Below are 71,899 nucleotides of genomic sequence, written 5' to 3'. Positions count from 1 at the left end.
CATTTCTCGCTAAACAAGAAATAAGTAAGTAGCTGCGGAAAAAAACAAGAATTTTTTTTTAAAAAAAATGCATTTTGTATGCATACCTGGTCACAGAAAGTCAGGTTATTGGAGTGAGCCACCATTAAGCGGCAACCTTCGACCTTGGCACACTCTTTCTCAAAGATATCAACCACGACACTCTCGTTCTTGAACGATCTTGGCCCCGTCCTCATTAACAAAGTCATTCCAATCTCCTTCTGACGGTCTTCCTCTTCTGAGCTCACATTACAGTAAGCCCTGGCCTTGCACCTCATTTGATCATAGACCTCCATTCTCTGTTCCCTAGACATCCCACCATCATTGTGCCTCATCACCACCGCCTCCTCAAAACAAACCGCCGTCCCTTCCTCAACCCCATCAAACATTTCCACTAAAGGAAGCTTTCCGAAAGTAGCCTCCATCAGAGTACTCAGCCACACTGCCATAGAGGATCTCATCTCCCCCCAGTGGTACAAAATCCACCGCTCAGGTTTGGGGCAGGAGTTTTTCTTGTGCCATGCCACGAAGGGCATGAGGGCGGTAATGCCATGCCATATGTTGTGGTAGTCATACTGGTTGTAGGAAATGAAGGACAGGCCGGTCATTAGGGTTGCGTTGTGGGGAAGCGCTTCAGGCCACGCGAGAGCGTAAGAGTTCCAGGAGCCGTCGTGGTTGTCGTGGCCTTTGAGGCAGAGGAGTCTGTTGCTTGAGGAATGTGAAGGGAAGTGCTGGTACTGGACCTCGCCTTCTTGGTCACGCGAGTCGTTCATGGAGCTCATGAACCACGTGTGTCCAACGATGGCCGCGTTGGCGTAACGTAAGTCCTTGAGCGGGAGAAACGTGACTGACTTCCGGAGTTTGTTGATGAGCTCGTCGGTGTAGTTGTTGGTCGGAGGCACTGAGGTAATATCCTCTTCCACCATGGTAGTTGTGGTGTTGGTGACTCTCTGCCACTGACGCTTGAGATTGAAAGACCATGAAGGCAACGACGATGAGGAGTCAGGTAAAGTTTGCAGGGACTGGATATGGAAGATGACGAAGAGGGTGACGCAGACAGGGAGGATTAAGATGAAGATGAAGAGATTTGTGGAGAACTCGTGCTGGTGATGATGTTTGAGATTGTGCTGAAGAGCTACTTTGCTGCTGCATTTGTTTTCTACTAATTCTGGATGTGATTTTGCCATGGTCACGTACTTAATTACGTACGCTTGATGAATTGAAAGTTAGTTGGCTCGTCTTTTATGCTTTTCAGATGAAAATACACATAAAAACTGACCCAAAGAGATGATGGGATCGGATGTATACGTACAATACAGAGAACGATGTATAGAGAACGATGTTTAGCTTGGAAGACGATTGTGACGATTTCAAGTATGGAGTAAACAAATATAATGCAACCCGATGGTTATAGGGATGGTTGTATTAATCACCTTTCAAAATCACGCAGAAGTCTTGAAAGTAGCACTTGCATGCGTAAAACTGAAGTAACTACTGGCTTACTTGTGATTTTTTGTTCATAGTCTATAATCAAGCATCGATGTTCCAAAATCACACTTCGATGTCCTTCTATGAACGTAGCTTGGGGATCACAGAAATAGAAACTCACATCCCCATGTCATATATCCATTTTAAAGATGTGCACGAATCTGGAAGCAAAAGATTCGAACGCAAGTAGCAAGTAAACTTGAATTTTTTTTTGACGGTGAAGCTCTCTTATTAATAGATGACTAGTCTTCCGGCATCCGCGAGTAGAAATGTGGGCATATCTAGAGCATATTATATATGTGCTAGATCAACCTAATTAGGGTTTAGGTCCCTGGGTTATTGATCTTACAACAAATGCCTTCTGCAACACTTCCTGCCCTCACATGCGTGCATGCCCATATAATTTGGCGACGTTTGCCAATGATCGCGAGATTCTAATTAGATTACCATATATAGCTTAAGTTGGTGTTGTAGACCAATTCAGTTATAGGTTTGATCGCAATAGAAGGAAAGATAAAGAAACCTTAATTTCATGTTCTTTTCACTAAAGCCTGTATATATCTACAACTTTTACCATTTCTGTGCTCAAGAATATCTGGGATGGTTATGGCTGCAAGCCCGCAACGATAGAAAGTTCTGTGTAACTCCTTAGCTTTTTGCATAGAAACATAAACAGTTAAAACAAAGCCTAATTTCCATGCATCTTCGAAACAACAGATGAACTGCAATTTACACAATAGATGGAAAAAAAAACACAGGTGCACCAGAAACACAACTAAAAGAAGACAAAGGCTAACACATATGAATATCAGCAGAACTCTATTAAAAAAAAAAAAACAGGAACTACCCTTAAAAAATATTTATTACATCCCATCTAGGCCAAACAACTGTACAGTCATCTTTAACAAATGAAGTAAACGTTAGTTCTTCAGTGTATTGCAGAACAAGATATTTGTCACAATTTACCAAACAACTAAACCTCTTCTACTTTGTTCCCATTCCAAAAATCTCTCCGTCTAAGGGTTGTTTGGGCCTAAAATAATACTCCTGTATTATCTACTCTTTAGGCTCGTGGACCGGTTATTTGGGGAAAATCTATCATAGAGCAAAATTACCTGCCATATTGGAATAGATTTAGGGGACTAATGCTGTATAGAATCTGAGTTGAATAACGAATGTGAATCCAATCAACTAGGAGGTTCTCAAGACTTGATCCGCAAGAAAGAACAATCTGTGTTCTCTATATGTAATAACCCTATTTTTCAAAACAATATTTGGTTTGATTTGAATTCTATAAAGTTGTGAAATTCAATTAAACGAATTTGATTTCTTGCGAATTTACAAAACGGAAACGAATTTGCGAATTTGATTTCTATAACGTTGTGAGCGCCACGCGCGGCCTGCCGGAGGTGGCGCGTGTACCCCACGCGACGCCACGTGCGGCGGCGCGTGAACAGTATTTCCGAAGGGTAATTTTGTAATTTAATTTTTACGTACGGTAAATGTAAAAAGGTGATTTACGTACGCTAAATGTAAATTTTATTTACGTACGGTAAATGTAAATGTAAATTACTTTCAGTAAATGTAAAAAGTAATTTTGGAAGGGTAATTCGGTAATTCTTATTTACTGAGACAGTACGTACATTTAAATAGTATTTATACGTACAGAAATACGTAAACAGAATGTACTCGTACATAAATACGTATTGTATGTGTATTTTTACAGTAATACATGAATAGTATATACATGAATAGTCACACAGTGAATAGTACTCAGCGAACAGTAAATTCGTAAAACCGAAAATTGCTGAACAGTAACCGATTATTACTGTTTCGGCATTTAAAGGTTTACGAAACGTTTCTAAATTCTTTTCTTTTCTTTTCTTTTCAAAGGTGATCGATAAATCAAGGAAAAGAATTATCTTCGGAAATTGCGGAATTACGCTCGAGTTGATAAGCTGAGTAAAATCTCACTTATTTACGAATCTACCCTCGCGGAGATTTAACATTTTGCAAAATATTAAAGAATGAAATATGACATGTATATAATAAAGTGGATTATATATATATTGTATAAATGGTAAATAGGTGCATATATATAGTTTGCTATATTATATACTGTTAGGATTTCGTTTGTGAATATGATCACAGTGGTGATGAGAATTATCGATTGAGCATGTGAGGCGTTTTGTACAAATAATGAGTAGATTATTGTGCGTGGTTTTAACGTTGAGAATTGTTAAATCGTTTTGTCTTTGGACGTGTTTAAGAAATATGACATGTATATAATAAAGTGGATTATATATATATATATATTGTATAAATGGTAAATAGGTACATATATATATATATAGTTTGCTATATTATATACTGTTAGGATTTCGTTTATGAATTATGATCACAGTGGTGATGAGAATTATATATTGAGCATGTGATGCAAATTTGTACAATAATGAGTAGATTATTGTACGTGTTTATGTCTTCGGAAGAGTGTGGCATGTCGGAACCTAGCCTTTGGCCGGGCGAAAGTTACGATACAGTTAGAGCTCTAGTTTGTCTGTCGGAGTACTGCATGAGAGGTAACAGGTGGGTTATTGACTCATGAGTACTCATATTTTTGACATCGGGTAGCGAGGAGGTTGCTCTATGTCGGACGTTGGGCAGCAAGGAGGTTGCCCAATGTTGGGCGTTGGGTAGCGAGGAGGTTGCCCAACGTCGGCGGTGTACTACTTGAGGGGTAACAGAGGTGTACCAGCGCTCATTAGTACCTGTATTATAAATGCATTTGGGTAAACAGAGGGGTTGCCCAATTTCTCATGAGCACTATCATTTTCATATTTTTGGGACAACCAGATGGGCCGTCCATTGACTCATGAGTGCATTGATATTTTTTGATCTGTGGATTGTCGTATATATTGTCATGCGATTTATATTTGTTTTATTTTACTCATATGAGCTGTAAAGCTTACCGGGTTTGTGTTTACAATCCCGGTGCACCAATTCGATGGTGTAGGGGATACTACTGCAGGTGTCGATTAGTGGGAATCGAAGGACGACTCCGGAGACTCGAAGTTGTTCATTATCTTGAGTGTGGTGAGGTTACTGTTGAGGATTTATTTGTGAGTTGTGAGAGATTGTGAGAATTATTACATTTTCATTTTATGTAATGTTGATTTACAATCTGGTTTGTAATAATTGGTTGTCTGAGTTGTATTGTGAACTCAGTAATGATCCGCTGTGCATTTAAAATAATTTCGATTCGTTGAGATTGTTTTGGTGTTTTTCGACTTTGAAATTTTGAGTTTTTAAGCTCGAAATTTTAGGGTCGTTACAGTTGGTATCAGAGCCTACGTGCGTATTTGGCGATTATCAATATCATCCGGGAGCGATGATCCGATTGCAGGCGGGCACCCATCACATGCTCCTCAGTATTGATATGTCGTCGGGTACGCGAGAGTGTTTTAGGAGCTATACCTTATGGTTTGGTCCTCTATGGAGTATCGTGATGATACTTCGATGATTCATCTTATTCTGGAATTTCATGTTGATATCTATTGAATCTGTGTTTGGTTTGAATTCGAGATTTCACAAGTATTGACTAAGTGTTCATTGTTTGAAGGTGATGAACTCAGATAAGGGCCGAGGACGGGCGAGAGGCCGAGGTCGAGGTAGGGCCGCAGGCCGAGTCCGCAACGTGGAGAACCTTTATGAGGAGGCTGCTCCACAGGAAGAACAGGTTGAGCCTGCTACTCCGGTTAGTGATGATGGTCGAGTGTTGAAGCTGATCAAGGATATCAGTGCACTGTCAGCGCCGACCTTTCATGGAGGACTAGATCATATGGTAGCTGACCATTGGATCGAGGGTATGGAGACTTATTTTGAGATGATAGAGTGCACAGAGATTGAGAAGAGAAAGATAGCTACATTCTTTCTAAAAGGTGATGCTCTAGACTGGTGGAAGAGCATGAGACATACAGTGGATGTGTCTACATTCACATGGGGAGGTTTCACTACCATTTTCCGAGAGAAGTATTTTCCAGCCTCAGTACAGGAGAACTTAGAGCTGGAGTTTCTGGCATTGGTATAGGGAGACATGACCGTTAGAGAGTACGATGCTCATTTTTTGCAGTTGTACCGGTACGTCAGGCCTATGGGTACAACCTCTTTAGCTCAGAAGTATCTACGAGGGCTAAAACAGAAGTACAAGACCATGATATCAGTTCTTTGCCTGACTACTAAGGAGTTGATATTTGAGAGTGTCATGAGCTTGGAGCAAGCATATAAGACTCAAGCAGGAGATGTGGGAAGTAGAGATGCAAAGGGAAAAAGCAAGGCAATCTGTATAGGTAGCGAGCACTCAGGGCCACCGGGTAGGTCATGGAAGAGGCCAAGACCCCACTACCAGTTTCCAGCAAAAGCAACACCTCTATCTATTAGGGCAGCACCAGTTAGGGATTGTACCCGACCTCTTCAGGGTAGACAGGAACGGCCGCAGAGACTGCTACCAGCGGGCCAAGCTAGAGTGTTCGCAGTGGGTCAGCGAGACGCAGGGGTGGAATGTACATTATCACTTTTTGACTACCTTGCTAGAGTACTGTTTGATACGGGAGCATCGCATTCATTTATTCCTAGTTCGGTAGTAGAGATGCTAGGATTGATTCCTACACCTCTTGGGGACGCCTTATGTTTCAGATAATGCCATGAGATCAGGAGTTTTGGCACATGTGGAGTCGGTGGATCAGAAAATAACTATCGCAGACATTGTGGTAGTATCTGAGTTTGGTGAAGTGTTCCAAGACATACCGGGGCTACCTCCTCAAAGAGTGGTAGATTTCTGAATTGATGTAGTACCTGGTACATCATCTGTGTCAAAGACACCCTATAGAATGGGGCAGAATGAGCTTAAGGAGTTGAAGGTGCAAATCGATGAGCTATTGGACCAAGGGTTCATTAGACCTAGTGTTTCACCTTGGGGAGCACCGGTGTTGTTCGTGAAGAAGAAAGATGGGTCTCTGCGGTTATGTGTGGATTACAGAGAACTGAACAAGGTGACCATCAAGAATAGGTACCACTTACCTAGGATTGATGACTTGTTCGATCAACTTAAAGGTTATACGGTGTTCTCTAAGATTGATTTGAGATCCGGTTATCATCAACTCAGAGTGAAGGAAGAAGATATATCGAAGACAGCCTTCAGGACCCGGTATGGACATTATGAATTTGTTGTCATGCCATTTAGACTAACGAATGCACCAGCTGTCTTTATGAGTTTGATGAACCAAGTATTTAGCCCGTACTTAGATGAGTTTGTTGTGGTGTTTGTGGATGACATTCTTATAAACTCCAAGACACAAGAAGAACATGTGGTGCACCTAAGAACAGTGTTGCAGACCTTGAAGGAGGCGAGATTGTATGCCAAGCTAGAGAAGCGTGAGTTCTGGAAAGAAGAGGTCAAATTCCTTGGTCATGTTGTCTCAAAAGATGGAGTACTAGTGGACCCGTCAAAGGTAGAGGCAGTAAAGAATTGGAGTCGTCCAAAGAACCCTACAGAGATTCGTAGTTTCCTCGGTTTGGCAGGTTACTACAGGAGGTTTATCGAGGGATTTTCTAGTATTGCATCTTCATTGACCAAGTTGACCAAGAAAGATACTCCGTTCGTGTGGACGGATGCATGTGAGGAAGCATTCAAAAAACTAAAGACCAGTCTAACCACAGCTCAAGTGTTGATGATTCCATCAAGTGGTGGTGGTTATGTCATTTACAGTGATGTTTCGCTCCAAGGTTTGGGTTGTGTGTTGATGCAGCATGGAGGAGTTGTTGCTTATGGCTCTAGACAGTTGAAGATTCATGAGAAGAACTACCCCACACACGACCTAGAGCTTGCGGCAGTAGTGTTTGCCCTGAAGATTTGGAGACATTACTTGTATGGTGAGAAGTTTCAACTCTTTTCAGATCATAAGAGTTTAAAGTATTTGTTCTCACAGAAAGAGCTGAATATGAGGCAGAGGAGATGGATGAAACTCCTCAAGGATTATGACTTCACATTGGAGTACCACCCGGGGAAAGCAAATGTGGTGGCCGATGCTTTGAGCAGGAAACCAAGAGGTGTGGTGGCTTCACTTATAGTCCAGGAATGGTTCATGCTCGAAACTGCATCAGAGTTTGACTTGGTACTATCGGGAGGAGAACCAAGGGTCTTTCTGGGTAGCATCACGGTGCAACCTACATTGATCACGAGGATCATACAGGGTCAGGCACGAGATAGATTCACACAAGTTAAGTTGGCAGATCTTGTAGTGGATACGCTTGATGAGTGCCCATCCGAGTGGAGAGTTGGACCCGATGGAGGGTTGCGGTTTGGGGCAAGATTGTGTGTCCCAGATTGTGATGATCTCAAGGAGGAGGTCTTTCGTACGGCACATCGATCACGTTATACCGTTCATCCAGGGAACACCAAGATGTACAAAGGATCTATGCAGGCAATTCTGGTGGAACGGTATGAAGAAAGATGTAGCGGAGTTTGTATCGAAGTGCCTTACTTGTCAGCAAGTGAAAGCATAACATCAATGACCAGCTGGCATGATGAAACCACTGACTATTCCTCTTTGGAAGTGGGAGCAGATATCTATGGATTTTGTGACTGGATTGCCTAGATCGAAGAAGGGCCACGATGCCATATGGGTGATTGTCGATCGGTTGATGAAGTCGGCTCATTTTCTTCCAGTGTCGATGAAGTACTCAGTGGACGTGCTTGGGAAACTATATGTGGATGAGGTGGTGAGACTTCATGGTGCTCCAGTTTCTATTGTTTCTGATCGAGATGCACGTTTCACTTCGAAGTTCTGGGGTGGTTTGCAGAAGGCGATGGGCACTACCTTGGATAAGAGTACAGCTTTTCACCCTCAGATGGATGGACAGACGGAAAGGGTGAATCAGGTGATGGAAGACATGTTGAGAGCATGTGTGCTGGATTTCAAGGGTAGCTGGGAAGATCATTTGAGATTGATTGAGTTTGCCTACAACAACAACTACCATTCTAGTATTGGCATGGCACCTTATGAGGCTCTTTATGGTAGACCATGTCGATCACCGATCTGTTGGGCCGAAGGTTGGTGATGAGGCACTGATGGGTCCAGAGGTGGTTCAGGAAACCACGGAGAAGATCTCGATCATTAGAGATAGAATCCGGACAGCTCAGAGTAGACAGAAGAGCTATGCGGACTTAAAGAGGAGACATGTGGAATTTGAGACCGGCAATCATGTGTTCTTGAAAGTTTCACCCATGAGGGGTGTGGTGAGATTTGGCAAGAAGGGAAAGTTGGCTCCGAGGTACGTTGGGCCCTTTGAGATACTTGAGAAGGTGGGGGAACTATCATATCGACTAGCCTTGCCTACTAGCATGTCGGGCGTTCACAAAGTCTTCCACATTTCCATGTTGAGGAAGTATATACCAGATGAGTCGCATGTGATCGATCATAGCACCATTGAAGTGAAGGAAAATGCCACATTTATTGTTGAGCCGGTTTGTATTTTGGATAGATCCACAAAGAAGCTTCAGAGGAAAGAGGTTAAGCTAGTCAAGGTATTCTGGATAGTCAAGTTTAATTTGAAAAATATAACGTTACCGCAACGTATATATCGACTTTTATTCCGTCGCTCGGTTGCGACAACTTCCTTCACGAAAGTTGTAGAGCTCATCGATACGAGTTCGTGGATGCGTCACGCGTTCGAATCGGACGTCGTACGTAAAAGTTATTAATGACGGAAGTTAGTTTCCGATTTTAGATGAGGGTATAAAAGGAAACTTTGTGAAATAGGGTTTCCATTTTCAGAAACCCACTTCCTTCATTCGTCCCGCGCCTCCCTCCTTCTCTCTCACCCTCCCCGAGTCTCCCTTTCCCCTGAAAAACCCTCACCTGCGATCTTGCCGCCCAGCCCTCTGTGGCAGGCCGCCACATCCTCGACCCTCGCAAACCTCACCGCGAGCGACCCTCATGCACGACGCTCCTCACCTCGCCGCCATAAGCTCCCACGCGACATCCCGACGCCTCGCGATTTCTCCCATCGTCCAAGCACTTCGCCGGTGAGACCAGGGCATAGGGACTGCACCACCACCACCTCTCCTCGCCCCTAGTGCCTCCGGTGACAAGATTGGCGATCGAAAATCGCGATAGGCACCGCCGTCATCTCGAGCTCTCCGACGACAATCTGACGGTCCAAGGGTCCGATTGAGGTGAGGGTTAGTATAGATTGATTGTTGTGAATGGATTGTATGATGTTTTTGGATGAATTGGGAGGTTTTTGGAGGAGCTTCGGAGGTGTAGGTGAGGGTTGAGCACCGCTGCCTTAGGCGGCGCGTGTGAGTGCGTGAGGTGGCCAGGAGGTAGCCTTGGGCCGTGCAGGGGTGGAGAAGAAGGAGAGGGGAAGAAATGGAGCGGCGGTGGCGTGCTACGCGCCGGCCCTAGACTCGGCGTGTGTGCCCCACGCGCTGCCACAGTGAGTGGCGCGTGTACCCCACGCGCCGCCACGTGCGGCGGCGCGTGAACAGTATTTCCGAAGGGTAATTTTGTAATTTAATTTTTACGTACGGTAAATGTAAAAATGTGATTTACGTACGGTAAATGTAAATTTTATTTACGTACGGTAAATGTAAATATAAATTACTTTCAGTAAATGTAAAAAGTAATTTTGGAAGGATAATTCGGTAAACAATATTTACTCGTACAGAAATATGGACAGTACGTACATTTAAATAGTATTTATACGTACAGAAATACGTAAACAATATGTACTCGTACAGAAATATGTATTGTATGTGTATTTGTACAGTAATACATGAATAGTAAATACGTGAATAGTCACACACTGAATAGTACTCAGTGAACAGTAAATTCGTAAAACCGAAAATTGCTGAACAGTAACCGATTATTACTGTTTCGGCATTTAAAGGTTTACGAAACGTTTCTAAATTCTTTTCTTTTCTTTTCAAAGGTGATCGATAAATTAAGGAAAAGAATTATCTTCGGAAATTGCGGAATTACGCTCGAGTTGATAAGCTGAGTAAAATCTCACTTATTTACGAATCTACCCTTGCGAAGATTCAACATTTTGCAAAATATTAAAGAATGAAATATGACATGTATAAAATAAAGTGGATTATATATATATTGTATAAATGGTAAATAGGTGCATATATATATAGTTTGCTATATTATATACTGTTAGGATTTCATTTGTGAATATGATCACAATGGTGATGAGAATTATCTATTGAGCATGTGAGGCGTTTTGTACAAATAATGAGTAGATTATTGTGCGTGGTTTTAACGTTGAGAATTGTTAAATCGTTTTGTCTTCGGACGTGTTTAAGAAATATGACATGTATATAATAAAGTGGATTATATATATATATTGTATAAATGGTAAATAGGTACATATATATATATATAGTTTGCTATATTATGTACTGTTAGGATTTCGTTTATGAATTATGATCACAGTGGTGATGAGAATTATATATTGAGCATGTGATGCAAATTTGTACAATAATGAGTAGATTATTGTACGTATTTATGTCTTCGGAAGAGTGTGGCATGTCGGAACCTAGCCTTTGGCCGGGCGAAAGTTACGATACAGTTAGAGCTCTAGTTTGTCTGCCGGAGTACTGCATGAGAGGTAACAGGTGGGTTATTGACTCATGAGTACTCATATTTTTGACATCGGGTAGCGAGGAGGTTGCTCTATGTCGGACGTTGGGCAGCGAGGAGGTTGCCCAATGTTGGACGTTGGGTAGCGAGGAGGTTGCCAAACGTCGGCGGTGTACTACTTGAGGGGTAACAGAGGTGTACCAGCGCTCATTAGTACCTGTTTTATAAATGCATTTGGGTAAACAGAGGGGTTGCCAAATTTCTCATGAGCACTATCATTTTCATATTTTTGGGACAACCAGATGGGCCGTCCATTGACTCATGAGTGCATTTATATTTGTTGATCTGTGGATTGTCGTATATATTGTCATGCGATTTATATTTGTTTTATTTTACTCATACGAGCTGTAAAGCTTACCGGGTTTGTGTTTACAATCCCGGTGCACCAATTCGATGGTGTAGGGGATACTACTGCAGGTGTCGATTAGTGGGAATCGAAGGACGACTCCGGAGACTCGAAGTTGTTGATTATCTTGAGTGTGGTGAGGTTACTGTTGAGGATTTATTTGTGAGTTGTGAGAGATTGTGGGGATTAATACATTTTCATTTTATGTAATGTTGATTTACAATCTGGTTTGTAATAATTGGTTGTCTGAGTTGTATTGTGAACTCAGTAATGATCCGCTGTGCATTTAAAATAATTTCGATTCGTTGAGATTGTTTTGGTGTTTTTCGACTTTGAAATTTTGAGTTTTTAAGCTCGAAATTTTAGGGTCGTTACAGTTGGTATCAGGATACTACTGCAGGTGTCGATTAGTGGGAATTGAAGAACGACTCCGGAGACTCAAAGTTGTTCATTATCTTGAGTGTGGTGAGCTTACTGTGGAGGATTTATTTGTGAGTTGTGAGAGATTGTTAGGATTATTACATTTTCATTTTATGTAATGTTGATTTACAATCTGGTTTGTAATAATTGGTTGTCTGAGTTGTATTGTGAACTCAGTAATGATTCGCTGTGCATTTAAAATAATTTCGATTCGTTGAGATTGTTTTGGTGTTTTTTGACTTTGAAATTTTGAGTTTTTAAGCTCGAAATTTTAGGTTCGTTACGCTATATAAAGGGGTCGAATGTGCAGAATAACACACGCAACGTCAAACAAACTATCGCGCAACCGCATAGTCAAATCTCCCCACGGAGTAAAAGTCCGATTAGCTTCGGCAACCAAGTCTCCCATCGGAGCGGAGCTACCCAGATGTACGCCTCGCGCTGCATGTAGCAAACAAGTCCCATTAACCTCGGCAGCTAGAGTCAAGTCCATCGAGTCGCTAGCCTAGCTTCTAGCAAACACAAAAATCTGCACTAGTCAGCAAATCCCTACAGCGAGAGAGTCCTCCTTTCAACGACACATTATAAGCTCTGCTTTTCCCCAAGCGGTCTAAAGTAAGATCGGCCATCTATTTGAGGTGGAGTGAAAGGTACCTAGCAACCGGTTGTGTATAGGTCATTCGAACTTCAGCGGTTTATCAGCAACTGTGGAGCAATCGCTGGAGAAGAAGACAGTCTGTGAGCGCGATCACTGTCAAACAAAGCAAGAGTTGTACCTAACTCAAAGGTACTGGCATGCCAGCAACAACAGAGAACGAAGGTTAGAACCATCTAGGGTTCGACACCGGGGCTTGTTGATTGTTCTCTGAGGAAGATCTTTTTCCCAGCTCGAACAAGGGTGTTGCAAAAGGCTTGGTTCTGTATGAGCTATCTAGCCTACCTTAATATGAAGAACCTCCGGGTTTACATTTTTTTTAAATACAACCATAAAAACACATAGTATACAACCAAGCCAAATTCACACATGAACAACTGAATCAAATAAGCTACAGTCAACTAAAGAGAAATACAGCAACGATTTTCATGAGAAGCAACTCTAAGTTTTCCGTTGCTTTTGGCTCCTTGGTGGAATGGTAAATTCCGTGGTGCCTAAACAAGTTCAGTAACTCATGCATCATTCTCTGGATCCGATTTGGCTCCAGATACCATAGCGACAGTATGCATACAAAATCTATAAGGTTAATTTTGGGTTGGTGGAAAATAGTTCTCATGGTTGCCTTGACATGCTGCTTGAGTTCACTATGCTAATGGTGGTTAATTGGTAAATTAGATACGAGGTCATCACATGAAAGGAAAAAAAACTATAACTATAAAGTTCTCAAGGGATATGGCAGGTTTCCAAATTTCAATAGAAAAAGTATTCAACATTTGGAATAATCGATGGATTCCCGCTCCATCCATTACCAAAATCACAGTTACTTCTCCTCTTCTGGAGGTGTCCAATGACTCCAATCTCATATGATCGATTGGGAATTTGGGATATCAATCATATCATACTTGTGCCATGGCATTTTGAAGTTAAACTGTTCTGATGCTGTAATAACCCAATTTTTCAAAACGATATTTGATTTGAAGTAAATTCTATAAAGTTTTGAAATTCATTTAAATTGAATTTCATTGTTTGCAAGTGTTACGAAAACGGAAACGGAAACGTTCCGAGAACGTTTAATAAGAAAACGTTACGCTTCCGAACGAATTTATCGACTTTTATTCCGTCGCTCGGTTGCGAACACTTTCTTCACGAAAGTTGTAGAGCTCGTCGATACGAGTTCGTGGATATGTGACACGTTCGAAACGGACATCGTACGTAAAAGTTATTAACGTCGGAAGTTAGTTTCCGATTTGAAAACTAGTATAAATAGAACATTTATGAGATTAGGGTTTCCATAATTGGAAACCCTCTCTCTCCCATTCAGCCCGCCTCCCTCTCTCTCTCTCTCTCTCTCTCTCTCTCCCTCTCTCCCTCACGACACTCTCTCCCGAAACCATCGATCTCCCTCCCCGATCTCCACCACCGCGCGTCCGTGAGCCACACCGCCGGTACTACGAGCGTCGCACGGCCTCCAGCAGTCGACCCCGAGGTCGACGCACTGTCTCTCGCCGTCGTGGAGACGCGTTGCACGTCACCGAGCCAAGACCGACTGGTTCGAGCTCGTCGGCGATCCTCCGGTGCTTCCACGGCGTGATAGAGGTAAGGGTTGTGAAATTGAATGGGTTGTGATGTTGTTGTGTTGATTTTGGAGGATTTTGTGGAGAATCGGAGGTGGATGGAGGAGAGGGATACCGCCGCCTAGAGGCGGCGCGTGTGGGAGTATGGGGCAAGCCATGGGTGGTCGGAGACCGTAGGAAGGTGGAGGGAAGGAAGAGGGTGGTTTTGGACGCGGCGGTGGCGTGATACGCGCCGTGGTTAGCCTCGGCGCGTGGGCCCCACGCGCGGCCCGCCGGAGGTGGCGCGTGTGCCACACGCGCCGCCACGTGCGGCGGTGGGAACAGTTTTGACAGAAGGGTATTTTGGTAATTTACTGTGCACGGTAAAATGTAAATGTAATTTTTATTTACTACGGTAAATGTAATTAAATTTTACCTTCGGTAAATGTAAATATATATTACTTTCAGTAAATGTAAAAAGTAATTTTGTAAAAGGGTAATTTAGTAAATTTTATTTACTGAATTTGTATTTACATTTAAATCGTACGTATACGTACAGAAATACGTATTAATATTTATACGTACAGAAATACGTATTAATATTTATACGTACAGAAATACGTATTAATATTTATACGTACATAAATACGTATATAATATTTATACGTACAGAAATACGTATTAATATTTATACGTACAGAAATACGTATTAATATTTATACGTACAGAAATACGTAGTAATATTTATACGTACAGAAATATGTATATAGTATTTATACATACAGAAATACATATATAATATTTATACGTACAGAAATACGTATTAATTGCATATTTGTACAGTATCCGGGAATAGTAACAGTGAATAGTACCACTGAACAGTAACTTCGTAAAACCGAAAAATTGCTGAACAGTAACCGATTATTACTGTTTCGGCATTTAAAGGTTACGAAACGATTCTAAATTCTTCTCTTATCTTTTCAAGGTGATCGTTAAACCGAGGAAAGGAATTATCATCGGGAATTGTGGAATTACGCTCGAGTCGTTAAGGTGAGTAAAATCTCACTGAATTACGAATCTACCCTCGTGGTGATTCAACATTTTTGCAAGTGTGTTTATCGAATGAATTACAACATGTATATAATTTAGTGGACTACATATATACAGTATAATGGTAATAAGTACATATATATATATATATATAGTTCATTAAATTACGTACTGTTATTAATTCATTAAAAATAGTCATTTCGATGACGGAAGTTTGTGAATTGAGCATGTGTGGTGAAATATGACATGTATAAGATATAGTGGACTATATATATATTGTATAAATGGTAAATAAGTACGAATATATATAGTTTGCTATATAATATACTGTTATGATTTTATTGTGATTCTATTGAGCATGTGATTTGAATTGTACAATATGATGTGAGATTATTGTACGTGATTTTTAACATTGAGATTGTTAAAATATGAATTGTCTTCGGACCTGATTTTTGGTACAATATGATGTAAGATTATTGTACGTGTTTGGCAAGTCGAAACCTAGCCTTTGGCCGGGCGAAAGTTACGATACAGTTAGAGCTCTAGTCTGTCTGCCTTAGTACTGCATGTGAGGTAACGGGTGGTTATCTGCTCATGGGTACTCAGTTTATTTTGGATGTTGGGTAGCGGGTGGCTATCCAATATCAGCGGTGTATTACGAGAGGGGTAACAGATGTGTACCAGCGTTCTTGGTACCCGTATTATAAATGCATTGGGTAACCAGAAGGGTTACTTAATTTTCTCATGAGCGTTTCATTTCATATTCTTTTTGGGACAACCAGATGGGCTGTCCATTGACTCATGAGGGCATTTATATTTGTTGATTTGTGATTTTTCGTATATTTTGATATGCGAATTATATTTGATTTTACTCATACGAGCTATAAGCTTACCGGGTTTGTGTTTACAATCCCGGTGCACCAATTCGATGGTGTATGGGATAATTCCGCAGGTGCTGATTAGTGGAGTTTGAGTGACGACTGCAGAGGCTCGAAGTCGTTCGTATCCTATTGTGGTGAGGTTTTAGCGTGGATTTGTGTGCGAGAATTTGTGTACCTTTATTTGTGAGATTTGTGAGTGATTTGTGAGGATTATTTCATTTCCATTTTATGTATGGATTATAAATTTGGGTTGTAATAATTGGTTGTCTGAGTTGTATTGAGAACTCAGAATTGATCCGCTGTTACACTTTAATGATTTCGATTTATTTGAGATTATTTTGTGTTTAACGACTTTAGAATTTTGAGTTTTTAAGCTCGAAATTTTGGGGTCGTTACATATGCTGTGTTCTAACCAAGGTTCAAAATATCGGTATCGGGGAATATATCATTTTTTTAAAGAGAGATATTGGATATATCGGAAATATATCGGGGATATTGGGAAAAAATATCGTTCTTCTTCTGAAATTATTTATTTATTTATTATTGAATTACATACAAACAAATACAATTATTAATTTTATCTAGTACCAGAAAGAGGCTCTAGGTGCTTGAAAAGATGCACGTTAGTCAACAAAATTATAATACTTTGCCCAAGACATACGAGCCATATAGTACGAATTGTAATGGTTAACATGATAGACATATATCTCTTTTGAGCTACTAATAGTTTCTCTGAGAAAGAGATAGTAAGGATGAACCCAACTCAATAATTGATCATAAACGTCTCCAAACTGACCATAATTGTAAATAAGATTACCAGATTGATAGTTGACTTCATGTGATTCGTTTGACATCCCACTGTGCTATGTGCCTAAACTGATAGAATCAAAACTTAAGGCAACTGAACTAACATCAGATGAAATATTTTGATCATCAATGGCTCCTCTTATCCTCCTCCTGCACCTATTTTGTTGTTGCGCACAATGACCGCCTGCTCTAGATCCATGATTCTCATCTTGGGTAGCATGATCAAAATTACTTTCACAAGTAAACTGCTCAAATTCTCCACCTACATAAAATTGTCCATATTTAAACCTTGTATCTCCACCACCTTGTCGACTTCCACCACTACCAGCACCATTACCACCCCCACCACCACCATCATCATCATCACTATCTGAACTATCTGGAGTTGCTACACCGCCCCACACACTAGTATTATCAGAGTCATCTCCCGGGTCTCCAACTTCATCAGATAATACCTTGTTTACATCAATTCCAAAATCAGTTGCCTTTTTTACGACATGTGGAGGAGGGTTGCCATTTTCATCATCGATGTGTGCATGCATAATCCAATCATGAAGATGACCAATGTCATTCTGAAGTGGTTCACTAGCAACATGAAGTAGATCGATATAGTTGTTTTCATTGATCACATTATCCTTTGTTTGTTTATCATGTAGTCGTAACTTCATGTTATAGTAGTAGTATACGAGTTTTTCCAACTTCTGATATGCAAGACGGTTCCTTTGCTTTGTATGAATAAGAGCAAAAGTACTCCACTTCTTTCACAAGCAGAAGAGGAAGCCGTTTGTGCTAAAATACGCATGTCAAATTTTAGTATTATCATCTTTCCATGATATGTTCACAGGTTGCTAGCAATCTATGAAGGTATACAGGAAATTCTAGGAAACAAAGACTACAATGTAACTCATGTTTTCTTACTTTCCCCAATAGTGCTCAAGGAGAACACTCCTCATCTCGATATCTTTTACGAAAAATTAAAAATTAGCCGATTGAATGACTACTCTTCTAGTGTTATTTTTTATATCCCTCGAGGCTCGAGGTGATTAATTAATCAAAAAATCCAGGTCAAGAAGAGTCCGAGACATCCTCAAATTGAGTTAATTTTTTTGAAGTGAAAATTTTCAAATATTTCTCTAAAATATCGAAGATATATCGGATATATCGTAAATATCGGAGAAATATCTGATATATTTTATGTTATCGGAGAAATATCATAGATACGAGAAAAAATAAGATATTTACCCCTAAGATATATCATTTTTGTTTAAAAATTGAGATATCAGAGGATATATCGGAAATATCGGGGAGATTTTATTCCTTGGTCCTAACAATGCCAGCCGCCCAGCCCTGTTAATCATGGTTTTTTTCAAACAAAAAATAAATAACAATCCCATATGTCCCATCAGTTTGGTTTGGCGAGCCAATTGAACTAGAAATTAACAATGATTTCTATCAAATGGATATTGGATTATGCCAACAACATTCCCAAAACGACAAAATGGAGTTACAAAGAGCTCTAACGTACCTTAATCGAGTGATGGGTCCTTCAAGATGGGTCGACAGACCACCATCACCACTCGCATCCCCCGAATTGATGGTCTTCGTTGCTCCCATTAGCCGGAATTTTGAGCTGCATCGATCCGATGCAGGAGCTCATTTTATTTTTAAGGGCAACTCCAACAAAAGTCTTATTTTGGGGTGCTTGTTTCATTTTAAAACTCCCTTATTGCACTATTTATGAGTATTATAAATTTCATCTCTAACAATAGAGTCTTATAATGGATGTTACATTCAATATAATAGATTGTATATATATTATTGTTCGAGTGTTATGTTCAATTTAAGTAGTACGGATTGGACATAATATGATACGCGGACACGGCAAATTAATTTTTATTTACACGGACACGTTAAATTAAATATTAATTTTAATATATATTATATATATACTTATCTAATATTTTTTGGCCAATTTTGAGGAAGAATAAGTAAAACCATTAGATCTCCTTTTAATTATCTTGTACGTTTGAGATTAAAACAAGGTACTAATAAACACCGTTAATAACATATATCTTAACGCACATGATTCTTTTTAACCATATTTATCTCCTTGTAAGAGGGTGTTTTGTACATAGGCTTTTAGAATTGCTTGATTGCCTCTTGTACCCCCTTCTGAGTTCGAGAACTGGGCCAAAGCTTCAGAAGAGCTTTGTAGTGTTTCCCCAAATTTTCTCACTGTGATGTTGGCTTGGTACTGTGACGATATGTATTGGCATGATGTTTTGATGATGAACGTAATTTGTAAAAGGCTTGCAAGGAGGCATGTGGCAAGGGAGTTAGAAGCACATGAGTTGCAAAGATGAGATGCTTGCAAGGAGAGGTTTGGCATGGTTTAATCTAGTGCAGGGAGGATAAACAAAAGAAACTAAGGTGCAGGGTTGAGCTTAATTAAGGTTGTCTAGAGCTTGAAGAAGATTTTGATGGAAGACTATGGATGCTTGGCTTATTGCTTGAGGCTTGCTTGAAAGATGCATGTTCATAGGCTATGTTGCTGGGAGGTTGTATTCTATTGCTGCCTGAAAGTTGTGTTTGCTACTGGGAAGAAGCCTCAATTTATAGGCTAGAAGAGGTGAGGCTAAGACACAGGTTAATGGTATAAAGTTACTGTATATTAGAGAAAACCATAATGTTAAGACTAAATATCCAAAACAAGGCAATAAGCATATGGCTTAGAGCTGTTTTATTGTATTGTTATGGTGAAGTATGAGAATGGAGAAACAAATATCCTACACAATGGCTACTGTGTGGCCTCAATCTTGATGTTGGTACATTTGGAAAGGCTTGTAACACGGTAGTACTGATAATAGATAAAAAATGAAATCAAATGTGTGGCTTTTTGTATCTAATGCATGAGAAGGTGAGTTACTGCAGGGTAATTGTGAGCATAATAAATGGTGTTGTTGGAAAAATTAATTGTTTTATGGTAGCAAGAGTAAATGTGTTTAAGCATGTGAGCTTGAATTTCTCATTTTTGCATGCCCATGTAAAGATTAACATTATTGAACTCGATTTCGGTCCTAAGTCCAAAATCGGCGATAATCAATATATAAAACAGGCTTCATGTTCTCCTATTACCTTCCATACCACAGCCAAACTTGTAAGCTCCAAAAGCGTGATTGTGGCTTGGGTCCACGTGCATGGCATGCCGATAATATTTTTTGGCTTCCCGGATGTAGTTATGGATGTGTACGTTCTTGTTGTGCCTAAAGTATGTGTACGGTGTATTTGTGCTTTTTTGGGTATGAACACTCCCACAATCCCACTAGTCTCAACTGCTTGTCTGGGATAGAAACGTTGATATCATCACTCCGGCCGATCGGAAAGCTTCCATCCCTATCACCACCATACCGAACCAAGCCTGACGCTGCAAATCTTCAGCATCTGTAGATTGTCTAACTACTTTCCCGTTGTCGCCGCCATAGAAGGTCGAGGCTGAGGTCAATCGTGATTTTAATCTCCTTGTTCGATCGGATGCCGCCTTTAGAAGCTTGGTGTACGGCTTTAGTCCAGCATTCGATCTGTTCTCCATGTTGGCTCGTTTTGATGGGAAATGTACCTTCATTTTGATAAGAATTGTAGAAGTGATTTGAATTTGATGCATGTTTTTTGTTAATTAAAGCTTATGATTGATTTGTTGCTTCATTTTGATCGGATCCAACTTCGTTTTGCTTCGATCTCCGGTAGGTAGATGTCGAAGTAGCTAAATCGTGTGTTCCTTTAAGAACATAATCGTGTCCAAATACCAATTCACGTGTATGAACTGTGTCCGGATATCAGTTCGCGTGTCCATGTCCATGTCAGACACGCAATACGTGACTCTGGTGCCGTGTCAATGCTACTTAGTGTTCAATATTATTGTTGTACGACATAGATCACTATTTGAGTCTTGGTCTTGGAAAATGTTTAGATACATGACTTGAAATAGAACCAAGTCTTATAATTATAAAACTAGCTCCCCCTGTATTGAGTTGTTGGAGATGAATAAATTGAATTTGAGACTAGTCTTAGTTTTTAAGGCCACTATTGGGATGTTTTTCCTTATTCTGTGTCTGACTCAATTTAGAAGAAATTACCTTAACTCTTGTTTACTTTTATTATAACTGGTCATTTAAGGCTTTTGAATTTTTGCTTGCTTCAGTGAAAGAATTCCATTCACCAAGAAAGTGCTCAAGGGGCAGCCACACCAGCCCTTACCTCTAAAAAAAGTTCTCAAGTGATTAATATGCTCCTGAGCTTAGATTGTTTTTTTTTTCGAATGAGCTTAGATGGTTATATACAATAATTGGTTTCATTCCCACACCATAAAAAATAAAAGTATTAAGCTTCATACGCATTATTTGGGTGATATGTATCAATGTTTAAAAGGGCGAAGGCGTGAGGCGAGGCGTTTTGTCGAATCCTCAAGCCGTGGAAGTCTTAAGGCATCGAAGTGAAGCATTTCGTGTTTTATAAATATTAAAATTATAATAAAATAAGTAAATAAATGTAGATAAATGTAGATAAAATATTTTTTAATTCAAATAAGTAACTAAAATACATTAAAACCATACATTTTAAATTAATAAATGCGTAAATTACAATTCTCTTTTTCTAATTTGTTCTCCATTATCACTAGAGCTGTTGAATACATGTCTACAATAATATTAAATTCATCTCAAGACGTGATATAGCATGAAAAACGCGCCGAGGCCATTGGCGGAGCTAGCTAAGGTCATCTCCAACCCTTCCTTGTTTAGGGCTAAAAGGATATGATTTAGCACTTCTCATCTCCAACCCACATAGTTAAGGGCTGAAAAGTCATAATGAGAGGGCTAAAAACATTGTTAAGGGTTATTTAGCCCTAAACAATGCATTTTAGTATTTTGAGTGGAGAACAAATATCATTGTTTATTCAATAGGTCCTCATATTTTATCAACTACATCTAATATAAATGAAATTTTTCATTAATAAAAAAAATTAATGATGAATGCAATTAACTTTAATATTGATGATTAATACAATTTATTTGAATTTTTGCTGATTAGTACAATTAATTTTAATTTTTGATTATTAGTACAATTAATTTTAATTTCTATGATATATACTGATTATTAGTACAATTAATTTTAATTTTAATTGTTTAATACAATTAATTTTAATTTTGAGGATTAAAATTAGAAATGATCTCTACTTAAATGGATTAAAGAAAATAATAATATATATGTATATAATGTTACAGAAGAATGTAATACGCATCGAATAGGGAGAAGTATCATATTTATTCATTGATAAGGAGGCTTTATATATAGGCATTACATTGATTACCCTGTATATTCAGGGATTATATATCATTCCTTAACTAGACTAACTCATACTAATTAGGACGAGATACACCGGAAGATTACGGAGAGTAATTCTCAACACTCCCCCTTGTATCGCGATCCTAATGTGTCATGGTGCATAACCGTTGCCTCGGTAAAAACTTTGCCAAGCAAAATAAAAACCTCTTGGGTAAAATAAAAACTTGGTCGAAGGGAAAAAGAGCACAACGCACCAACTACAATTAAATAAAACATGTGGTATAGACTCCCCCTGAAGTCTGCAAAACAACCCCCCTGATCGGTAACTCAATCTCGGAGTTTAGATAGATAGCGTATACGAACGCTCTTCACATTCTTCAAATATAGCAAAAGGTCAATGATTTGAATATCAAGTCTCGCCAAACATTCTTAAATCAAACATGTACACTTATCCGTACATGGATCAAAAGAAAGAGAATTGCATAACAACTCAAAATAAGAGTTTGCAATGAAAAACATATTCACGCGTGGTATGACTTTCACGCACTTAAACAGTCGTAATTTCTTCAATGCAATAGGTATGGATGAACCGTAAAGAGTTATAGAAATTAGACACCCATGGATTTCTAGTGATATATGGTTCACAACCTAGTTCATTCTGAGCTGATCACAAAGCTTCGTCGAAGTTAACTAAGCTGTAGTTTCTAGACAGATCCGTCTTATTTTACTAAAAAAGCTATAACTCACTCAATATATGAGATATGGTCCAATGGTTGGTGTCCCTGGAAAGTAGACACATAGAACTTTCCAATTATATCGAATTCACCCTTTTCCAACAAGTGAGCTGCCATATAGGTCCCGTGGAAGTTGACCTACGAATCTGGGCAGATTCTGATATCGCTTCATTAAAGTGTTATTTGTGTTGGTTTAACGTCCTTGTTGCCTTTAGCCAACCGATGAACAACATCATCAATAACGGCCATCACTTTCAAGACCTATTATACTCAAGATCCTTTCATTCTAAGTACAGCTGCATGCAATATTGCATATCCCCAGACAGTTATGGGTAAATTACTTACGCGTAACGAGGGCCCTAGCTATAAGCTTTAACTACTTAAGTGTCACTCCAGCTCATCCATTTATGTAGAATGAACATGGGGTTACGAGGATGTCCAGTACCGGCTATGCAATAAAAAGTCTTCGAAGTGAATTCTCCTGCATTGTCAGGGTGGTGAGCCCTGAGTTTTGAGCAAGGAGCTTCGGAAAATAGCATTTGGCTCTTAGCTCATCAAGAGTCAATCACACTTCATTTTACTATCCATACCTTAATCAAGTTATCATACTCCGTGGTCTGGAAGCACTTGAATTAGGTGAAAACCAATCCATTCAGGATCTTTATCTACATCTCTTTAACTTAGTCCCAACATAGCTGTGACCACAAGCTGCAAATTCAGTTATTTTGGAAACCACCTAACTAACAAGGTATTATGAGAACAAGCCGTCTTATATTTGATTCCAGGGCGTTTTGTCAGAGAGTTTGCGCCATAAGGTAAGTCTAAACTCTTATCTTTCTCACTACGCCTAACAAAGGTATAACCGATATGATTTACATTTACGGTGTTGGCATTACCTAACCAATGGCCTATCTCTTTGTTAAAACTGGATCCTACGGCTTTTCAGGAAGCTGTGGCGGCGACATGGGTCGATCATCACTATCAATTCTTGTTGGATAGCACTTTCCATGTAGGCCAATCTACAATGTTGGAATTTTACGTCAACAGAGTATGTATAGTTCAAAATCAAACTCATTTAACATCGTCATTCTTCGAGATCTCTCATTTGGATTCGTATTAACATTGAGGCATCCTCCAATAATAACTATCATCCAAGAAAACAAACGAGCGAGTATCATTGATCATATATCAAGTTGTGTCATAACTCGCATTCAACAAGTATTATCGAACCAAATGGTCTCTCTACACTTTCGTAAGAGCCACAGCCTAGTGACACCATCTACCACATTTGTGGAGTCACCAACAAAGAGTGACTACATGTCCATTTGTCGGACATCAATCCTTACAGACATAGTTGCAGCATGTATCTCTAATCTTGTCACTTCCATTTATAGGACTATTAGGAACATGATGAGGCGCAGTGGGACAAACCACGACAAAACCAAGTTGTTGAACATTGAACAAACTTGTTCTTCTCTCCCCCTAACGACGGGGAGACTGGCTCATCAAAAATGACTAAACGAGATCGTATGTTAAGGTCTTTTATATAAGCGGACATAGATTGGAAGTGGATGTCTTATTCAAAGACGAAATTCAACATCAAATAACCCATCATTATGCTCTTGTGGAGGCGTAATTTGGCACATAAAAAATGTGGACGATAAACCGTTAACATAATCTGTTAATAAACATGCATATTGTTAGACTTTAAACACTAATATGTGAATCTTTACAACCGTAACGTCAATGATGGTGGTATATATGGATACCGTAAAACAAGACACGCTACAAACCATAGCTTATGGTTCGAATTGTTGGTTCGTTGGAAGCCTTGACACATCAACGACCAATTCCGAACCTCTGGTTTACACTTCCTTGAATGGTTAACTGACTTTACGAACCCCGAATGCTACGAAAAATTAGGAGCAAGTAAACACGGGTGATAGGAATCCAATTCCACCAGCCTCACTGCCAGAACCGGTCGGAAAGTTACCTAAACGGCCGAATACTTGCCGGAGGTCAATGACCACTTGTGTCGAGCAGTTCACCATGTTCCAGGTCTCCAAATTGGCTCAAATTTTGTGAGTATGTAGCCTTAGATGTTAGAAATCAGTGTCGTAAGTAACACCTCAATAACCCACCTAAAAGTAGGTGAAATGGTCCTCACAATGACAAGTCCGCAATCTGTAAATCTTTAAGGCTTTTCAACTTTTGTCATTGTGTTGGGTGCTCCATAACATCTAAGTGTTATGGTTTCAGTTTAACCATGATATATGTATCACCACAATATATTTTATCCTCAAAGTAAATCATGATAAGCTAATTTTGGCTTCCATCGTATGTCTCATTCTCTTTAGCGCAAGAGGGTGTATGTCACTCCTAAATTTTTTGCTAAAGAATAGGCTTAGAGATTGAGCATAGTCAATGGAGAATCATAGAGGAGGCTATGCACTTGTTAACGCATATATTACATCTCCACTACTTTGGAGGAATAATATTGATCCATAAAACATCTTGCTCAAAAGAATACCCTAAATGAATTATCGATTCATTATTCTGAATCATAGTATCGTGAAAGAATATAATTCACGATATTTCGACTCATGAGATGCTCTACATCATTAGAAGAAATACATAAGAATTTGTTCACAATGAGTTTGTAAGTGATAAATAATGTTAGCACAAGGATTGTCATCTAGTAGCTTATCGTCTCACCAATTTTTATATATGGTATCGTTGTGAATTCATCAACGTAGACAACTACTATGACAAAAACCATTTCATAGGTTCAATTGCTTTCTTGATGCATAAAAGCATGTGACTTGAATCATAATGTCATAAGGAATTTAAACTTGAGCACCTAAACCGCTCTTGATTCTATGTGTGATGATCTCGTCATTATAGTCACATTAGATTAAAATTAAATCCATTCATAGCTTTTCATTTAGCTATGCACTCAACGTCTCTTTAACATATTTATAAACAAGAATATAGACACAAATAGTCTTATGTTAAGACATAAATATCACAAAATAAATCTCGGCAAGTGCATTGATATAGTCCCGAATGACCGCTTAACGTTACTTAAGGGTTTTAGACCCTCAAACATCATTCACGAGTGATTTTGACATGCAAATATCATGCATATACACCATAGATCCGAATACAAGGATAGGTATTTCCTAGACATACCAAAAGGGGTTTCTGGCATAAAAAAATAGAACCAAAAAGCTAGGAGTTCGTAAGGAAACCGTGCGGGGGTGGTGAAGGGACTGTGAGGGGCATGTAGGGGGCTGCTATAGGGGGCCTCGCAGGACAGCTGCAAGGGGGCCAGCAGGGCTGATGCAGGGGCTGCCAATTGTCATTGGCTCGGCCAATATTTGATGCCATTAGGGGTAAAACCGGGCGGCGGACAGAACATCTTGGCGATACCGTCAAGGTCGTAGCTCACGAACCTGTTATAGTTTGTCACTCTCCTAATCTTGTACGAGCGTTAGTTCAATTCGAGCTTTGTGAAAACATCACCATATTTTTAAACGGTGGAATATATAGTGCATTACATGGCGTGTAACACTATAAATCATCACCAAAATAAGGTGGAAACATGTCATAACAATACATCAATCTTATGCCACAATTAAAACCGTGGGCTTATGTAGGGAGTGTCATGTAGTATGTAATGCGTTACATTGCATTAACATATTGTTTTTGGTAATGAAACCATAAATGCATCGAGACATTCTCATATGTTCGTTTACTTGAACTACATGAGAACTTTATAGCCAACAATTGTATTGAGATCTTGACCATGAACCAATTTAAAATTGTAAAAACTAAGTAACATTAGTCACATTAAACTTGGAAATAAATAGATTTCTAGTCATTTAGACTATTAATCGAAGCATTTATGCTTCATTATTTTCATTTAATAACCGCAATGTATAATTGCTTTAAAAATCCATAATTCTGAGAAGATATTCTCATGTTATTCCATATAATGAGTGTCTTGTTTCAAGAACTTCTCATATCTAACTCTTGTATATTTCGACCATAATGTTTCTGTTTTTCAATGAAACGATGTTGCACCAAAAGAAATTAATCTAGACTAGGTGCATAAACACATCTAACATGAAAATGCCAAATTTCAGGTGCATGTTGCGATCAACAAGAGGGAAAATTCATTATGTATCAATATACGACACAATTGGAGGTCAAGTCCCAAATTATGGTAACTCAATTCAATAAACTGTGACAAATTTCGTCACAATGGTATAAGTGACAATTTTTGTCACAAACTAATGGTATAAGCAACAATTTCCGTCGCAAACCGATATTTGTCCCATTTTTTTCAAACATTTTAGCTACACACAACGGCTGCGAATGGTAACAGCGGCACTCCTAGCCGCTCCTAAAACTCGGTACTAGGGGAATCATATCCCTGTATACCCGAGAAGCGAAAGAATCGGGTTGAAATTGAAAGAGAGGTTGAAAGTCCCAGATGAAAGACAAAATTCAGAGGAATTTAAATTTGCATTAAAGCAGTAACGTTAATTTAAAATATACTTGGTTGTTTGCCAAATAAACAGCGTATTAGTATTGTTATTGCTTGATTCCACGATCATGCTTGATTCCACGATCATACTTGAATCCACGAATATACGTCACGAAGTAACTCACGTCATGTGATAAATTTCACCAAAATAAAAACATATGGTTAGTTTAAATTCATCACATGAAACCAGAAAAAAATAATAAAACATATTATTGTATCAGTAAATTATCAATTTTACCCGTAGGATAAAAAACGTTTAACCTGGAGGCAAATTACCATGCCTCTTTTACTATTTACCAGAAGAGGTAAAGAGTTTTTTTGTATGGTCGGTTCGGTGAAGTCCGACCTGGTCGGAGACAGAAATCCGGGTCCGATGATGGGAACTTCTGCGGTTGCTTCAGCGGGCGTCAGAGGTCTGGCCAAGGTTCTGGCAAGGTCGGGGCGTCATTGAGGTGTTGTCCTCTGGGCTGCAGCACGTGGTCGATCATCGGTGTGGAATTGGATAACGTCGGGATCGAGCATGGGTTAAGCCGGAATGCGGAGACCCTGACGGCGTTCCTTGTTCAGATAAGGAGGGGCCTCCAGGCTTGTAGTGGCGATGCTGGGACGACGTCGGGATTCTGGTTATGAGCGCAAGGAGAGCAGGTCGTAAGCGTTAGGCATCAATGCTTCGAGGAGCGGTCGCCGTCATCGATTGGCTTTGGCCTTCCTGCTGCTTGCGCAAGGTTAGGCGCTGGCTTGGTCGCCGGGGCTAGACACTGAGGCGCGTGCAGGTCGTCGTCGGTACGGGGGAACCACCGATCAAGGAAGATCGAAGGAGAAGGAGGACGGGTGCCCAGAAAAAATTTCTGTGTGCCTACTGATCAAACCGATTTTGGTTTTTTTTTTGCGATTATCTTTTTAGCAGAAGAATATTCTCAGAGTTTTTGATATTCTTCTGTCGAATTTTTCGTGATAGAATAAAAAAAAATTCAGTCATCTTTTGCCGAATGTTTCATGGCAGAATGAATTATTTTCAGAATTTAGGGTTCTAAACCTAGGAACTCAGGGTTAGAACTACGTGTTACAGAAGAATGTAATACACATTGAATAAGGAGAAATATCATCTTTATTCATTGATAAGGATGCCTTATCTATAGGCATTACATTGAGTATCTTGTAGATTCAGGGATTATATATCTTTCCTTAACTAGACTAATCTATACTAATTAGGACAAGTTACACCGGAAGATTACGGAGCGTAATTCTCCTACAACATATAACTATATATATATATATATATATATATATAGTTATATATATATATAATAACCTCACAATATCCCTTTCTCTATTTGAAGAAAGTGGTCTATACAACCTCACTATATATATATATATATATACTACAAAGTATGTTAAATACATACTATCATGTCAAATATAATTGAATGAGATGAGTGAGAGCCAATAATAATTTTAATTAAAATATTGGAATTAAGCTCATTTCTTAATTGTGAAAATAACTTATTTACTTCAAATAAAAATCTAATACAAAAGAAATGAGCCTCTTAGCTAGGCTGAGTCTTAAACCCCTTAAAAAAGATCTAATACAAAATTATAATACTTAAACATATACTAACAACCTCAAGTCTTAAAATATAATGTTGGGCTAAAAATTTATCTATATGGGTTAGAGACGGTTAATGCCACTTCAATGAATAGTTCAATATTTAAGGGCTAAAATTTTAATTTTGATGTTATTTTAGCTTTTCCGGTTAGAGATGGCCTAAGGACTAGCACATGTCTGTGCCCTCAGTGGAATCAAATATTGGTCCACATGATGTAGTTTTTGCCCCCAGTGAAAACATATTTTGTCCCACACCAACACAAAAATGTGGTGAAATCTATCTCGTAAGATTCTTATTTCCTAACTTTGGTCAATGCACAAATGTAATTTCACTGATTTGGCATAACAATCGCCACATATTTGAGTCAAATTATTCATTTGACTAGCCCTCTAGGTAAAGAAATAACAATCCCTCTTCTTCTTATTAAATGCCACCATGAATCTCCATATTCTTATGTGCTGACGCTGACGACAACATGTTTTCACCCACGAAAATGTGAAATCTCCATATTCCTCATATATAAATCCTTAAATTAATCTAATTAGTTCGACTCTACCTCATGATCCTCATCCTTCTCTCTTTCTCCCTGTTACCCTTCTCGATTTTTTAACTCTAAGTTCCAGGTTCTCATTCAATTAATTGGGCTTTACAGCACTATACAGATCGTTGTACCACCAGAATCTTAGCCAATTATTTTGCCCCCAATTAAAAAAATTTCTCCCTCCGCCACTGGCCGAGGCGAGCCAAAGTTCTATTATCCTATTGATACACAAACAGATAATAATTGTCTTCTAATATCCTAGGTTTGAGTTGTATTTCTTGGCAGTCTATTATTCAATCGAAAATTCGAAGCCAGCAACCGTAGGCACCTAGCTTGTGACATTGTGGCATATGAGGAATGTAAACCCCACGGCCGGTTTGATTAGTCTTCGGGGCCTATTGACCATGAATTTTTCTTTGACGCCATATGGCCCATTTCTGTCCAGTCCCGTCTCCACGCGGCCAGGATTAAATCTATCCACGTCCGGCGCATTACGCACTACGCAGAGCGGGCTTCCTAATTCCTGGGTCAACTACTTCCAGCGCCGTTTGGGATTAATTATCAACACGGCACTAATTTAATCATAGCTAACCCCACCACCGGTTTGAATAACTCTTCGGGAATCCGGTCAACAAGTTCACCCACTTCCGAAATTCAAACCCCTAACGTCGTTAATTTCCTGCTCCGTCACATAGCTTCTAGAGGTGGGGGCCCTCCACCACAGAGCGCAGTGTTGCCGTTACGTCCGTTTACTTTAAAGTTCAGGAAGTTTGAAATGGAGGAATTGTCAATGGTATTGGGTCAAGGGCCTCGTGTGTGGAAGAAGACCAGGCGTTTTCCATACGGAGCTTTTCTCTTGGTCGACTGCCTTTGCCTTTTGACCTAAATTGGTACAGTCCAATATCTAAGTCAAAGTAACTACCACTAAGTTCACCATTATAGGAAGTTATGAACAAAACATAGATACTTAGATAGTGCTTGAATTTGGTCAGTGGTTTGCTCTACACTTTGGCTAGAGTTTTCTAAATCTAAGGATTACAATGCCCCCGAAGATCTTAGCCAAAATTGAATTTTATGGTTTAGGCATAGAATGGCAGATTTTATATACATGTCAGCTTCCATCTAGCATACTAATAGAAAACCATCAACACCAATTTCCCTCATTGTTAACACAAAAGCACATTAAAAAACCCACGATTAAATGAAATGTGTATCTCATATGAGATAAGTCTAAAGACCTAATGGGTGTACAACAAAGCAAACCTCAGGCTTTAAATCTATATTGCTTGCCATATTGAAACTCTAGGTTTTAAATCCAGATTGCTTCAAGAGGCTCGAAAGTCGAAAGCACCCCAAACAAGTCTTTATGTTTAAAATCACCATCTACATATGTATATACTTCAAGGATAATTGATCGTTCAAGTCTAAAATGTCAATAAATGGATAGTATTGTAAAAATACAATCGAATTAAGTTAAACTTGATTATTGTGAAATAGAGGTGGCAAGTGGGCCGAAAATCCCAAGTCCGACATGTTAAAAATCAGCCCAAATCTGTTATTGTAATGGGCCGAGCTGGGCTTAGATATTTTATCACATAGGCCCGGCCCGGGAACGATAAGTTCATGGGGCCAGTCTGTTAAACACATAATTTATATTATTTATACAAATATATAAATAATTATAATAATGAGAATTGAATATTAGACATTTTTAATTAAACCTCTTGATTATTTTAATTACATTATGTCAACAAATATTATCAAAATAATGATAAAAATCATAGTTTTAACACATGTAACGTTTTAGAAATAAAATTATCAAATGTGTTGTATTATTTTATTTATTTTACTATTCTAAATAATTATATAAAACAAAAAAAATCTAATTACACAATATTTTTTATATTAATTGTGTCTTATAATGCTAATAGGCTGAACTAGCCCGCTTCTTGGCCCGGCACGGTCCCGGGCCCGGCCAGACATGAGCTTAGGCCGTGGGCCAGGCCGAACTTAATATTTCAACAAATAGGCCGGTCCGAGCACAACACGGGCACTGTTTTGACCCCCTTAAAATGTGTCTGCCCAACCCGTTTGCCACCTCTACCGTGAAATGACAATTTTTATCAACCAATCGACTCACATTTTTACTTCAAAGACGATTAAATAGTTTCACGATGTCCATTCTAATTGTGACTCAAAATTCATGAGGCCAGAACTTAATAAGCTACTCTCTTAGTATTGATGCTCATAGCCTCATACTACTTGATTGATTTTCATTTCGTCTACCGACCTAATATGTTTTGTGCTAATTCTTGGTTTCTTCCTTCTTCTTTTTTTTGTTTTCCGAATGAAAGTGACTAGTTTGGGGAGGGATTTGATCAGAAAGTCAACTATTCACCCGGAAGAAAACAGAAAGTGAACATTGACAACATAAACAAGTGAGGATGCCCTTTGTCCTCGGCAGTAGCTAAAATAAGTTAAATAACTGGCACACTGGCAGAATAAAGTTAAACTTACTGGGTACGTGAATGACTTTATTCACTGTGAGCAAGAATCTTTTTCACAAAGCAATCTAACAAACCAATGCAAGATTGGACTTTCCCAACTCTCAATATATTCGCTAGAAAATCAACCCACCACGAAACTATATTCCTTACGATTTGTATGAATCCTTCACCTCTGATAAACAGTATACGTTATGTTCTTGAAATGATTTGAACTTACGGAAAATTTATCATTTAATTCGGGGTTGAGGATGTTTTTAACCAAATTGGGATTATCAATTGACAATACAGATTTGCTTTTCATGCTTATAATTTTGACTTTTCGTCAGTTTCATGTTGGAAAGTAACTCGTTAGAAAATAAGACTAACAGTTTGTTTTTTTTGTTTTTTTGCAAAAGAGGTTCGAACGAACTTACTTTCTTGTTATGAATCGAACGCAGAACATAATAACCTATGTTCTAAATAAGATTAATTTGAGATACAATTGGATTGTTACAGTATCTACTTCTATATAGAACCTAGAACAACAAGGCGGCTTCGAGAACTCTGCTCCTTCAACGATCCAAATTAAACGCCGGGTATAAATATATAGTTCACCTCATGAGTCGTGGCATTATTAACATCGCCGTGAACTTATGAACAAATAACACAAAATTACAAAACAATATAATTATAATATTCGAATCACAAGCACGCCTTTTCTCACATCAAGACCATTGACTATTTGTGTTTCGAAAATATTCAACTCTCTCTCTCTCTCTGAGTGCGTTACAAAAGCAGGAGGACGGAACCCTCTTTCTGCCCCATGTGGTCCCCATCACCTTCGACTTTATAGTAATTGTCATTTTAACTTCATGCCATCATGTGCCATGCAAAAAATTGTAATAAACAAACACCAAACAGATCTCCACCGTCGGATCCCACGTTTGACTTTGCACCCCTTCTTCTCCTTCTCTTTTATAAACCAATGTCCACCCCCACATTCTCAAACCAGCACAAACTCCATCTCCTCTCTCTTTCTCTTTGACTCTTTGACTCTCTCTCTCTCTGTTTCCAATCCAAAAGGGATCTTCAAATGGCAGTTGATCTAATCAGGTTCTCCAAGATCGACGACCGGTCGGCCATGGAAGAAGCCGCCTCCGCCGGCTTACAGAGCATGGAGCACCTCATCCGCGTCTTGTCCGGCCAAGCCCCGTCTCAGAACAACCTCGACTGCCGTGAAATTACCGACTTCACCGTCGGTAAGTTCAGGCGGTTCATTTCCGTCTTGAACCGGATCGGCCACGCCCGCTTCCGCCGTGGACCGGCCAAGCAACCTAGTAATGAACCCACCACCATCTCTTCTTCTCCTCCCAACCCGGTCCTACCTATGCTTCAGAGTCAGCAGACCGATCTATCCTTTGAAACCGGAATTCCCAACACCAGCGCCAAAACAAAGTTGAACACCAAAGACTGCCTCACCTTGTCTCCTCCCATGTCCACTACCTCGTCGTTTCTATCTTCCGTCACCACCGGAGACGGCAGCGTCTCCAACGGGAAAGTTTTCTCTTCATCTGCCGTCCCCCCGGCGCCGGCCTTCTCCTCCGGCAAACCCCCGCTCTCTCAATCCCACCGAAAACGCTGCCACGACGAGCTCGCAACGAAGTCAACCTCCTCCGGCGGATGTCACTGTTCTAAAAGAAGGTACCCACTTGATACACTCTAAAATCATGTCACCATTTTCTACTCATTTAAATCTTTTCTGAGCTGATTAATTTGTTAACAAATGCACAGAAAAACCAAAGTGAAGAGGACAGTCCGAGTGCCGGCGATTAGTGCGAAAATCGCCGATATACCATCAGACGAGTTTTCATGGCGAAAGTACGGCCAAAAGCCGATCAAGGGCTCACCTTACCCACGGTAATTATAATTTTCTATTTCTTAATTACCGCACAGCGCATCGTGTTGCAAATTTCAAAGTCAAATCGTGTATCTCGAAGACTCAAATTATTTTCTTCATTTTCGAAATTATTAATTTTTAGTCATTGTCGTTTTATTTGCAGAGGCTATTATAAGTGTAGTACAGTGCGAGGGTGTCCAGCCAGGAAACACGTGGAGAGAGCACAGGACGACCCCACCATGCTTATCGTTACGTACGAAGCCGAGCACCGTCACCCTCACCCTCACCAGCAGGCTAGTTCGGTCCCGGCTGGTGTCGTTGGTCTCGTGCTTCAATCTGCTTGATAGAGGAAACACAGCTACGACGATCGTGACCGTTAAAAATGCCCCGTGACAATGGAGGCTGTGTGACCACAGGTTATGTTAAAAGCTCTCTGACAAGGTCAAACAAAGAAAGATATCAATGTCAGAAGTTGACGGTGTAATTGAGAAGTGGGAGGGGTACGATGTGTAAATTACGAAAGAAAGAAGGGTGGAATATAATTTTTGTGGATCTCGAATATTAAATTTAATTCATTCTTATTTCTATGATATATTTGGGTATTGGATTCGTCGAAATCTAGTCACGCGCGCAAAGATTCAAAAGAGAGAAAGGAAGTGGAGTAGAATAATCTGCTTTTATTATATTCATGTCGTTTTAGATGTGCAGGAAGTCAATGGAGTTGTGCTTGGGATGGGGCCCACGCCAGCTATCTGTTTGGTTCTGTGTGGTAGTTGACCTTCAGATCTGGTTTTGTGAAATGGGTAGATTTGAACAGTGAGCAAACTTAGGTGAAGAGTCGTATTTTTAATGCATACTAAAATGTTAGGAGTTCTTGACGTGCCTCTCGCATAGTCGCATCAAACTAATTGGCAATTGGTGGAGGGTTTACTTTTTGTAAATTAAGAGTGATTAAGAAATGAATTAGATGATGGGGTTATAGTAATCTAGTGTCCACTTGTTAGAGTTTGTGTAGGTTGACACTTGACACAGCTTATAATGTGTGAATTAAGTAGCACAAGTTCTTTGGTGAAATTAAAGAAAGGCACCGTACTTCAATAAGTTTCAATTTTATATTAGTCCGTAGGAACATCAGCTTTCCAAAAGCTAACATCACTTTTAAATTTAATCACCAACGGAGCCAAAACGAACCGTAATGATCTAGCAAGTTAGATGTAACGAGTCTTGTTTTTTTATGTAGTAGTCCCATGTTGATATGGCTCTCATATAAGGTGTTTCTTGGTTGTGCCAAAATGCATGTTAACCATTTGCATTGTATATATCAATTTTTTTTTCATAAACTGGCAGTCAATATTAGAATCACATGAAGCGGAGCTTCTTTTTTTCTTGATCGAAACATAAATCCGAGCTTTGTCAATATAATTAGCGATGTACAAGTATATGAATATTTTTTTACAATAGTCAATTTTAGTAGTTTGCAGATGTTATGGATCACCCATCTAGAATTCAATTATATATGTGGTTTGTAGTCTAATTCACTCGTTAGCATATAATCATTTGCATCTGTTTGAAAATCAATTTGTTCAGAAATGTATATGCTATATTAGAGGAGAAATCCCAATTCAAGATTAACTTGAACATAGACCACAAACGGTGCACTTGAGAAGGACGACAAGATCATTTCTGAATATATTGTAGGCCAAATACATGTATGACATAATTAGGTTGAAGTTTTGCATGGATGATTGTAAAATGCGACCCAAAAGAATTAGTTCTCAGTATATTTGCATGCAAGTTAGTGAAATGACATGCAGTCCACAAAGGAAAAATACCTACCGGGAAGGAGAGTAGGAGACATCAATATAGTGGTGCCATCAATATATTAGATGCAAGTGCTTCCCATGCATGAGTATTTGCTGCACTAATAAACGTGCAGCAAAATTAGTTATTTGACTTATTTCAACCCTAGCTTCTGGAGTTAAATTGACTGCGACCAATTTTCTTCGACCCCCAATAGAGCTTTCACACCGGCCAGTCGGCCACCAATTTGATCGGACCTGAGTAATGTCGACAAGAGGCTCATCTGTTGAACCAAAGACCTGCACGCATGTCACATGCATGAAGCAACAAGTCTCAAATGCGGTACGGTCCCTTGGCTTTCTTACCATTCTTCGATCTTCCTCTGTGAGAGCCCCAGAAGTCACCCATGCCATTTGCTGAACGAGGTCACCACGTACACAAGTGGATTCGTGGGTCATGGTCGACATACATATGCTGCAGCTGAAAGGGTTGGAAGTCATAAAACAGAACCCTCCGAAGTCCCAAACTCCTAATTACCTAAGAAGAAGGCTTGCAAATGGAGCAGCAAGATATCAATTGGATAGAAAACCTAGCTTAGGGCTTGAAAGGTGCTACGCTGGCGTTGCCTTAGCATTGAACTTGCTTTGTCTTTAAACTCTAAACTAATATAGGAAATTGAGATAACTTAGTTATTACTGGCCAGCTCTATATATACGTACGTGTAGTTAATTAGTGTGTATATTACAGCTTTACAATCACTTTTGTTATACTTCCTAATACATACATACATGCATTACGTTTACTTTGTACTGCCAGATTGCTTCAAGATTCCAGTTTAATATTGCTCTGCCGGGGAAGCAAGGGTTTGATATTTAATTAAGATGAATACATGTACGTATGCAGCAAGCAACATACACATACGATGTTGCAGTTAATTATCAGTTTTAAGTACAGTAATATATCCACTAATCTCCAGCTAGAAACTGTTGTACTAACGTTAAATCATGATTATATGGAGAGATAGTAGCCAGTGATGCATGCATAATGTCCTAACGTTTTTACTATTAAAGAGTGACTAAACATTGCAGGACAAAAAAAAAATGCCCGCCTTCATTACAGGTTTGCTTGATTTCTTTTAGTTCTTTGGAGAACACTGATAAGCATATATTAACTATTTAATCTAAATGCTGCTCTAAACGGATGCATGCCACCAGTGAGGCGCAGTCTGCAGCTGCATATAGGGGTGGCATTCGGTTGATACGGTTTAATTTTGGACTAAAACTAAAAACTGAATTTAAACATCGGTTCGGTTCAGTTCAGTTTATGGTTTTCTGACAGCTAAAATTGAAAACTGAACTGATTAGTTCAATTCGGTAGTTTCCGGTTTTTTTTTTCAGTTTTTAAATTAAGAACTGTTAACATAAGTAAGGATTAAGAGTCTAAGTTCTTACAATACAAAATTCATAAAAAGTACCAAAAGTAAAATCCAAGTTATATTACACAATCCATAATCAACGTTTATAGTTCATAATCTGTAATTACAATCCACAATCTAAAATTTTTTTCCCCCTTTTCTGTAAGGGTAGCACGACCAACACTTTTAGAGGTTGCTTTCCTCTTCATTATAAGATGCTTCTCCTGCAACAATAACCATATTTAATAAACAAACACACAGATTAACCTTGATTTGCCACTTGATTTGTTCCTGACATTCTTAATCAATGAGAAAGTCTAGAACCCTAGTAGTAGTTATAGCAAAACAGGCTATCAAATTGACTCAAATCTTGGAGAGAAAGAGAACAAGCTTCCGTTTCATCATCAATAAGACCAATTTATAAATAACTACAAATTAAGCTTCTGTACATATACAGTTTACAACTGATCAGTTGGCCATTTCAATGTAAAACTATAGTTAAACCAATGAGCATAGACATAAAATATAATGGAATTATCTACTTGTGAACTTATTTTTATACAACATTATAGCCAACCACACTTACTGTTGAGGTAGACAAGCTTATCGTTAAGGTAATTCAATATAAAGTTCTAAGAAACAAAGCCTAACTACTGAAGCAATTAAGGTAAGATTGCAAAAGAACTATATGGTTAATAAGGAGTGTCATGTATCACTTTTTTCTTTGTTTCAAAAGAGCCTTGGATTTCAATTGAGGATTCCACAACACAGAACACATCCAAAACTCAACTTTGGGTAACTCCCAAATCCATAAAACATGAAAATTTACCAAAGCTAGCCCCTTTGGACAGTGTGGAGCTCCGTCTGCTTCTGCCACGGTGATTAAGATGAAAACAATTAGGAAAATTTCTATGGCTCTCAACTATAAGTAGTATCTTTTTATTTATCAAACAGATAAGTAGTCTTAAGGTGATTGAGATGAAAACAATCAGGAAAATTTCTTATAAATCCAAAGGGCAGGCAAACATGATTAAAGTTATAAACGTGGACGCTAGTGCTAAATATACATAGTACTATATTTCATTAATTAGAGCAATTAGAATTTTGTTCCTAGGAAATAAGTTCATAAACCAGCTGGTAAACAGAAGTTTTATGTTTCTTACAAAAAGGAGTTTAATAGATACCTCATCGTTCACCTCTAACTTAGACTCGTAGGACTCCTCTTCTTCCACTCCAATATCTCCATCAGCCTATTGTACACAATTGAACAAGAAACCTCAACAATAAAACTCACAATCATAAAATTCAGCAATAACAACAAAATAGAAATGCTTACTTGTTTCTTGTAGTAGACATCTATGTTCTTGGTGTATTCAACCTTCCTCTTCTCCGCCCTAGCCTGGTAAGGTGCTTTCTGCTGCACAAATTTTACCTGAGAAGCAACCATCAAATCATCAATAAGCAACCATCATCCATCGGCAAAAGATTGCATAACAATGAAAACAAGACTATCTATACCAAATCAAAGAAGAAACGTTTCTCACTTGATTAATTCAAAATAAGCAAGACATTGTAACGAGAACTACCTTGAGTCTTTAACCAACTGTTGATCGGTTTTGACTCTGTGAATAACCCCAAGACCAATAGCCTGGTGTTCCACCTGCTTCAATAGCTTCAACATTAAACATGATTAGATCTACACATCATAATCTATTAATCTTTCTTTACAAACCCATTAACACAACAGAATGATCATAGATCAACTAAGGGAAATTAATGGATTCCGAACAATTGGAAGAATCAAGGTCAAACAGAAAGATACCTGAAAATTTGAGATGAATAACATGGGCGTCGGGGTGACTGGGTGAGGCGTGGGCTGGTCGGCGACAAAGAGTGAGAGTGGAGAGACTCTGAAGTCCGAATCAGGTGGCAAAGAGATGGTCTGACATCAGGTAACATATCGAGACAGCAGTATCAGGGAGTAGAGCTTGGCAGCATCTAGGAGTAGATCTCGACGGCATCGGGAATAGAACTCAGCGTCGAGGTTGGTTTCGGGGAGACGAGGACTGAGAGAATGAGAGTGGAGATTGGAGAGGATTGCGACACTAAATTGAGGAGTGAGACTAATTGTCTAAAGCCAACGTAGGGTTTTTTTCGGTTATATATGTATACTACACAAAACTACGATGTATGCCCGTATCCCTTAATTAAAGTTCGGTTCGGTTTGGGGGCCAAACCGAAAATCAAACCGGATCAGTTCAATTCTTTCATTTTTTTTATTTCAGTTTGGTTTTTTTGTCAGTTCAGTTTTTTTTTTCAGTTTCAATCCAGTTTTTTCAGTTCGGTTCTCAGTTTTTCAGTTCGGAAGTGCCAACCCTAGCTGCATATCATTAGATTTGGATCTCAAGCAAACTATTCATCATAATTACCATGAATCAAGATCGTCAGTAGCTTTGCTAATGAATAAAAATGAAATAACCATAGCTTGCATGTTGTTATTTCTTTTTAATGTCACAAAACTATTCCGAGTTTAATCTTTTCGAAAATTCTACGAAGCAATTGCCAAAAGACGATGCCAGCAAAAGGCCAAAATTTGTTATACTCATACGAGAGCGAGAATGAACTCAATGAAGTTATTGGCCTCTTTAGAGGACCTGATCTTGAGAAAAGAGAACTGAAATTTCGACGTAACGCATAAGCGGCATATATAACTGATCGATATTGAACATGAACCAACTGTTAAGAAGGCGAAAAAGAAAACGTCAACAACGTTTTGGACAAACAACATGAAAGTGAAGTTGAGTAATTAACAAACATGCCAAGTTGCCAACATGATTTAAGCATAAAAAAGCAAAGAAACCAATTGGTTGCCAAACATGAAATTCCTAGATTGAAGAAAATGATGGAATATTCCCGTGTATATTTAGGCTGAAGCTGTCCTCAAATTACGTATTTGATAATCCATCTGACCAAGAAGAGCCAGCCATCGATCATCTTACTCTTTCTGTCTCGGTAACCTTTCCTATACCCTTCCCTTCCAACACTTTCGGTTGCTAGCTATCTAGTCTTCAATTCTTCATAATTTTTTTTGTTGTAGTGCTGTTACTGTACCACCATCAACATCAGATCAGACATATCTGCCTCCATCAACATCGACATCGCGCAACTCACCTGCTATCCAAGTCCCGATCCGACTAGTGGTATCAGTGATACTGCCATATCAAAATTTCGTCTTCCAGCTACTGGTATCACTGGTAGGGAGTACTGGAGTGCTGTTTCCACTTGTAGAAAAGTAGACCTGATTAAGCTGTCATTCCATGTTCCATAATGGTCTGACATCCTCTAGCGTCTTCGAGACCAGACTACCTTAAATGTCGACGGTCCTGGCAGCCATTTCTCTGCCCAAATCAAATCTGTCCCCCTGTACTAACTCCCCGCCTTGTACCAATACATAACAGATGACGTTCTCAGGCAAGCTGTTCATTGAGGACTACCTGGTGACTCCCTAGTATGTACATGCCCTTGAGAAGGACATGGACCAGTGAGCCAGGGCTCAGAACAAATGTGCCAATGTGCCATACTGTATTCGCAAGGGGAGCTTGATCAAAATGTATCAAGTCCTTGGATCCCATTCCCTCAACTTTAATTATCATCAAATATCAACGTGGTTGTGAGACATAATTGAGAATTATCATCAAATTTCCACATAAACGGCAGCCAACCAAGGATGAATATAATTAAAAGCTTCCTCCAGTTAATAAGCTAGTGCAGGTCACTTTTTTATCGATCAAGGCATCAAGCTACTGCATATAACATCCTGTGACTAAGAACCATCAAATAAATAATATATCTAGTTTACAAAAAGCATGGCCTTTTCCCTCCTCTGAGGATGTACCATCATTCAAATTCCAACATCAGGATAGAATTTACAAACTACAATTGATAGCATAACTCTATATTGCTTCATGACAGCTTCAAGCGGTAAATCGGTAATTTCAATTATTGCATTATAGAGGGAAAAAAATGGCTTACGTTCATAATTAGTAATCTAATTTTCGAAAAATAGTGTTAACCAAAGCACAGTCATAGTCGAGCATTTGGGCTAGTATAACCTAAGGGATCTCGAGTCTGCATAGAAGTAATGGCTTCTTCAGTTCCCAACTTTTTAAAGGCTGCAGCAGTTCCACTCGTTTCATGAAAACAAATGTAAGACAACGACTGCAACCAAGAAACTAAACTGAGCTTGCGTGTTACATCATCAGATTCTGCTACCTGTGAATATAACTCATTTAATATCATATTCTGGCCATCTTTTGGTAGTTGCGCGATTAGCTGTGCCAACAACTTCATCAAGTCTGGTAGTACCTGAGCAAGTTGTATTGTTCAGTAAGATTGAGAACTACAGTTGATAGATTAGAAGGCCTACGATCTTTCATTCCATCAACACTAGTTGATCTAAACATGAAATGATCAGGGTGGATTTAAATTCATCTTATTAGGCATGTCTTAATTACTAATTCTAAATTGAGTACCGGGCAAACAACCTAAGGGCTAGGGCATTGAAACCCCTTATCACATGAAGAACGAAACTGATGAGGAAATAATTTTTCTGAGGAAACCGAAGCATATGAAAATAAAAGACACAAAATTCAGCTAACCTGTATGTCAACCAGGGAGATCAGCCGTAAAAGCAAATCTAGGATTTTCTTGCAAGGCTCCGACTCCCCTTGCCAGTTCTTCCACATATCAGCCTGCTGAGCAATGTCTTTATTGCACCTATTAGCTTTTTCAACCAGACTATGGATACAATAAAATATGGCTGGGCTTCCAGCAGGAAGATGTCGAACCACAGCTGCAACTCCAGAAGCCATTCCCTCAAAAGGAGTAATCTCAGGATATTCCTGCAGTCAAAGAAAAAGTTTTACTTTCTGGACCTCTGGTAGCTTTGATTGAAGGCCATTTTAACCATTACAGTCCTTATATAAAGTATATACCATTAGTGATCTCTGTATATAGTAGAAAACAAGCTGCTCCTTTAATGACACCCTTTCATCCTCATCAGAGTCCTTGGCAGAAGATATGAATGCTGAAAACAGAGAATGTGATGCTCTGGCTACTTTTCCATTAGGATGTCCCATATATCTGATTAAATTTGTAATAAGGAATCAAATTGTACAATATGTTCAACATAAAGGTCCCCGAAAATTAAGAAATTCAGTATAGGATACAAGAACATAGTTGGAGCAACCACTTTTCCAAATACAGAGCTCGGCAGTCGTCCGATGCAAGTTGGAATAACTCTTAGGTAGAACAAAATGCGAGCAGTTTGAACCTCATCAATGGACCACATATATTCCATTTTTCGTAGGGAAGAAAAATCTGATAACCCACTTTACACATTAATCAAATGAAAATAATATAATAAAGACAAGTTTGAGAAAACCTAAAATTAAGAACTTCATTGCAAAAATGATAAACTTGAACCTATACCGGTAACAAAATTTACCTGGACCCTGTGTCAAGTCAACATAAGCTGGAACGGATTGCACAAAAGACACACAAGCAGAATCACTTTCCTGAACACTCACAACAATACCTCGAATAGTATCCATGTATTCAGGTAAACGAATGCGCCGGAAATACTCAACACAAGAAAATGAAACAAGTATCCGAACTGATATATCCATTTGAGTTTCTGGATTACCCTTTGAATTTAGCTTGTTCTTTGTGACTGCCAACGCAAAGAGTACAATCATAAGAAAAGCAGACTCAGCTATTTTCTCTATATCCCCAAGTAATTCATCGTGTTTACAACGAAGAAGCAAAGCGACCTGTCGGTGCTCCATGTATATACGTTGACAGTAATCCCATATCTCCACCATGTATTGGCTTCTCTCATCTACTGAAACATACTGATTGCAGAAAACACCAGTTATAGCCCCCGCTTCCTTAAACATCATGCTCTCAAGGTGTTCTTTGACATCATTGATCCTCAGTAAGGCTGAACTGCCATGCAATGAATCAAATACCTTCGTGTACAAACGTCTCAAAGGAAATATTTCAGTCAACAATGCAGACGCAAGGCATACAAACAAAGGGTCACGAGAAGAGACAACACCACTTCGAGCCAATGCTACTGCAACACACTTTAGCAAAAGACTATCATTGTGATCATAACTTGAACTAGTAAATTCTCTAGTTCTTGAAACCAACTCCCTTGCTACAGACTCTATCCTATCTTCTGCAGACATCCTCAGTTTCGAAATAGTATCCAGCGCAAGACCACTCACTACAGATCTATTCAAAGCCCTCAGCACTCCAGCTGCAGTCATGACAACCGCAAATGGAACATGCATCGGTTTCGAGCTCTCTAAAGCCTCCTTACACAAAACATTAATTCTCTCTACAGCACGAAAATTGCTCAAACCAGACAATACCCATTCCATCAAATGCAGAACCATCAAACCGTGAGAAACCGTACCCTGAGGCCCACATTCCTTACCCCAAATACTCAACATGAAATCCAAAACTCTAACAAAATGAACACTCTTGGAAGAAGAAGATAAAGCATACCCAATTCCAGCAAGAACTTCAGGAACTAGTCCACTAAATGATCCAAGCACCTGATACTCCTCTCCCAACAGCCTACAAAGCAGCTCTAAGCAGACAGTTTTCAAGCTTTCAGACCCCGAAGGCGCAAAAGACAATGCACCCGAAAGGAGAACACCTTCAGAAAAAAGCCTTGGACTCTTGTTTGAGTCATATTGGGTTGAAGACAAAAGATTCGCAAGAACATCCACAGCTGAATCAGTAAGAACGGAAGAGGGTCTGGCAGATTTTCTAACCCATATATATAGGAGCCTAAGAAAGAGAGTGTAGGATTCATGAGGAAGACAAAGGTTGGGAGAGGACAGAATTGAAAGCAGAAGCTTTGCCTGAGGCTCAGCAACATGAAGAGAAGTCTGGGAATTGACAAGAGTCCTTAGAGACTGAAGATGATGGGATTGAAATGATTGGTGTTGGAGGGAGTCTCGAAGCTCAGCCCAAGCTTGAATTATGGCTCTTGCTGATGAGGCTGAGTTGGTTCTGGAGCTGAAGCTATTGCCATAGCCGCTCACACTTCTCAGCCAATCTTCGAGAAAGAGAGTACTCCCTGCTTTCGCCATGAAACCAATTTCGAATTGCAACACTAAATATCGAACATGGTTTTGTACAGTTCGATCAATCAAGTTTGAGCATGGATTATTGAGAACTTAGATACCCAAAAGGTTTCTGATCAAAACAAGTGGAAATCACCGGGCCAAGTGAATCGTACCTTCGGGAAGAGTTGATTCATTCGACGCTTTGTATTTCCAAAGAGAAGCACAACTTCGACGGTTAAAAGATAAGCTCGGTTTTCAAGACTCCAAGCGGAAGTAGCCCGAAGGCGTGAGCGCGAGAAACAGTAGTAGAGATACATGGTTAATATAGTATATCAATGTATCATATACATCTTACATCTAACGGTTATCATATACATCTTACATCTAACGGTTATCATATACATCTTACATCTAACGGTTGACAATGGATATTATTTTTCTGACTCCACTCATAAAACAATTTCGACCGTCGGATGTATGATATATAACATACATTGATGTATACTAGAATTTTCTGTAGAAGGAGGTAATAATATATATTGTGAGATATGTGGCGCACTGATATATATTCATTGATTTAACATCAACTATTTCCAACTCTTTAATATATTTTTAAGAAAAAATTGACCAATTCTCATTACTCACTCCTAAGTTCGTAAAATAGGCCGGGCAAAGCCAGCCTGACCTTAAGATATAAATATCTACATACTACTCGACCTAGAGATAACAAACGGTTGTACCGGCCTATTTTAAGCGGGTCAAAATCGTGCTCGTGCCGTGATCGGACCGGCTCATTTATTTATTGTGCCGAACTCGGGTCGACCCATTTGCTTAAATATTTTTCCTAACCCAGCTCGGCCCACAGCCCAATCTCATGTCGGGCTGGGTCAAGAAGCGGACCGGCCCGGCCCGACCCATTAGCATTATATGACATAATTAAAATAAAAGATATTATGTACTTAGATTTTTTGTTTTATAACTATTTAGAATAGTAAAATAAATAAAATACTACAACATATTTCATAATCTTATTTCTAAAACGTTACGTATGTCAAAACAATGACGTTTTCTTCACTACTTTTATAATATTTGTGAAATATTATAGTTAAATTAATGAAATAATTAAAAGATTTTAATTTAAAAAGTTTAATATTCAAGTCTAATAATGATAATTGTTTAAATATTTATATAAATAATATAAAATTATGTGTTCAACGAACCGACCCAAGAATTTATTGTGCCTGAACCGGGCCGCTAACGGGCTGGGGCTTTTGGGTCAATTTGCCACCTCTAATCCGACCCATGTGTTTTTCAACCATAGGTGTAAAATGGGATGGGTTGGGTTGGGCCTATCAAAATATGTGAAGCCCGAACCCGCTATTTGGGCATAAAAGCCCACCCAAAGCCTACTCATGACTCGACCTCATGAATAATAAAATATTTTAATTTTCATTTACAACAATTTGATTGAGATAGGAGTCGAACTCATGAAGCTCTTCTTATAAGAATAAGATATTTGTTAATTAAACCAATATAATTTGCTAGTTATATCAATCACTTATAAATTAATAATAAAATTTGATAATATATCATATGGGCAGAATTTTGGGTTAACTCAAGGCTTGAAAAGTATTACCCATGCCCTACTCATTTCAAAACATGCTGAGTAAAGTCCGCCCATTAGTTTGGACTGAGCCGACCCGCGACCCAATTTTTGGGCTAATTTTGAGTATGTATGTCGGCCCTGGGCATAATTTACAGGGCTACTCACTCCAATGAAACTAGGGGAAAACAAATTAACAATGGTCACTACAAGAAATAAGGGTTGAGGTACAATTGTTAAATGTCCCCATCGATGTCTATAGAAACACATATGTCTCTATTGAGATATAGGGACACTCACCACATATATGTCATTTGTTAGTGTTTTCTATTGCTAAATGCAACATATAATATATATGTCCCCAAATAAGAGAGTGGGTCGCATAGTTTCTCAAATACAAATAGAGTACAAAATACCATACATGTACACAAAGGGGCGAAGCTTTAGCCTCAAACTCAAAATCTACTATCTGGAGATTGGAAAAATGTTACGTTTTCATCTCAAATGTTCCTTCAATAGAAAATAGATTCAAGAGCCAAAAAAGACTTGTGATTCTTGGATGTGGAACATACATCAAGATCAACTTTGGTAAAACAACATCATAGACGTTTTTTGAATCACTTAAGTGTGTCCCATAAAACTTTGGGATCTTTTGTCAAAAAATAGTGCTGCTTCAAAGTAATAAGAATTTCAACTCAAATAAATGAGTACGAAAACCTTGGAATTATCGTCCATAGACATGAGTTTAACAAACTAAAAAATTCAAATAACATTTGTGATTGCAATGCATCCACAAGAAACAAGGATTTTGTTAGTTTCGAATGAATGAAACTATTTAAGTATGTAACCGAAATTAGAAGGGTTGTGATGCATATGGTCACAAAATAATCGATGCTAAATGGTAATTCTCATGACCGCACCCAAAACAGTGGGGCACTTAAGCGACCACATGAAAATCGATTAACTTCTCTTTAAATAATAACTTGACTCCCCTAAGATCATCACATGAAAAAACGTCGATCAAAAGGGGAATCATATCCCTCATTGGTCTCACTCATGGGTCTCATCTGCGGTATAAGAACGACGGGAAAAAAACATGAAGAATGCTAATAACGATCGATAATTTATATAAATATAGATATATATATATATATATATATATATATACAAGGCTTTTCACATAAGGAGGTTCTTATCTTAGCTTAAGGTACAAATTTTCATTTTTGACAAACTTTTTGATCGATTTTTCACATCTCCACCGTCCAATATCTAGGTTCTAACGTATAGATCATCTCCACAAAATTTCAGCCGATTTCATGACCACTAAGGTATCGAACGAATCAAAACCAATGGACGTATTGAATTTGCCGAACCTGAACCTTCATATTTTGATTAGAAAATCGAATTTATGAGTACCTTAACGGTTATGGAATCGGCTGAAATATTTTGGAGATGATCTATACGTTATTACCTAGATATTTGACTGTGGAGATGTGAAAACTCGATCGAAAAGTTGGTCAAAAATGAAAATCCGTACCTTAAGCTGAGATAAGGACCTCCTTACCTGAAAAGCCCCGTATATATATATATATATATATATATATATATATATATATGTGTGTGTGTGTGTGTGTGTGTGTGTGTGTTCAAACGCAGCAATTTTAAGAAAAACATACTTGATGGTCTGCCAAATAAACCGCATATAATTGAGATCATCTCCAAATTAGTTTGCATATATATAAGTTGCTTGATGAATTCATTTTCCTTGTCAATCTTCATACTGATAGCATAAAAAGCTCTTAAGTTAATGTCAATCTCTGGCATACATGTCATCGCAGTGGTACGATAATTGATCATTTTTCATATACAAGCGCCTGAACTTAGTTAAGAAACGTGCAAATCATTAAATAAATAAAGAGGAAAAGAAAAAGGTTATACGGTAGAGGGTTGTTGGGCTTGGCAGGCCATAAGTCCGAAAATCATGGCTGGGTTGATTCTTCTCGTCGAGTCGGGTTGGACCTAAATATCCGGGTCAAAAACTGCAAAATCGGGTCGAGCAGGCATCGGGTCTAAACGACGCCAGACCTCGTCGGAAATCGACAAAGAGGGTTGCAACGATCTTGGCTGTTGGGGCGAGGCTTCGAAGACGTCGGTTTGCTTCATGGCGGCGACGGATCTGGGTTGGTGCATCGCCGGGGCTTGGCTAGACGTCGGGTCCAGCGTCGACGAAATCGGACGATCTGGGCTTCAGGATGTCGTCATCGAGGCTGGCTAGCGCTGGAAGGCTGGGAAGCCAAGAAAACGCGGGGCGGCGCCGGTCAAGCGAAACTAGGTCGTCGGAGTCTGCAGAGATGCAACGGAGGACGACGTTGGCGGCGTCGGGGAGGCTCAAAAGAGCAGTCGTCGATTGGGTTGGGGAGCGGCAGCAAAAAGAGGCGATTGCAACGCCGGGGCTGGAGCTGCAGATGTCGCCGGCGCGGAGTCGACCTACGCAGGCCAAGGAAGAAGTTGGGGTGCCCAGAGGAAATTCCTCGGTGCCCAGAGCAGTTCGATCTCTGATTTTTTCTTTTCCCACAACTATTTGTCGGGTTTTGATATATTCCTCCGGCGATGCCAAGAAGAAAATGGCTGCCGGAAGATAGGATTTTAGGGATAGATTTTATTTTTCTGATGACCTCGTCACTCGGACACTTTAAAATAAAGTGCATAATAACGTGTTATCGGATAATGAAACGAGAATAATAACAACGTAATGGAACATAACGTAACCCTTGAATGATTGATAATGAAGTTTATATATAGACATTACATACGGAGTATCCCGAAGAATCAGGAATTCATATCTATTACATTAAGACATAATCTATTTTAATAAGGAAACCTAAATAGGCTAAGACACACACAATGGTAGAATAATAATTCTACCGGATTAAAAGCTACATTGTTTTACACTTGAGTTTGAGACAGTTGATGTCAAATTGATGAATAATACTGATTTAGTATTCCACAATGTAGCCCATGTGCTATAAATAGCCATATGGGTTGGAGATGACCTAAGAAATGATCTAAAGATATTAAAAACATGTTTGCAGTTGCAGAGTTGAATGAAGAATTAACAGGACATGATCACATTTCAAACAAGTCCTCAAAACATGTTTGTAGCATAGGATTCGTGAAGTTGGCTCGTTCAAAGTGTAAAAATTGTCCTCAGACCTGCTTTCTTTTGAACTTTTGTGCTTTTGTGCGGTTCCAAATCATAAAAGGGAAAACCATAGGACAATTTGATAGGATGTGTCATCGACAATGGAGTTAATTTAAGAGAAAATGTTTTTGTTAATGAAATAGAAGCTTATTGAACGTACATCATAAAGATGCATAAAATAGTTGTTGACATTATCTTCACACCTCAAATTGAAGGAGAAGAGTATTCTGTCTAGCTAATGTTGTTATTATAATAGGTTTAGGGTTTAGGTAATGTCTAGTAAAATTGTTGTCTAAGTGTGTCAAAACGTTTGACTATACCCACCTCACATTTGCTAAATTTGGAATCAACTTCTTGATAATCTCTCCCAAACAAAATTTTGTTCTGCTTGGATAATATCCTAAATTCCTAATCAACAAGTTCAGCATTTCGGACCTATATATGGCAAAAAACGGGTAGGCAAAGGGCTTCACAATACCTAATTGATTTGGTACTTTGAAGTTGTTGGAACAGAGTCATGCATGATTGTTACATTTTGGTGCTTTTATAACTTGAACACATTTTGATTTGAGAGGCAAGAATCAAAGAACCTGAACATTTCTATCTGTATCTCGATATCTTTCTCTCAGAATTCTTGAGAATTTAAAGGAAGATGGCCGGAGGTGGTATGGCTGTCCAGGGCGGAAGCAGAAATTATGAAGGAGGTGTCACGGTCTTTGTAATACTCGCATGCGTGGCTGCCGCCACAGGTGGCCTCCTCTTTGGATATGATATTGGAATCTCAGGAGGTGTGACATCAATGGAGTCATTCTTGAGCAAGTTCTTCCCATCTGTGTACCACAAGATGAAGAATAAGGCTGCTGATCAAAACCAGTACTGTAAATTTGATAGCCAACTCCTCACATTGTTCACCTCTTCTCTTTACATTGCTGCTCTGGTGGCTTCCTTCTTTGCTTCAACTGTAACTAGGAGATTTGGTCGAAAAGTGTCCATGCTAGTGGCAGGCGTTGTGTTCTTCATTGGCTCTATCCTAAATGGTATTGCCAGTAACATTGTAATTCTGATCATAAGTCGTCTCTTGCTTGGTGTTGGTGTTGGGTTTGCTAATCAGGTAAGAATATTCTTCATCGACAGATTGATCATATGATAGTGCATGTCAAGCTATTTCCTAACAGTTTAAGCATTTGCTTGCAGTCTGTTCCTGTTTATCTTGCGGAAATGGCTCCAACAAAGATTAGAGGAGCACTCAACATGGGTTTTCAAATGGCCATCACCATTGGCATTCTAGTCGCGGGGCTTGTTAACTTTGGCACTGCCAAGATTAAGGGTGGATATGGTTGGAGGATCTCTTTAGCTGTTGCAGCAATCCCTTCCTTGATCATGACTGTTTCTGCAATGTTTCTGCCCGACACACCGAATTCAATGGTAGAGAGAGGACACCCTGAGATGGCTAGGAAAATGTTACAAAAAATTCGCGGCACCGACAAAGTCAGTGAAGAGTTCCAAGACCTTGTTGATGCTACTGAGGTTGCAAACAAGGTGGAGAACCAATGGGGAAACATCATGCAACCAAGATACAGGCCTCAACTTATCATTTGTGTTCTCGTTCCATTCTTCCAGCAGCTCACTGGAATCAATGTGATTATGTTTTACGCGCCTGTTCTCTTCAAGACTCTAGGCTTTGGAGATGAAGCTGCTCTCATGTCTGCGGTCATCACTGGTAGTGTTAACGTTCTTAGTACCGTAGTGTCCATGATCGTTGTTGACAAGTTTGGAAGGAAAGCATTATTCCTAGAAGGGGGGCTGCAAATGATCATCTGCCAGGTATATTCTTGTTCATCTTGGCCCTATATCCCATTAATATAACTGAGATTTCATAATTTTGACATCTCTTCCACGACTGTAGATTGCTGTAGGAGTCTTGATTGCCATGCAGTTTGGTGTTAGCGGACAAGGAACATTTACAAAGGGCGAAACTAATTGGGTCTTAATCTTCATCTGTGGATATGTTGCAGCATTTGCTTGGTCTTGGGGTCCTTTAGGGTGGTTGGTTCCTAGTGAAATCTGTCCTCTGGAAATCCGATCAGCTGGACAAGCCATCAATGTCTCAGTTAACATGTTCTTTACCTTTGTCATAGGCCAGGGTTTCCTCACCATGCTTTGCCACATGAAGTTTGGTCTCTTCTTCTTCTTTGCTGGTTGGGTGACCATTATGACCATCTTCATCGCCTTCTTCCTACCAGAGACAAAGAATGTCCCCATTGAAGAGATGAATAGAGTGTGGAAAGCACACTGGTTTTGGGGCAAGTACATCCCAGATGAGGCTGTCATTGGGGGTTATAATACACATGATAAAGCTGTAGTTTGATAAACTAGCGTAGATTACAAAAACGTTGTATGTTTTACATGACTCCAACATACTGGGATATGGTTTAAAAAAGAATACTTTTCCAAACTTCATGTACATCGAAACTTCTTGCTAATGTATAATTTCTGAAGCTGATATCAAACAAGATAATGTTCTGTAAGAAGCCTAGTGAGACTTGGGAATAATCATCGCTATCTAGTTGGACAAATGAAACGTAACAGAGATAAAGAGAAGAAGGTTGGTTTTTAGAAAAGTAAAATAGAAAATAAGTGCCAGATCTATACTCATGATAATTTTTGGAGATTTACAGCTCGAATTATACAAGAGAAAGTAGAAGAGGGGAAAAGCAAAAGGATAATTACCACATTACAGTTACTGAAGCAATGGTATAGGCAAGTATGCTAATCCAACTGGAGCTGGACTATGCGACTGATACAGATTCCAATAAAGCATCCACATACTCTTTAAGCTTAACTTTTGTAATTGCACCCTCTCTTCTACTTTCTGGAACTTCTTGCCCATTCTTGAAAAGAATCAAAGCAGGCAAACCATAAACTTTGTATTCTTCAATTAATCGTGGGTTTGCATCATGATCGATCTTAACAACCGTTAATCTGTCCTTATATTCCTGAGGATTAACATATAACTAATTCAGATATTTGAATTTAATTCAGATCAACAGCCTGTATGCAGTGCAGGCAATAAGCAGGAATTACGATAAAGAAGACGAATAGAATCTGATTTATGGGCTGAATCATACGTCTTGAGTTAAATGATCTTGTTTCTCTGTTGGTCTTTACAGACTGAGAGACAATGGTGATATGAAATGCTCTGAGACTTGCAGTCATTAGATTTTTGCAATCTTAAACAGCACGAATCACATTTGCTAACCAAATCAGCTGAGGCCGGAGGACGTGATCTAACAATTTCTGTGATATAAGCCAACTAGACTACAGCAGTCGGGGAACTAGTTCGCTAGTCAGGACAGTAAGTTTCATTTTTGTACTTGTAAGTGTCAGTGGTGCAATAATCACTCAAATATCATTATGTTAAAGACATAGGCGACCACAGTCTTCCTGATTTCTGAATTTTTCGAAAAAAATGTGAACACAAGTATATGGATGAAAGGATAAAGACTGACATGGTGTATCAGCCATATACCAATAGGCTATAATTAAACAGAATGAAAGATGTGATGACAATACCTCTATTCTCACTAAACAGAGAAAGCAGTTCTACACCTGGGACTATTTTATATGAGGCAAGACATAGTACTAAGTTACAAATCCTAATTTGTAGCTTCGTGGATATTGCCTCTCGGACGCCCAAACAATGCAAACAAACAGTCAAAATAAGCACAGAATTAAGTATATAATTGAATGAGAAAACTGTATTATTAATCTATGCTTAAGCATGGTCAATTGTAAACACATTTCCTATAGTCTCAAAATTTGCCCAACTAATGGTCCAATTCCCTAACAACATTGCGCAATGGCCTCCAGAATTCCGAAAACTAATCCATTTTCACTAACTAATCTACCACAGTCTATCTCTGCATAGAACTAGTCAATCATCATAGGCTTCCTGATTTCTGGATTAGTCTTTATCATTTGAAAAAATGTGAACACTTAATATGGGTGGAAGAATAAAGACTGACATGGTGTATTCCGTGTATTAATAGGCTGTAAAACGCAGAATGAAAATGTAATGACAGTACCTCTATTCTCACTAAACAGAGAAAACAGTTCTAAACCTGAGACTATTTTATATGAGGCAAGACATAAGATTAAGTTAGAATGTCAATGTCCTAGCTTGTAGATATGAGGATATTGTTTCTCGGCCACCCAAACGACGCAAGCAAACAATCGAAATAAGGACCTGACACTTACCTATCTTAATATCTAATGAGAAAAACTCTATTCTTTATTTATTCTTAGTCTTGATCAAATGTAAACACATTTCCTAATTCCTGTGGTGTCAAACTTTTATCAATGATCGAATTCCCTAACAAGGTTGCGCAATGGCCTCCAAGATTCAGAAAACTGTCCCCTTTTTTCTAACTAATCTACCCATCTGCAACTGTATAGAGTTAGTCTACTTATGCATAGAAGTGATAGAACTAGTCAAATCACCATCAAGACATTATATATTGCAGATTATTGCTTTGAAAACGAAAGAAAAAAAAAACAATATTCCAATGGTCGTTAAAATATACAAAGAGAGATGGAGTTGAACCTGAGCAAGCCATTCCATAGCCGGAGAAATTAAGCGGCAAGGACCGCACCAACTGGCAACAAACTCGACAAGAACCGGGCGATCGGAGTTAAGAACAGAATCCTGAAACTGGGTCTCGTTGATTTCCTGAATAGCAGCAATCGAAAACTTGGGAGCTGTACAAGAAGAGTTGCGATGTCGTCGACCACCCACTAGTTTCTTTTGGGTGTAGAAGAAGCTGGAGAAGAGCTTCTTTGACGAGAAACTGAGTGAAGCGGTCGGTGCATAAGAGTTGGAAGTAACTGAACGGACTGGAGGGAAAGGTGGTATGGAGAGTAATGCTGAATTGGAGACAACGGTGTCCATTTTTGATGGGTTTCTAGTTTTGTGAGAAACAGAGGAGAAGGGGGGGGGAACGTTTTTGATTATATGAAGTTATGAACTCGGTTTCTTCTCGTTATAAAGGTGAAAGCAGAAGCATTGGTGATTTGGTGAGTCGGCGTGGTGGAAGCTTATTGGCCACAGAACATCAAATGAGGGCATCTTGGCATCTCATCTTATGTTATGTACTTTTATGTTCCATTGTGGATTTTGTAGATTTTAGCATTGTGGTGGATTAGAGATAGTACAAAAAAGGCGGGATAACAGTTGAATACACTGCCTCCGACCTGAGAGCTCCGCAAAAGTCAGATTCCTCTAGGGTTTTAGGAAAAACTTCGGTTCCGTATTGAAGTTGCCGGCCGATGGGAGATTGTGGCAAGTCCAATAAGGGTTTCGCTTGGGGGTGTTGGGGGTGGATCTTTAGAGGTTGGCGGCTCTGGTGCGGTTGGGTTGTCGCTTTTAGGCTTCTTGTTGCAGAAATCGTCTTTGGCGGCGAGGTTATGGCGTCGTCTTCGCAGTTGATGGTCGGAGTCTGCCAGCGAGTGGAGCTGGGATTTTGTGGAGGTAGGGAATGAGGAAGTGGCGGCATCGACAGGTTCACAGGTTTTCTCCATGAAACGTAGTCGGATCTTGTCACTCCGGTTATTGGTTTAACACATGATTGGTGGTAAGCTACATCTCTGCCGCAGAACCAAGCAGAGACGTTTGGGCAGTGGCCGGCATCAATGTTGAGGCGACGTTTCTGCGATTGGAGGACGACGGCGTGGTCGAATCTAGGGCGGTTAGGCTCTTCTGGTCTTGGAGGGGGACCTGGGTGTGGGTCATTTTAGGTGGGTCTGGTGTTGTGCCAGGCATGTATTGATCTTCTGTCTAGATTTTTGCTAGTTTTTTTCGTCCCTCCTTTCCTTTGTGCAAGGGTTTTGGGTGTCAGTTGGTAGAATGTTGATTATGTCGTTGAGTGCACATGTTTATGGTACATATCATTTTTATGGATTATTTTAAAGTCGGTTCTTTCTGGGTGTCAATATAATGAGGAGCAAAGTTCAAAATATCTCCGATATGAGGATATGTCTCTCTTTAAAAAAAAAACGATATATCTTAGGGGTAAATATTTTTTTTTTCTTCCCGTATCTGCGATATTTATCCGATAATATAAAATATATCCGATATTTCTCTGATATTTACGATATATCTAATATATCTTCGATATTTTGGAGAAATATATGAAAAAATTATAAAATCTCAACTTGAGGATATCTCGTACTCTCAGAGTTGAGTTTTTAATTAATTAATCATCTTGAGCCTCGAGAGATATAAAAAAAATACTAGAAGAATAGTCCCTTAATCGGCTAATTTTTAATTTTTCGTAAAAAAAATCTAAATAAGGAGTGAATGTTCAAGTCTTAAGTCTTAAGAGTCAAACTATATCAATGAATATTGCTCTCCTTGACATCGATGATGAAAATGACAACCTCCTCCACACGTCGTAGAAAAGGCAACTGATTTTGGAATTGATGTAAACAGTGTATTATATGATTAAGTTGGAAACCCGGAAAATGATTCTGATAATGCTAGTGTGTGGGGCAGCGTAGCAACTTCAGATAGCTCAGATGATGATGGTGGTGGTGGTGGTGGTGGTGGTAATGGTGATGATAGTGGTGGAAGTCAACAAGGTTGTGGAGATACAATGTTTGAATATGAACAATCTTATGTAGGTGGGGGATTTGAGCAATTTACTTGTGAAAGTAATTTTGATCATGCTACATAAGATGAAGATCATGGATCTACAGCAGATGGTCATGGTGGAATAGGTGCAGGAGGATGACAATAGGAGCTATTGATGATCAAAGTATTCCATCTGATCTTAGTTTAGTTGTCTTAAGTTTTGATTCTATATTGATAGAGCACAAAGCATAGTGGGACGTCAAACAAATCACATGAAGTCAAACTATTAATTTAGTTATCATATTTACGATTATGATCAGTTTGGAGAAGTATATGATCAATTATCAAATTGGATTTATCCTTACTATCCCATTTTGGAGAAACTATCGGTAGCTCAAAAGAGATATATGTCTATCATGTTAACTATTATAATTTGTAATATATGGCTCGTATGTCTTGGGCATAGTATTGTAGTTTTGTTCACCAACGTGAGTCTTTTCAAGCACCTACAAAAAATTTATGGTACTAAATAAAGTTAATAATTGTATATGTTTGTATGTAATTTAATAATAAATAAATAAATAATTTCGGAATATGAACGATATATTTTTCTAATATATCTACTGATACCGATATTTTGAAATTTGATGAGGAGGTTGTCTCTGCAAATATGTTGGAGGTTTTAGTATGTGTTGTTATTGGAGCAGTTCTCTTCTTGAGATTGACGGTGAGTAGGTTATCTACTACTTCTATAATCGGTTTTGATTGATTCGGGTTTTAGGGTTATCACTGTGGGTAAACTATTGTGTTTGATTTCAAAGGCTCTCTTATTGAAAATCTTGGGTTGTTGTAAGTTGTAACAATCCGTAGCTTTTTAATTTATCGTTACAACTAGATCGGGAGGTTTGTGAAGAAAATACTAGAACCATAATATATTATCTAAAACTGTCATTCTGTAAAACAGATTTTCACCCAAAAAGAAATGAAAGACAGAGATCAGATAAACAAATTTAGATGTCACAAGCCATCAATACAAATCAATCTTATTCTTCCCTTTTATTAAGTAACTTATGTATTTGATCCCACCAATGGAAATTTTCAAACACAAAGGGATTACATAGAAAATACTTGAATACTTATAAAATGATATGTGTTGGTCACCATTGCCAGTTAGCAACTGAATTAAGAAATAGCCAATCAGCAGACACAATGGCACTTGTGTTGATCACTGCATTTACCAGCATCGCATAAAGCATTGATGCAATATGTCCAACATTTACCATCTGGTAATTGCTCTGAGCCAAACCTATCGTCTACACCAGGAGTACAATTTCCGAGTTCAGGATGGTCTTTGCAGCATTGAGATCCGGCTGTCGTTGCCTGGAAATCTGAATCACAATGTATTATTCATCGTGTTAGTATATATATGCCCATAAAATCTCACATAAAGCTTTGGTTTATTTGGTGAAGTTTGGAAAATCTGTCATATACTCATATATCAACTAATGAATTTGATGAGTTTAACCAAAGATTGGTTGAAGACCAAAACAAATTTACACTCAGACAAAAACTATATACGAAGGAAAGTAAAAAACCCATGTAATCTCTATAAGAATGAAATCTCAAGAAACGAACCAAAGCACAACATGAGAAGCACCAAAAGAACCATTGAAACAGCTCCTAGTTTTGCCATCTGTATGACTGTATTGCTCAAGCAAAATAGAACTTTTTCTTTGATAAAAAAAAATGAGTTCGATGTATGGAGAAGCTGCAAAATGTGTGTATTTATACTACATCATAAGGAAGGGTTGCTACAAAAACGAAGAGGAAACGTAATTCGAAACATGAATGCTTTTGAAAATATGCCATATAAAGACAACATTAAATTTTGAATAAACACATTAGGACCAATACATAATTGTAAATATGGAATGAGAATGATTGTATGAAAGGAACCAGATTGTGTTTACCATTTCATATAACAATTGAATCATTTGAATGCACACCAGCATGTTTAGTAACGTACCAAATCTTCAATTTCAATCAAACAATATTACTCTTACATTCAACCCAGAATATATTTTTTTCAATTTGAATTTGAATATGTATACAGATACATATGAATTGTCAGCTGAGCAAGATTTCAGCCTGATAAAGTATATCATATAATTGTAGGGTGCGGCTAAATGCACCTGATATTAAATTTCTTAAAATCAAGTTAATCAAGACCCGGATTATTCTATCACCACATGCATGTATGATGTATTGTAAGTTTAGTAGCTCTTACAAATTCTACCTCGCGCTGTAATTTAAGAGCATAGGCAAATTAGAAATTAGTGGTAGTATCCATAGCAATACATACATTGACAATTGACCTATCTATACACTTTTTAGAACGTAGTAGTAGTAGTAGTAAAGCTCTCATTTGGTACTACGCCAATACTCCATAGCTCGGGGTACATAAAATGGCTAGTTTTTTTTAAAAAGAATCGGTGCGCTGTCTTTAAGTCTTGATTAATAAAATAATAAAATATACGAGAGAGACATATAACATTAACTCGTAATTATAAAAAAGTAACATATTCTATAATGCACCCGTTCACAAAAAGTGTTTTATTGGCTACTCTGTTTGGTTTGATAAATCGGTGACTTGACGGAAAGACAACCGTAGTGATAGGTCAAAGGAGTACTGCCTCCCCAACCATTAATTTTGCCCTGCCCGCTGTCTGGATACTGTGAACCCGGACCCGAACTTGAAACCGGACCCGTATCCGACATAAAGTAAAAATCACAAGTGCATAACGGGGTTTAAACCGATCAACTCAAACTCGGATTGAAATCTTCTTCTTTGTTCTCCACTGAAAACCCTTGAAACTTGAAGAGCAGGTCAGAGCTTAAACCCTAAGATTAAAATGGATGGGCACGATGATGAAATGAAAGACAGTATGCCCTCTCCAACCAATTCTCAGAAAACTGGTAACTTGTCCGCCCTTCTTTCTTCTTTCTTCATAAAATGCTCAAGGGATTTTTCCTTTTCCTATCTTGATTCTTGAGTGTTTTATTGCTTCGTTCAATTGGGTGAGTTTTGTTCCGATTGATTTACATGTTGTGTATAGTAAAGACTCCAGTTTCAGGGTTTTGAGTATTCATTTCAACATGGTGTTGTGCATTTCAGTTTCTGATGATGAAGTAATAGACTACTCCATCAAGCCAGAGTTCTATGATTCAGATCTTGATGTGAAAGATGAGTTGTGGGTTCAAAAGAAAAGAAAGGGAAGTGTTTCTGATACCGTCCTGAGTTGTCCGTCTTGCTTCACCACACTGTGTCTGGAATGTCAGAGGTAATGTGACTCTGGTTATCAGTTCTTGGTACACGCTTTTTCGCAAGTAGAATGTCATCAAGATTAGTGCTGGCATCCTTTACCATTCATGCAAAGTTGCAATCGATCTTTATGGAGTGCTTATCATTTTCCTGCTTTTGTAGTTATTAGGAATTTTGTATACTCGACCTCTTTTTGCCTTTATACATTTTGGAGAATAACCTTTATACACTAATAGTCGTGGTCTTTTGTTAGTGTTTCCTGGCTTTAAGTTTGCTCGTTGTACACATTAGTAGGATCCTAGGTAAGTAGGTAAGTTTCTGTTAGGTTGGTGCTCAACAGAAAGGAATGTGAGTAGCTGAATAGGAGTCCAAAAGTTACCGGGTACTTTTAGAGTAGTTTGGATTGTCAATGGAGATAGAAAATGGGAAGGACGGATCGAATCAAACTCTCTATTGTTGAGTAAACGAGCTGTATAAAACATTTGTTGGGAGGGTGCTGCAGGACCAATCGCATAAAAACTTTTCTCCAGTTCTTAGTTGTCTAAAACTTCCAATAGAATTGTATATTCTATTCAAGTATTTGTGTGGCCGTTCAATATCTTGTTTTGAATTCATTTCTAATGGATCCCGTTGTATGTAATGAGAGAAGGGAAACCGAGCAAACAGCCCTAAAATGAAAACCAGACTAGTGAATTGCTTTTCGACTGGATTCAACTTTCGATAGCTAGATCATAAGACTGGATTCAACTTTCATAGCTAGATCATAGGACCACTGACCAATGACACTGAATACTAATTAGAAACTGTTCTCATTCCAACATTGTGTGTATCTTGTCAACATCTTTTAACCTGCTAACAAAGGTTAGTATAGTGGGCTCTGAATTAACTTCAGAGACGGTAAGTGGATTTCATAACATGTAGTTGCAGAATAGTGAATGGAACTTCTATAGGGGCTAAGTTCCTCCTCGACTCCTTTACCAGTGATGGTAACTCAGCTATACCACAAACTGATGTTGATTACAATATCATTAGCGCCTACCTGTCAATAGAGGCTGGAAGTTCCAACTGTTATGCAGAATGGTAACATTAATTGCAGTTTTACACTACTCTAATGATGATTGGGGTCTACAAGATATAATTGTTTCTAATTGTAGTTTTACACTACTCTGATATGAATATAAAACAAGGAAAAGGTAAAATTTTAGGTGTGAGTAGGTTTTTATCACATCAGGCTTGTCCTGAATTTCTGATGCGTGGTATTCCCATGGAGGGTCATGCACTCGTGTTTCCAGTATTTACCAATGCTGCTGAAAGGGTGGACTTGTCTTGTCATCAGAGGGAGAGAAGGAAGTTGAGTTTCACAGAACTTGGAGTGAAACAAGCAAGAGTGAGAGTGATATATGATTATGATACCAATTGTTGTGAATTATGTTTTTGTGGTAGTGATAAAGTTGGTTTATAGTATGAAGAGTGTGTACGCTCCTACTACAAACATGACAGGAAACTGTAGAATGAGAAAGCCGGAATTTATGAATTCATCTCCAAATTTATGCATGTCATGTTATGAATGTTGTTGCAGAATCAATTTTTTTCAATGGTGTCTAAAATCTTCTGTCATCAATGAGATGTGCTCCTGTATTTATCCATTTATTGTAGCTTACTTTGATTTATTCTTATAGGCATGAAAAATATGTGACACAGTACAGAGCTGTTTTTGTTGTTAACTGCAAAATTGGAAGTGATCAGGTAATCCACCAAAAAGGCGCAAAACCAAGGAGTGGCAAAAGTGGTAGACAATCTGAGACTGAAACAATCCCTGCTAGAAATCAAACATTCAAGCAAGTTTGCTGCTTAGTGTACTCGACAGAGGTAGGCGTCATTGATGAATACGAAGTTTACCATTTCTTCAATGTTCTTCCCAGCGAGTCCTCCTCATCTTCGTTTCATTAGTCGTTATGAGGAATTGAGGATACATTTATCTTGTAGTTGCAAACCTATGTTTTTCTCGTCAGTCAATATTAGTGTTAGCATCGTTTGATAGCAGCATTGAAATGATTTCAGGCTTCTACTTAATCGCAAGGTATGGTTTCACCTTTTCCACTAGTGGGAATATCTTAATGTGCAAAGTCCATTAGTAAGTTTAATTTTTTTTTTTAATTCATGTTAGAGAATAGAGCCCTTGTATGGTTTCAGTCCTCTCATATTAACTTGGGTTGTGAAGAATGTGCATTCCATCGAAACTAAGGTTTAGGAATGTAAATACAATTGGATATCAGTTTCATTGACCGGAGAAACACTATTTTCTTACCATCTGCCGCTTAATTCTCCCAAATCGCACTGTAATTAATCTTCCTTGTTTGTCATTTTCACTTACTTGGCTCTGAAGTAGGCTACAAGTATAAACTAAAACTAACCCTCTTCTAAATAAGTTTCATTTAAACTTCCAAACTATCCTCATTATCTATTCTTGGTTCACCTCACCATTTTAAAGCAGCTTTAATTACAAAAAACACTACAGACATTCAAGCAATGAGCACAAACTTGAATAATTTTTGGAACGAGAGGTTTGATTGTTTGAATTTCATTGTTGAACAGAGTTACTTAGTTCGGTTTAATGGTTTATCTTTTACGGTTTTACCATTACTATATTCAATACGTATGCACCTGATTCCTCTATTATGTTAGCGTAGTATACAAGTAGGTAAAAATTTGTCAATGAGTAACGAGCTATTACAAAAACGAACAGTATATCACTATATCTTCTCGACCAAAATAAAAAAGATATGCTATGTAACGACATTCGAACCAAATCTAGCATGTATATTAATGGTATAATAATTGTCATTTAATCACACGACACCGTTAAAAACTTAAAACCTAGCTATGGTAAAAGCGGAAATAACCCCACAATAAATAAGCACTAAAATGGAATGAATTTTGATTTGAAATTTCCGATATTAGATTCGTAGATTTAAAGTCATAGTTAAGATTTGAACTATTCCCACAATCTTTACATATATGGCAAATTTTAAGATTGCTACCATTAAACATAATCTTTAATTCCATATTCATGAATTTTATTAATAACCTTCCGTTTTTGTTACCTTATACTTATTATATGTGCTTCACATTTTACAGTATAAATAGGCATGTAGATCGAAGGTTTTTCACACACAAAAATTCTTATAACATATTTCATAACTTATTTCTTGAGCATAGACATGGCTAATTCACGAGCAGTATCAGTGCTGTTCTTTGTGCTCCTCATCTTGTGCACCGGTTGGTTAGCATAGAACTTATTATTTTCACACATGTAGCTTTTCTCAAGTTGGGTTTTTATTTTGTTTCTTAAGTTTTACACAGATATCGAGCCTCAAAGCTTTTAACATAGTTATTGCAAAACTTTGCGCTAGCTTGATGTTTATGAGTGTACAATGTTCATCAAAATAGTTTTATTTATCTTTTCAATTTAAAGAAAAAAAAAAGACTAAATAAATTCTTTATGTACGAAAATATGTGAGTGAATTTTTGTACATGGCTACACTGCTTTTTAATTTTTTTCAGTTCTTTGGTTAAATATTAATACTGGTCATTGTTTTGTGATCTAGATTTGAAGGTGTCAACGGCTGATTCAAAATGTTGCAGGAATTTCCCTGATCTCGGACATTGTGAGCCGGGTTCTGATGATAAGCCAGGCGGTAAATGTTACAAGTTTTGTGTTAATGATGGTTTCTGTAAGGGGTCTCTTTGCAAGCTAATGGGCAATCATCACGAGTGTCATTGTATGTGTTGATCGGCATCTTGGCAGAGTCATATATTTTACCCATTTATTTTTTTGGGTTAAATTTTTATCTATTGTAACCAGATATCTATTTGCAATCCTACTTCGATTATCAATAATAAGTCAGTAAATGACAATAAATTTTCTTTTATGATTCAAACATCTGCCTCCTACTCGTCTATATTTCAATGGGATTGAATATATCAGTTACTCTACAAGTCTTCCATCAAAATTAGATATCCTTGTACATATTCACTTATACATAGCAAAGTATTTGATTTTAGCCCTATTTTTTATATTTAAGTTTAGCCTATTTTAGACATCCAAGAGTACTATGATATTGCAAGTTGAAAGATTGCTAGAAAGCATTTGAGCTGTGGAAATATCCCACAAAGTATTTTAACTAAAAAGACAAAAGAATATGAAGCTAAATAATTGGATTAGCACTAGTCATGGAGTTGATCAGTGCATAAAAAAGGATTAGCTTTCTGCAAATGGTATCATTGAATTTATAACCATCACACTTTCGAACACTGGTTAAATTCTTTGACCTTGAAACACCATATTTTCTTATCATCTGCCGCTTAATTCTCCCAAAACGCACTATAATCATCTTCTTGTTTGTCACAATGCTTTCAATTATGTAATATTTTCTATAATGCTCTTTTGGGGTTATGTATGTGGGTTTGTATGGAACTGATCCAAGCTAGTGAAACCCCTAAACTAGTGAAGGTGTTTGTTGATAGCTCACAGTACTGTGGTTGTTTTTACGAGAAGTGGATGATTCTCCTGAAGTAGCAACAGTTGAGAATTTTGATTTAGGGAAATAGTCGATGGTACCCATCTTCATTACTTGGCTTTGAAGTAGGCTACAAGTATATACTAAAAGTAACTTCTTCTAAATAAGTTTCAATTGAACTCTTAAATTATCATCATTGTCTTTTCTTGGTTAACCTCACCATCCTAAGCAGCTTCAATTCCAAAGTACACTAGACATTCAAGCAATGAGCACAAACTTGAATAATACTTGGAACGGGAGGCTTGAATTTTATTTTCAAATCGAGTTACTTAGTTTGGTTTAATGTTTATCTTTTACCATTATTATGTTTGATATGTATGCACCTCTATTAGTCTATTCTACTACCGAAGTACGCAAGTAGCCATAAAAGACCCTCTGATTAGTCCGGTAAAAATTTGTCAACGAGTAACGAGCTTTTACAAAAATGAACATTATATCTTCTCGACCCAAAAAAAAAAAAAGATATGCTATCTAACGTATCAAATCTAGCTATGTATATCCATCATATGTTTGTCACACAAAACCATTAAAACCTAGGTAAATAAAATCGGAAATAACTTCACAATAAGCACTTAAATGGAATGAATTTTGATTTGAAATTTCCGACATCATATCACCCGCAATTGTAATTTAAATTAGTAGATTTAAAAAGTCAAAGTTAAATTTTGAACTATTCCCACAATCTTTACATATATGGCAAATTTTAAGATTGTTACCATACATAATCGTAAACATAATCTTTTTGTTCCGTATGAATTATACATTTTCATGAATTCTATTGATAACCTTCCGTTTTTGTAACCTTATACTTATTCCACGTGCTTCACATTTTACAGTATAAATAGGCATGTAGTTTGAAGGTTTTCCACACACAAAAATTCTTGTAACATATTTCATAGCCTATCTCTTGAGCATAGACATGGCTAATTCACGAGCAGTATCAGTGGCATTCTTTGTGCTCCTCATCTTGTGCATTGGTTCGTGTGCATATATGCATGCATACTTAGTTTTTCTCAAGTTTGATTTTTATTTGTTTCTTTAGTTATACACAGACATATCGAACAATCAAAAGCTTTTCACATAGTTATTCCAAAACTTTGTGGTGGCTTGATGTCTGGGAGTATACTATTCCCACAATCTTTACATATATGGCAAATTTTAAGATTGCTACCATTAAACATAATCTTTAATTCCATATTCATGAATTTTATTAATAACCTTCCGTTTTTGTTACCTTATACTTATTGTATGTGCTTCACATTTTACAGTATAAATAGGCATGTAGATCGAAGGTTTTTCACACACAAAAATTCTTATAACATATTTCATAGCTTATTTCTTGAGCATGGACATGGCTAATTCACGAGCAGTATCAGTGGTGTTCTTTGTGCTCCTCATCTTGTGCACCGGTTGGTTAGCATAGAACTTATTATTTTCACACATGTAGCTTTTCTCAAGTTGGGTTTTTATTTTGTTTCTTAAGTTTTACACAGACATATCGAGCCTCAAAGCTTTTAACATAGTTATTGCAAAACTTTGCGCTAGCTTGATGTTTATGAGTGTACAATGTTCATCAAAATAGTTTTATTTATCGTTTCAATTTAAAGAGAAAAAAAGACTAAATAGATTCTTTATGTACGAAAATATGTGAGTGAATTTTTGTACATGGCTACACTGCTTTTTAATTTTTTTCAGTTCTTTGGTTAAATATTAATACTGGTCATTGTTTTGTGATCCAGATTTGAAGGTGTCAACGGCTGATTCAAAATGTTGCAGGAATTTCCCTGATCTCGGACATTGTGAGCCGGGTTCTGATGATAAGCCAGGCGGTAAATGTTACAAGTTTTGTGTTAATGATGGTTTCTGTAAGGGGTCTCTTTGCAAACTAATGGGCAATCATCATGAGTGTCATTGTATGTGTTGATCGGCATATTGGCAGAGTCATATATTTTACCCATTTATTTTTTTGGGTTAAATTTTTATCTATTGTAGCCAGATATCTATCTATAATCCTACTTCCATTATCAATAATAAGTCAATAAATGACAAGAATGTTTCTTTTATGATTCAAACATCTGTCTCCTACCGTTTTATGTTCCAATGGGATTGAATGCATAAGTTACTCTACAAGGAGTACAAGCCTTTCATCAACAATTATATTTCCTTGTACAGATTTATTATACGTACCAAAGTATTTGAGTTTGGCGTTGTGTTTAGCCCTATTTTAGACCTCCAAGAGTACTATGATATTGCAAGTTGAAAGATTGCTATAAAGGCCTCTCTGGTGGGCTGTGAAAATTTCCCAAAATATCTTAGCTAAAAAGACAAGAATATGAAGCTAAATAATTGGATTAGCACTAGTCATGGAGTTGATTAGTGCATTAAACAAGATTAGCTTTCTGCAAATGGTATCATTGAATTCAAAACCATCGCACTTTCGACCATTTGTTAAAATCATCGACTGGCTAATGTGCCAAATTGTAGTTGGGTTTTGCCGGAAAAACTCGGTGGCAAATCATCTTTTTGAATCCAAAAATCAAAGACCGGAACAATATAAAATAAAGAGAGAAAATACAAAGGTCGTTTTCCAGAAAATTTAATAATTTCCAGAAATGGTTGAAAAAGGCTCCAGCTGGTGTGATCTGTTGGACGGTGCAGAGCCTCATGTCACCAAGTGAATAATTTTTATGTTTTCTGGGGTTGTGTTGGATCTTTCACAGGGTCAATAGAGTCTGCTCAGTTTTGCATGATCTTTTTCAGAAATATCTGCCTTTTACAGCTTTTGCTTCTTTCTTTCGTGGAGAGAAAGAAGAACACAGTGAATATGACTTTGGCATCGGAAAAGAAGACCCAGATTTTTTATCATCGATTTGGGTTTCCAGGAGGGTAAGTAAAAAGCAGAGATTAAGCAGTTTCCTTTCCGGTGAAAGAAGAGAGGGTAGTTGGGTTTCCACGTTCTTTGCTGAAACGATAATCATTCTAGGATGGGGTAAAGTTTAGGGTTTAGGGGTAAAGTTCTCAAGTCATATGATAGAGAAGGCTGATGCCGGGGAGTGTCTACTTTTGATAATTCCTTGGCCCTAACATGTCGGCTGAATAATTACACCAGAAAATTCATTGATAAATTTTACAAATTACAACTATACAAATTACAACTTACAAGATGAAGTAAGAAAATTTTAAGACAAATTAAAATCATTCGGAGTTTTCAGGTACCGTTTAATTGATCGCCATATGCCTCTTGTTGTAAGTGAGATGTTGTGGCTTCAACTCAATTCATTGTGTCATATAATTTGTTGTATTTAATTAAAAAAAGAGAATTATTTAGCCTAGAAAACAATAACCTACAAAACCCTAATTAAAAGTATCCAACACTCTAATTTGTGGCCAAGATGTACATCATTGTACTATAGTGCATCAAAGTGAAGGAAAGGTAGTGTGATCTTCCATCACCGAGCTCAGTAGTCAGTACCACATATAGTTTCGATATCTTATACTTATAGTAATAGTGCGGGAATTCATCACATGTAGTTATATAATTTCTTTTTTTCTTACAAATTATAGATAGTGTTATTTAGCATAAATTGAGAAGAATCTCAAGACGAACTACCTAATTGATGTACGTATAAAATAATTGTATTTTATTTATTTAGTGTAAAAGTAACTGCCATAGAAATTTGAAATTAGACTATATGATACAAACATGGTTCTAAAAAACTAGCTGAGCGCTGGTTTGCCATTCCGATTTTTGCATAATCGACAATCTGGGCGTTTTCTATCAAAAATGCCGCATAGGCGGGTCTTGGGGGGGGGGGGGGGCGTCAAGCTTGGTCTTAGGCGGTTTTATCTATATTTGAGTATTTTTTTATTTAGAACAATTAAAATAAACCGTATATTCCCCACCTTGGCTCCCGACTAATTTTTTGAGCGTTAGAACCATGGATACAAAGATCCAAGTAGATTTGAAGTGAAATCTACACAACATAATACAAAGATTCTTGAGGAGATGTAGACCCATCAGAGAGTTTCACATGCAACACGAGTCGAGTTTGGAAGCTAATTTTATGTCATGACTTGGGGACCCGTATATTATACAACACTGATATACTATCATTCTATCAATTTTCATCTTCAGTATGCAGTCAAATTGAACACCTTCACGTGTGCATGAAACATATAACAAGAATTGACGATCTCCCACTTCTAAATCCCAAGGAACTGCTTTGGGACCAACCAGTTAGTTCTTTTTATTGTGGGGTTTGAACTTTGAACTCATTATGCATTTTCGCTACATATAATTAATCCCAACCTGTATGAACATCTTTTGGTTCGAATTCTCCTATTAATTACCATGATAATTCTTTTGTAGTTAAACATGCTTTCACTAGACCATCGTGTTTAGATATATCAACCTTTTTTTCATATTTTCGTGCTCGTCGAATATAGAACATATATAAAATCAAATTTTTTTCTTACATTTACCAAACCGTAAACAAAATGACCCTGTTTTTATTTTTGAGAAAAGAAAGAAGATCGACCTATTTAGTTTGTTTTGCTTTTAAAAAGCAAGCCGTATTTAGGACAAATTATAAGCCTTAATCATTTTGCACCGATTGTTCTATTACTTCTATGTACGTTGTTCTTCTACAGTTGAACTCGTGCAACAAGAAAAATAAATATGTAATCCCAATCAAACAACCCGATTGTAGAAAGATCTCATTCTAATTAGGTTATAATGGAGGGCCACCTCTAGTGACCAGATATAAACAAACAGAGCACCACAATCCCAGGAACCTGTGTTTTTGAGTCTTAATAATTGTTAATTAATTTTTTTATAAGTTAATATAAGATCACGATATGAACAACAACATAGGAATGCTCCATCATTCATGCGTCAGAATTAGGCTTACTCAAAACTATATGATCATAAAGCAGTGTTTGGTTAAACAAATCAGACACTCACCAGTCACCAATATGAACTTGATTATAATGTAGTGGTTAAGTAAAGATAAACACAAAACGATATGTTAATCAAAATAATTGGCAATTAATTAATAAAAAGCAGCGGGGATTAACGCGTTAATAGGATTCGGAATATATACCCTCGTGTTCGTAATAATATGTTTGTCGTTTTAAATTTGTCATGCTCTCACTACTTTTACGCGTTATACGGAGCAAGATCATCCCAAGACCTTTACATTAGTCAAGAAATATGATTAGAATAATGTGTTATCATATCTTTGGTTAATCAAATATGAGCATGAGTTGTAAGCATATACAGGTGTGATTAGTTGATAACTTAGTTAACTAACTAAAACATGTTTGTTCTTTTGGATTGGGCGGACCTACCGTGGTATGATTAATAGATTATGATTATATAATTAATCGGAATGCCATATTTATCTGAAGCATTACTCAATTTGTAGAAGAAATGACTAATAATTATATTCCTTGCACAACGTACAAAATTATGTTTATTGAATAAAACAATATACCCAAATAAGATCATTTGCAAAGAGTGAAGGAGGAGAATGATTTTTCGTACAACGGAAAATAGATTGAAAGCATGCATATAATACCTTAGTATCATGAACAATAACACAAAATCTCAGATAATCATCACCATCAGCGCCGCCGGTGGCTGGTGCATCAAGCCAACAAGACATGTCCAAAATGGCCACTATTGCAAGAAGCCGGTGTCAATTCTCTAGTGTCGTGGCAAAATAACTCTCCAGCTCCACTTTTCATAAGGAAAAAGTAAGCTAGGAAACTAATCTCTATTAATATCAAAATTTAAATGCATTGACATAGTATTGCAAGTGTGGGTTGAGTTTCTAATGTTATATGAAGTAATTATTTTGTGTACTCGCCACATCACGTGATACTGTCATGTGGTGTCCACAACTAATCATATTACGCCATGGTATCATTAATATGCACGTGGTGAAAATGACAAAAAATTATTTACATATAAGAACCAATAAAAAACAATCACACTAAAAAATGAACCAATAACATTAAGTGGTACGCCACGTGGAATATGTGGCGGGTATATATAAGAGTTTTTTTCACCAACAGTCCCTCAACTCTGGTGTACCTACCAATGTAATACCTCAACTCTTAATCGTACCAATGTGATACTCAGACTCTAGTATTGCTATCATTGAAGTACTTCCGTTAGTTTTTTTAAACTTTTCTGTTATCTTGGTGACGTGGCAGTTACGTGAGGCCCACAAAGAGGGTTAAAAGACAAAATTAACCTCATCTGAGAGGAGCAATGTTTTTCCCGCCCTTTACCTTGAGAAAGACACCCAACAATTCCAATTTTGGCGCCAATTTTCTCTCCCTACTCCTTAATTTGTGTCTCTTATCTAAACTAAAGAACTACCGCCAACCAGTCGACCACAATCTGATAAAATCTAGATCAATCTCATTTTCTATTTTTACCCTAGCACTTGTTAAACTAACAGAATAAATATAGAAATTTATATGGAACATCTCATTTCCACAATCTCATAAGAATAAAAACACATAACTTAACGAAATTCAAATACATGTTTAAGTACCATTAGTTGCCACCTTTTATGTTGATCTGCCATGATTTTTACTTGTAAGAACTAATGGTACATGTAGTTGAATTTCGTTAAGCCAGAGGGAATAATACCAGCAGATAAAGCATTGTACTAATGGTACTTAAAAGTTCTTACAAGCAAAAATCATGGCAGATCAACATAAAATGTGGCAACTAATGGTACTTAAACATGTATTTGAATTTCGTTAAGTTATGTGTTTTTATATTCTTATGAGATTGTGGAAATGAGATGTTCCATATAAATTTTTATATTTATTCTGTTAGTTTAACAAGTGCTAGGGTAAAAATAGAAAATGAGATTGATCTAGGTTTTATCAGATTGTGGTCGACTGGTTGGCGGTAGTTCTTTAGTTTAGATAAGAGACACAAATTAAGGAGTAGGGAGGGAAAATTGGCGCCAAAATTGGAATTGTTGGGTGTCTTTCTCAAGGTAAAGGGCGGGAAAAACATTGCTCCTCTCAGATGAGGTTAATTTTGTCTTTTAACCCTCTTTGTGGGCCTCACGTAACTGCCACGTCACCAAGATAACAGAAAAGTTAAAAAAAACTAACGGAAGTACTTCAATGATAGCAATACTAGAGTCTGGGTATCACATTGGTACGATTAAGAGTTGAGGTATTACATTGGTAGGTACACCAGAGTTGAAGGACTGTTGGTGAAAAAAACTCTATATATAATAATTTCTCTGATGTATGAGCAAAGTAAAACACGACGTTAGTTGCGTAGGGGGCGATCAACCGATAACTGTGGTGATTTTCATAATAGCTTCGACGATATTGTCCACATGAGTTATATATATGAGATTTTCTCAAATAAGAAGGTCTTTATTTATTCGATTTGTGCATATTTCTATTTTTGAACCACTTTTCGGTTGAATTTTCTCATCTCCACCATCTAGTATCTAGATAATATTGTGTAGATCATCTATGCAACATTTCAGCCAATTTAGAGATCGTTAAGACCCTCAAAATCGAAAAACAATGGACGGACTGAATTCTGTCAAACATGAACCGTTCATATTTTTAACAAAAATAATGCACTTTTGAGGGCCTTAACGATCATTAAATTGGCGGAAATTTTGCAGAGATGATCTACATAATATTATCTAGATACTAGATGGTGGAGATGAGAAAATTCGACTGAAAATTATTCAAAAATGGAAATCCGCACCAATTAAATAAATAAGGACATCCTTAGCTAAGAAGTCTTAATATATATATATATATATATAGTTTCATTGGGGGCGATAAGCCGGAACATTCATGGGTTTATTGGAAGCTTTGATAGTATTGTCTTGACAAGTCTTCGATTGCTACCGGCTGATAATTAGGATCTTAGCGGGCTCACCGGGCTGGTCAATTAACTCTCATGGTAACTAATTTTGTGTGTACAGGGGAAATTCTATATTTAGAAAAAACAGGTAAAATTTCTTGTAAATTATCATCATCCTCCTCTAAAACAAAAAATCAAGCAATTATGTTGTGTACTTAAGCAGAGCACCAAGTTTCAACCCGACATTAATTGGCTTGACTTT

At 38.0% G+C, this 71,899-nt stretch overlaps 6 protein-coding genes across 8 annotated transcripts in view; 3 read left to right on the top strand and 3 right to left on the bottom strand.

The window, feature by feature from the left end:
* The window catches only part of LOC126792057 (uncharacterized), a 2,110-nt gene extending 905 nt beyond the window's left edge, over positions 1 to 1,205 (bottom strand). The window contains exon 1 of the mRNA XM_050518558.1: positions 87 to 1,205. Within this exon, the coding sequence (XP_050374515.1) occupies positions 87 to 1,205 (1,119 nt within the window). The remainder of the gene's footprint in view (positions 1 to 86) is intronic.
* Positions 1,206 to 33,202: 31,997 nt separating this feature from the next.
* LOC126790044 (probable WRKY transcription factor 11) lies at positions 33,203 to 34,674 on the top strand. Its single transcript, XM_050516171.1, has 3 exons — positions 33,203 to 33,886; positions 33,977 to 34,102; positions 34,246 to 34,674. The coding sequence occupies exons 1-3, from the start codon at positions 33,279 to 33,281 to the stop codon at positions 34,424 to 34,426; spliced, it is 915 nt and encodes a 304-aa protein (XP_050372128.1). The 5' UTR covers positions 33,203 to 33,278; the 3' UTR covers positions 34,427 to 34,674.
* Positions 34,675 to 41,048: 6,374 nt separating this feature from the next.
* On the bottom strand, positions 41,049 to 44,712 carry LOC126790043 (uncharacterized). 2 transcript variants are annotated; one of them, XM_050516170.1, is made up of 6 exons: positions 43,415 to 44,712; positions 42,803 to 43,297; positions 42,525 to 42,675; positions 42,291 to 42,438; positions 41,955 to 42,197; positions 41,049 to 41,661 (listed from the first exon to the last, which is right to left on the bottom strand). In XM_050516170.1, exons 1-6 carry the CDS (start codon positions 44,460 to 44,462, stop codon positions 41,380 to 41,382), a joined length of 2,367 nt encoding a protein of 788 aa, XP_050372127.1. In that variant the 5' UTR covers positions 44,463 to 44,712; the 3' UTR covers positions 41,049 to 41,379. The 2 variants fall into 2 exon arrangements, with proteins under 2 accessions (XP_050372127.1, XP_050372126.1); XM_050516169.1 differs by having other exon boundaries at positions 41,051 to 41,661; positions 42,803 to 44,712.
* Positions 44,713 to 49,757: 5,045 nt separating this feature from the next.
* Positions 49,758 to 51,611, top strand: LOC126790693 (sugar transport protein 10-like). Its single transcript, XM_050517026.1, has 3 exons — positions 49,758 to 50,354; positions 50,438 to 51,067; positions 51,150 to 51,611. The coding sequence occupies exons 1-3, from the start codon at positions 49,896 to 49,898 to the stop codon at positions 51,609 to 51,611; spliced, it is 1,551 nt and encodes a 516-aa protein (XP_050372983.1). The 5' UTR covers positions 49,758 to 49,895.
* A 132-nt stretch (positions 51,612 to 51,743) lies between these two features.
* LOC126791508 (thioredoxin X, chloroplastic) lies at positions 51,744 to 54,275 on the bottom strand. Its single transcript, XM_050517966.1, has 2 exons — positions 53,847 to 54,275; positions 51,744 to 52,239 (listed from the first exon to the last, which is right to left on the bottom strand). Exons 1-2 carry the CDS (start codon positions 54,189 to 54,191, stop codon positions 52,033 to 52,035), a joined length of 552 nt encoding a protein of 183 aa, XP_050373923.1. The 5' UTR covers positions 54,192 to 54,275; the 3' UTR covers positions 51,744 to 52,032.
* A 4,432-nt stretch (positions 54,276 to 58,707) lies between these two features.
* Positions 58,708 to 62,970, top strand: LOC126791815 (uncharacterized). 2 transcript variants are annotated; one of them, XM_050518302.1, is made up of 4 exons: positions 58,708 to 58,847; positions 59,047 to 59,212; positions 60,873 to 61,062; positions 62,802 to 62,970. In XM_050518302.1, exons 1-4 carry the CDS (start codon positions 58,784 to 58,786, stop codon positions 62,805 to 62,807), a joined length of 426 nt encoding a protein of 141 aa, XP_050374259.1. In that variant the 5' UTR covers positions 58,708 to 58,783; the 3' UTR covers positions 62,808 to 62,970. The 2 variants fall into 2 exon arrangements, with proteins under 2 accessions (XP_050374259.1, XP_050374258.1); XM_050518301.1 differs by lacking the exon at positions 62,802 to 62,970 and having other exon boundaries at positions 60,873 to 61,273.
* The last annotated feature ends 8,929 nt before the right edge of the window (positions 62,971 to 71,899 follow it).

Source organism: Argentina anserina, chromosome 4 (genome assembly GCF_933775445.1).
Source record: "Argentina anserina chromosome 4, drPotAnse1.1, whole genome shotgun sequence".
Classification (NCBI taxonomy): domain Eukaryota; kingdom Viridiplantae; phylum Streptophyta; class Magnoliopsida; order Rosales; family Rosaceae; genus Argentina; species Argentina anserina.
The sequence above is the reverse complement of the archived record's forward strand: the minus strand, read 5'-3'. Positions and strand labels throughout refer to the sequence as shown.

What these genes read in the sequence shown, in the direction of transcription:
- LOC126791508 (XM_050517966.1), bottom strand. Translation starts at nt 54,191, where the DNA reads ATGGACACCGTTGTCTCCAATTCAGCATTACTCTCCATACCACCTTTC. An exon ending in CTATGGAATGGCTTGCTCAG is followed by an intron (nt 52,240 to 53,846) that starts GTTCAACTCCAT and finishes GTTAATCCTCAG; the next exon opens with GAATATAAGGACAGATTAAC.
- LOC126790044 (XM_050516171.1), top strand. Translation starts at nt 33,279, where the DNA reads ATGGCAGTTGATCTAATCAGGTTCTCCAAGATCGACGACCGGTCGGCC. An exon ending in TGTCACTGTTCTAAAAGAAG is followed by an intron (nt 33,887 to 33,976) that starts GTACCCACTTGA and finishes ACAAATGCACAG; the next exon opens with AAAAACCAAAGTGAAGAGGA. An exon ending in AAGGGCTCACCTTACCCACG is followed by an intron (nt 34,103 to 34,245) that starts GTAATTATAATT and finishes TTTTATTTGCAG; the next exon opens with AGGCTATTATAAGTGTAGTA.
- LOC126790043 (XM_050516169.1), bottom strand. Translation starts at nt 44,462, where the DNA reads ATGGCGAAAGCAGGGAGTACTCTCTTTCTCGAAGATTGGCTGAGAAGT. An exon ending in TGACTTGACACAGGGTCCAG is followed by an intron (nt 42,676 to 42,802) that starts GTAAATTTTGTT and finishes GTGGGTTATCAG; the next exon opens with ATTTTTCTTCCCTACGAAAA. An exon ending in GTTGCTCCAACTATGTTCTT is followed by an intron (nt 42,439 to 42,524) that starts GTATCCTATACT and finishes AAATTTAATCAG; the next exon opens with ATATATGGGACATCCTAATG.
- LOC126790693 (XM_050517026.1), top strand. Translation starts at nt 49,896, where the DNA reads ATGGCCGGAGGTGGTATGGCTGTCCAGGGCGGAAGCAGAAATTATGAA. An exon ending in GTGTTGGGTTTGCTAATCAG is followed by an intron (nt 50,355 to 50,437) that starts GTAAGAATATTC and finishes ATTTGCTTGCAG; the next exon opens with TCTGTTCCTGTTTATCTTGC. An exon ending in TGCAAATGATCATCTGCCAG is followed by an intron (nt 51,068 to 51,149) that starts GTATATTCTTGT and finishes CCACGACTGTAG; the next exon opens with ATTGCTGTAGGAGTCTTGAT.
- LOC126791815 (XM_050518301.1), top strand. Translation starts at nt 58,784, where the DNA reads ATGGATGGGCACGATGATGAAATGAAAGACAGTATGCCCTCTCCAACC. An exon ending in AACCAATTCTCAGAAAACTG is followed by an intron (nt 58,848 to 59,046) that starts GTAACTTGTCCG and finishes TGTGCATTTCAG; the next exon opens with TTTCTGATGATGAAGTAATA. An exon ending in CTGTGTCTGGAATGTCAGAG is followed by an intron (nt 59,213 to 60,872) that starts GTAATGTGACTC and finishes TTATTCTTATAG; the next exon opens with GCATGAAAAATATGTGACAC.